The 72089-nt window shown below is 41.5% G+C and overlaps 4 protein-coding genes and 2 long non-coding RNA genes across 7 annotated transcripts; 4 read left to right on the top strand and 2 right to left on the bottom strand.

Moving 5' to 3' along the window:
• Positions 1-4511: 4511 nt before the first annotated feature.
• On the top strand, positions 4512-9264 carry LOC127292134 (uncharacterized). Of its 2 annotated transcripts, XR_007844962.1 has the most exons (4): positions 4512-4941; positions 5198-5439; positions 7809-8072; positions 8576-9264. It is a non-coding gene; the product is annotated as an uncharacterized lncRNA (long non-coding RNA). The 2 variants fall into 2 exon arrangements; XR_007844961.2 differs by lacking the exons at positions 4512-4941; positions 5198-5439 and having other exon boundaries at positions 5659-8072.
• Positions 9265-9315: 51 nt separating this feature from the next.
• LOC127346676 (zinc finger protein ZAT7-like) lies at positions 9316-10092 on the top strand. The gene is made up of 3 exons (XM_051372952.2): positions 9316-9352; positions 9635-9642; positions 9745-10092. The coding sequence occupies exons 1-3, from the start codon at positions 9316-9318 to the stop codon at positions 10090-10092; spliced, it is 393 nt and encodes a 130-aa protein (XP_051228912.1).
• A 40413-nt stretch (positions 10093-50505) lies between these two features.
• Positions 50506-51259, bottom strand: LOC127292123 (uncharacterized). The gene has a single exon (XM_051321476.2). The coding sequence runs from the start codon at positions 51154-51156 to the stop codon at positions 50632-50634; it is 525 nt and encodes a 174-aa protein (XP_051177436.1). The 5' UTR covers positions 51157-51259; the 3' UTR covers positions 50506-50631.
• A 3177-nt stretch (positions 51260-54436) lies between these two features.
• Positions 54437-56765, top strand: LOC127292125 (uncharacterized). The gene is made up of 2 exons (XR_011742431.1): positions 54437-55224; positions 56313-56765. It is a non-coding gene; the product is annotated as an uncharacterized lncRNA (long non-coding RNA).
• A 5279-nt stretch (positions 56766-62044) lies between these two features.
• On the top strand, positions 62045-62835 carry LOC139838894 (uncharacterized). The gene is made up of 2 exons (XM_071828911.1): positions 62045-62323; positions 62401-62835. The coding sequence occupies exons 1-2, from the start codon at positions 62045-62047 to the stop codon at positions 62833-62835; spliced, it is 714 nt and encodes a 237-aa protein (XP_071685012.1).
• Positions 62836-64438: 1603 nt separating this feature from the next.
• Positions 64439-65089, bottom strand: LOC127292124 (uncharacterized). Its single transcript, XM_051321477.2, has one exon. The coding sequence runs from the start codon at positions 65036-65038 to the stop codon at positions 64529-64531; it is 510 nt and encodes a 169-aa protein (XP_051177437.1). The 5' UTR covers positions 65039-65089; the 3' UTR covers positions 64439-64528.
• Between the last annotated feature and the right edge of the window lie 7000 nt (positions 65090-72089).

Here is a 72089-nt window from a genome sequence, read left to right as displayed (position 1 = left end):
TAGCTCAAAAGTTGTATGCGTTGGAAGATATTTTTACATAAAAGGATGTCCAACAAATCCAGAGCTAGCAATATATGCCAAAGCAACCCTTAGTTTGCTGAATGTGTACAGCTGATTGCCTTAATTTAAACACGACTGTGATATCATACCACCATTGGTGCAATGGAAATGCAGTAAACCAGATTTTTTTGGTCAGAAAAAAATAAGGAGAATTTTAACCAAGTCCTATGGGTGGGTGGGTTGGCTTGGAAAGCAATTTTACATATATGTGATAATAAATTGGCAAACCACACCGAAAACTACCTTAGCACAATGCAACAATGCCTGGCATATTTGTATAGATGCATAGTTGAGAACAATTGCTTGCTGAGACATAACATCACTATAATCAAAATATGCAGAGAAAATGCATGAACACGAAGCTCCTGGCAATAGGAAAGAAAGCTAGCAGTGAAGCAGCTCGAGAAATCATAATTTTAGAGTCTTGCCTTTTGAAAGCGCATCCCATAGCCAAAGTAATTCATTTGAGGCTTCGGCATTCTCACTCCAAAGAGCTAACGTAGTTGTGTCCCTAAGGCACCACAAAAAGATAGTTAAAAGAACCTTAACCAGTGCTCGGGAATAAGAAACAATGACAGTACCACTGAATTATGGACGCCATGTTCACTACAAAAGATATACATGTCACTCCCGTTAATGAGTTAGTGTCTGTTTACTTACTCTCCATTTCATGGAATGATAAATAGATGCGCTCTTATATATGGCGGTGTGCTTACTCCGCAATCAATAAAGTATCTTTGTCTGAACTATTTCCAAACCAAGTATTTCATTTAATCTCTTTATTTTATCATTCTAGCTAGATTATTTTCAGTTCAAAAGCTAATGTGCTCAAACTCCATTATGGAATAATGACAACACAAGTAAATGAGAATAAAATATAAAAGGCTCAGTCCTATCCGGCTACAAAAATCATAAAAAGCAACTTGGAATAACAACATTAGTAAAGGAGATAGGTACCTGAGCATCCACGAGAACCAAACTAAAGAGAGGAAGTCGTGCCTGCTATTTGCATAAAGCCAAGCAGAGAACACGGCCTTCATAGCAACGGTGCACTACTCAAATGTTGATTATTTACAGAGAGAGGCAACCAAAAGCTGCAACAACCTCCAAGCTGACATAACGGAGTATGCCGATGTTCTTCCAAGCTACCTGATAGTTAAAGTGCTTTTATCCTGAAATCAGTGATGAAGACCCATAGTAAGCAATGTGGCCCCATCAGCTTAGAAGCACAAGCACAAACATATATGCATAGGAATGCTAGGTCAGTACCATGATTGATTGATGGGAGTTTCACATTGAGAAAAAATAGAGAACGTCCAGGGTCTAAGTGTCATATTAGAGCAACCAACCAACCATAAAAGTGTAATTATTCATAGAATATCAGCATAAAATTGTTTTTTAAGCAAATCTTCGCCAACTAAATATGTTGGAGTTCACAATTTTAAGGTGGCAAACAGAGGAATGCTTGGAAAGCAATGCAACTGTGCAAGAGGAAATGCAAGTTGGAGACTTCTCCTATGCAGGATGGAAAGTGGCAAGACCACAAACACAATACAAGTCACTCCATTAGAACTAGCTTTTGAATCTAAGCTTGTAAAAAGGATCCCCGCTGATTGCTGGAGGCTTCATTCACTTCCAACATTCTTTCTCCTATTAGAAATGAGTTTCAGATATGAGATATGGTGAAGTAAATTCGGGTAAGTGCTAACATAGTATGTTAATTATGTGATGAGATAAAACAGACATCTTGATACATCATATACCCATGAAAGAGAGCCTTTTTCCATAAATTATGAAAAAACCTTGGTAGGCTAACAATAAAATCACTGTTGATAATTCATAGGATCATTGCTGATAATTCATATTACCAAGATCTATGCCATTTGGTCTCGCTCTGCAAGAACACGTGGTCATTTATTTCAGTCATTAGTATAACTTAACCTGAACAAACAATCCACCTAATGAATCTAAGAGAAGGTTAAATAACAATAGAAAGTAATCACCCTTGGACCTGATCCAATGAAGAGAAGGAAACACATTGGCCTGCAACATGCCGAGCCCTTGAGCTTGTTGCTGAATCCAAATTACAAAACATCAAATCTTCAGTATATGTATGATCACAGCCTACATATATTGGTTAAAGAAGTAGGCCAAATATCCAATCTATTTTGTACCTAGTTGATGAAATTATGGCCTACATTTGTGGATGTTTGACGGAGATGGCAAACACCACGGCCTCATCTTCCTCCTACCTCACCCTCTCTTCTTCTCCACTCCATATGCCTCTCACAGGTAACATTACAGATGTTGATTCCAGAATCGCCTTGGTCTGCTCCACTGGATCGGTGGATCATGGCTGCAGCCTGCTATTCATGCATGACCAATATTTGATGGATATATTACGGGGCAAATTATGTTCTCCATAAGTAAACATGAGGTGTTCATCATGGGCACAGTTCATGGAGGACCAATATTTGAATGCAGATAAAATAATGAGGTGTTGGTTCACTTCATGGATGAAGAATGTTTGAATGTGGAAAATAGGAAACATGTGTCTAGAACCAGCCGGTATAACAGTTTACAGTAGCACAAAGAGTAACAAGGTGATACTGTATTTCATTCTCGATAGTAACTCAAAATGGCATTTCATGTAGAAATCTATGTGGCCCAATTACTTAGAGACCCACTTAGTACACCTCCTAGTGCCAAAGCTATAAACACAAAGAAATTTGACCCGAAGCTACCAAATTAAATTGACCTCAACATGGCAGTAAGTAAGAAGGGCAGGCGCATTACCACCATCCTAGCCCAAACCTTAAGCTACCACGGTTGGATTACCAGACTGTCATGGAGCAGTACGTCAAGTACAAGCTGGTAACATGGTGCAAAATTTAAATACCAGTGACTTGGGTATACATGGCATATAAAACAAAAACCCAAACCTCAAAATATACCAACCAGTGGGAAATGTACCAGGATTTCCTTCGCTTGGCTTGGTTCATCTACATGAAAATAGACTTTACTTCTTTGGTCTGTTATCCCCCTCTTTCATTTTCTTAGCCGGATGAATTGAAAAAACAAGAGAAATGTCTTTAAGAACTCAGTATTTTGCATAGGCTGAGTATCAGCGTACATGAACATAGTCTTAGCAATTTGAGCACACTAGTGGTTCACTCAAGCTTGGAGAAGAATGGGTTCATAAAAAGATACAGCCTAGCTAGTCTTAAACACATTTGCAGATGTTGTCTAAGTAATCAACTTGATGTTGCTTAAACGCATTCATGTTGAACTTGTAGATGTTTCTGTACATCTACTGTACTAAGGAATGTTTATGTAATAAATATGCAGAACAAGAAACTAAGATACCGTTGAACTTGTTTACAAAGACATACACTCTTGGTAGATTAAAAATAACAGAAAAAGTAGCAGCAAATTTCACTACATTAATCATAGTAAGATGCTATGTTTGTCACTGTTTTCCAATAGATGGAGTTGTGTTGTCCCATCTGAAACACTAAGATGCAACTTTCACTTTGACAGCAGGCACTGAAACGTATGGTTCTAGAATATCTCGCAAGGAAGGCAGAGCTTCCTATAAAACATATTTGCTATTTTTGACATTATGGTTCATCATCAGGGTTAATTTGGACAGTGTCAAATGGTCAATGTGAAAAACAAGAAGACGTGCAGGAGTGCACTGCTTTCGACTTCTTAATCTCTTCACAAAATCACAAATGCAATCAAAATTGTATAAGCAGATAATTATCCTATGACTGACATGAGATTCAGAGATATCACAAAATTCAGAGCAGACAAACCCTAGGCCACGCCATGTCACACAAGCACTACACCCATCAATCAATCAGAACGGGTGGGAGAGGAGAACAACATCTCTAATACCTGGGCAAACAAGCATCGTTGAAAACAGCAGAGTTCTTTCATACAGTACCTGGGGGTTCTACCGCTGCTGATGAAGAGAGGCCGGCAGGGGGGAGGCAGGCCGCTGCTGGAGAAGGTGGTTGGGGACGGGGAGGTTCGCTAGCTCGGGGTCCTCTCCAGCATCGAGCGCCTCCTTCACTTCACGGCTTCAGCAGGCGGCGGCAGAGATACTTGGAGACAAGTGGAAAAGGGAAAAAGGGGTATGGAGGACCCGGCCGGCGGTGTGATCTACCCGAAGAATTTATTCCGATGCCGGCGGTTCTCCTGCTCCAGTGGCGGCGCGGCGGCGACGTTCTTCTGCCCGCTGCACAGAGGAGAGGAGAGGTGCGGATAGACCCTAGGTCCCTAAACTTTTGCGGGTCAGCCGAACCGGACCCCTCACCCGCTTAGCATCTTGACCCGCTTCGTCTAAAAAAAACTCCCTCAACCTCACCTCGCTCGCACGCGCGCGCCCCGTTTCCCCACTGCGATGCCGCCGCCGCCAGCCGCCACCTCGGCCGATACCTGCCGCCGCCGCCGCTGCCGCCGCTGCCGTAGACCAGTGAAACTCTGTTGCCTCTTCTCTGCCAATTTCCCTGCCGCCATGATGTACGCCCGTGCCGGCACGCGCGGTACGCGAAACCCTAGCCTCACAGATTGGTCTCACCGGCACTGCTCCCACCACCTCTCGCTGATACCAGTACCGCGGCGCCCCGACGTGATGCCCCCATGGACCTCTCTACTGGATCCACGCCTCCGCGCCACCCTACAACACCCAAGCGCGCGTGCCCGTGAAACCCTAGCTGTTGGGCTCGGGCTCGCAACACCTATGCTCCTGGCGACTACCACCTATTGATGTCGCCTGGGTGGCCGGGGCCTCACCACCGTGGTGCGGTGGTAGGCTGTGGCTGCCCTCTCCTCTTCAGCGACCTCGATGGCTTGCTCCACGGCTAGAACTATAATGTGAGCTATTTCTTCTCCCTTCCATCTCGCTCGTGTATTGTGATGGTTTGTCCAACAAGCTGTGGTTTGTTTTAGGTTTAGGGCTATGGTGGTGATGTCCTGTACCAGTGCTGCATTGTCATGTTGCTGGTACATGGCCGTGTGCTAATGTTCTGATTAGGTTGTAGCTGCTGGAATTTCCGTTAATGGATAATTGATTGATTGGTTAAATGGGGTCCTTGTTAGCTCAAATTTTGTTCTGGCTTTGAGGTTGCAGATGTGAGCACAAGCTTCCCAGGAAGAAATACTTTAGAGGAAAGGACAACATTTGTGCTTATGTGTGAGGAAAGGATGCAGAAGGAGGGGGCCATTGTGTAGTTTTCCCTGGACGATGATATGGGTCATGTGCTTGCCCTTGTGCTGCTATATCTATGTTGGTCAACAACTACAAGCCATGAACGAGTGGATCAGAGTCCATGGGTGGTGCCGGTGAATTCACCGCCTCTACTATGTGAGCAGGTAACCACATTTGGACCTTCCTAGGCAGTTAAATCTTTGATTTTGGGGTCACACTGAATCAGATTATTTAGAGGAAAGGCAATCATTGCTTGACTGATATTGTGTTGTTTGATATCGGGTTCTGAAATAAATAGGCTCCATGTTTGCTTATGGATGAATCTGGTGCATGTTGAGAAATGACGAATAACTAAGTGGGGGGAAAATAGGGACTTCATGTTTTGGGTATCCAGAGAAATTGTGTATACTTGTTTTGCCAGGTTCATGCTTTATTATTTTTATAGATGTAGCAGCATGTACTTGTCATGACTCAAGCCAATGAAATCATGGTCGGAGTAGTGAATCAGTCTTGTTACAAACCATCGCATCATATGCAATAACTCAATTAGAGTTGCAGTAACTCAGACTTGGAAAACCAGTAGTAGTGAAACATGTCTTTTAACTTACATTTTATTTCTCTGGATAATCAATTAGAATTTTGCCAGGTTCTGTACTACTGGTTCTTTTTTGCACAGGGCTAACTCTAATTCTTTCTGATCATTTTCCCGCTATTGTTTTTAGATGATTGACTCTATATTGGCTTATCCCTGGAAGTTTGAGTATTGTTTACCTTAGTGCAGAACTCTTTTATTTCAATAGAGTATTTTAAATTTATTCTCGGTTGTCTATCATATCTTTCTTTTTTTCTTGACTCATTCACGTGTTTGAATGCTTCAGATTTTATAGAGGCCATTACATAGGGTCTGATTCCATATATGATTTTGCTAGCGCGGATACAACGAGGAGAAGTAGTTCAAAGTAAAGTAAAAGTCAAAACATACCCTTGCTGCCTATTTGTAAAGAAAAATTATTTGAAAGGGTTGATGATGAGTTCTGGTAGAAGCATTGTCCTTGTCTTTCGATAACTGGAAATGCATCGACAAGCATGTGAGTTATCCTACTCTATTTTTTTTGGCTTGCTGATCAGGGAGCCAGCTATTCTTTATATATCACTTCCTCTTAGATCCTGGAATGAATTAACTCTCTGTTCATTACTTCTACCATACATGTTGCCGAGAAACCTTTTGATAGCTTAAAACTGGCAAGAAAATTTGTTCTCTGTTCTACATTTTACTTAACAGTGATAATAATCATGTTAATGCCTCGTGAACCATACATTGAATTCAGTTTCACCCTATCAAAAATATGTAGAGCAATTGTTTTAATAGCTACGAACTCTGAATCTAGAGGTGACATACTGACCATTGTGTTTTTATTCTCTTTTTTCTTCAAGGGTGTCGGTAATGTGATAATTTGTTGGTGAACTATAGATTGGAGTGCCTCCTTAATTCAGATCTTTGATGTAGTTGTAGAATCTCATGTGAGTTATTGTCAGACAAGTTGATACCACTGAATCTTGCGAATCAGAGACATTGTCATACTCCTCACCTGAAATCAACTGTTTTGCTCATTTATGTTGGTCCTTAGACATGTATCAACTAGCTGATGCATGGTATGCGTAATGCGCTTGTTTGGATTTCCCCCCTGTATATACATACTTGTGCGGATATATTTAAAATCATAAACTGCGATGCATGCCTTTCTGCTACATTAGAGTTTTGTATAGAAAAAATGTCAAATGTGCTCTGCTCTGACCTTTGCAAGTTAGGTGCTTTGTGATCATACTAAGAATTAACTTAAGATGGATGGCCCAGGCTGGAGTAATTCATGCTTCATGCAATATCATCGTCTCTTAAATTGGTTACCTATAGCTATGGACCCTTGCAGCTATTGTTCTTAAGACCTTTTAAATGTTCATGTAGCCTCTGCTGTCAAAGATAAAAGTAGCCTTGGCCTGCTCCCCCGAGTCCTATGCAACCGCCAAATAAGCCCATCTACCATGAGATATGCTGAACTGTCCTACCATCCAAATAAGCCCACGATTTTATGTTAGTTAAAGTGAAATTTAGGCATACTTTTCCTATTTATTATAAACTATCTAGAACCTCTGTCATGTTATCACTATTGCTTATAATACTCCCATACCTCTTTATTTTCCTATCTTCACCATATAGATAATTATGACTGGTATCTCAGTTTTTTTAAACATTGTTATATGTTATTTGCCAACTAATAGGGCAAGGACCTTATAACCCCATTATGTCAAAATCTACAACCTAGTTTGAATCACCTATGGATTTTATCCTTCAGAAAAGACCAACCTTCCATAGTAATTCTCAGTCGTGCCCTAGCATGGATTTCACTGTAGAATGATGATTGTGTTCTCATCACTCGCCATCATCATGTGTTGCTGCATTTGGAAAACCCAACTTTTCTGTAATATGAAATGTGTATGAAGTGAGCACTAATGGTGATTTTGTTTTATTCTGCAGATAGCACTGTTTGTTTCATCAAGTGATGCTATGCAACCTGGCTGGCTGGTGTAGTACCTAAGAATTATCGATGCCAAAATAATTAGGAAAATGCATTCTAATCTTGTCAAGGTTTGTTGTTTACTTGAAGTGAGCACTATGTTTTCTATGAAGAACTGGTCCTTTTGACTATTTTTTACTCATGATGCATTCATAGTAATCAAGGCATTTTAACTATTCAAGTCCTGCTCAGCCCCTTGGACCAGAAGACCTTACATGGAGAAGGTAATTTCGTCATTCTTCTAGGTATGTCTGTGTGGCGTGTTTGTGTGTTTGTGCGTTCTGGGGGCTGATATAGTCCCGAGTGCTTATATTTAATTGTTTTTGCTTTGTTCTAGATAATTATATGCTTCATTATAATTCTCAACGATGATTACACTTTGAATCCAATCTCATATTTAATCCATGTGGTTCACTGGTTACTATAACTTTACCAAATATTGCATTTTGTGAATATTGTCCTCGATATTTTCAGGGGATGCTAGCTTGATTTATGATCTTCAGAATTCTACTTACTATGACCTGAAACTATGCTTTCACAATAATAGAAGCTACAACGCATGGAAACATTATATTGTTGTTTGTGTGTGCATACAGCTTATCTCTGAGAAACAAAACTGAGATAAATTTACAAATATCAACTTTGATTAACCATCTTACAAGATCATTGCCAAATTTAAACGAAGTACTATGGTCCATAGTTTTCATATATTCTTTCCTATACCTAGTGAGTTGGAATTTGGCATACCTGAGTTGAGCGCCGAAACCAAATATTCGAAATCCACATACGCACCATGAATTGGGAGCAAGATATTTGATTCGAGGTACTGGCACAATTCTGCCCCAACCCCACTGGTGAGTACATGACCTGTATCTAAATGATTTATGTTTGATTTGTTTTGACTGTTTTAGGCATCACCTGGGATCCAGCCTCCTCACCATTTCAGCTAGGCAATCAGACTTGAGTATGTTGTTTCAGGGGTTGATATAAGGTCTACATAGAAGCCAGCTCCACCATCCAGATCAAGGGGCCGAGCTGCTGCTGCTTCCTTGGAGCACGGGAAGGGTTGTGCCATTGCTGCAGCGGCCACCGGTGAGGCGTCGTGTGTCCGGACTGTGGCTGCTGCTCCTGTTGCACATGCCCGAGATGCTTGTGTGGTTGCAAGTGCTCTTGCCCAGCTGCTCCCCCTGCGCATTCCCCCTACCAGCGATAGCGCTGGTGCTGCCTCTTGTGTGTCCTTTTGCTACCGTTTATATTGGATACCTTGTATCATATGCTTGTTTATATTGCCTCTGTTGGTATATTGAGGCATTGTTGTTTATAATGCCTTGTGATACATTTAGTCATTTCAATATGTTGCCTCTAATTGTGTTTTGGTGTGTTTTATTGAATCGCTTCAAATTGTGTTTTGGGTCATTTTAGAGTTGTCTCTGATTGTGTTTTTGGGGCATTCTGAGTTGCCTCCAAATGGGATTTGGGGCATTTTATGAAACTGCCTCTAATTGTATTTTGGGGCATTTTGTTGAGTTGCCTCTAAAAATCTTTTGGAGCACATCTCGAAGTGCCCCTAAATACCTTTTGGGGCAGTTTTCAAAGTGTCCTAAAAAACCTTTTGAGGCAATTTCCAAAGTACCCCTAAAAACCTTTTGGGGCACATCTTAAAGTGCCACTAAAATCCTTTTGGGGCAGTTTTCGAAGTGCCCCTAAAAATCTTTTGGGGCACATCTCAAAGTGCCCCTAAATAATCTTTGGGGCACTTTCATCAAACTGCCCCTATTTTATTTAGGGACACAGGTATCTGGGGCAGTTTTGAAACTGCCCCAATAGCTAATTAGGGGCACTTTGAACACATATAGGGGCAGTTTGAAGTGCCCCATAATGCTTACCGTGTAGTAGTGCGAGCGCAAGAAGAAGCTCAGGCGCACCGCGGCATCCGGCGAGTTCGTCTGCAAGACGTGCAGCCGCTCCTTCCCGACGTTCCAGGCGCTCAGCGGGCACCGGACCAGCCACCTCCGCGGCCGCCACGGGCTCGCGCTAGCCCTCGCCGGAGACTGCTACTTCCTCAAGTCCAAGAAGACCACTTCCTCGGACGACCAGGAGAAACCGGCGGCACTACACCAGTGCCACGTCTGCGGCCTCACATTCGAGATGGGGCAGGAGCTCGGGGGACACATGCGCAGGCACCGCGAGGAGACCGTCGCCGTTGCGCAGGCGCCGCTCGTTCTGCTCCAGCTCTTCGTCTAGCTAGCTAGCTCCATTGATTAATTGGTAGTCTCTAGCTCCATTTAGTTCAGAGTTCCTGCAGGTTAACCCATGTGCGCGATTCGACTGTACGTTTGCTGCACACCCGTATATAGTTTTTTTTTTTTTTTTGAAACAGAGGCAAAAGCTTTGCCTCATCCATTAATTAATTAGAAGGTGTCCGGTTTTTAGGAGAAAACCGGGTAAAAACCTATAAAGACAGGGCTAAGCCCACACCCACCCACACGACGCCGCGAAGGCACACCGAGCCACCCTGGCTACCCACACAAGCTACACAAACGCGAAGCTCGAGTTGGCCTATGCCAAACAGATGGCTCCCCAAGAAAATGCCGGTAGCTCCGATTCTGACGACGAGCCGCGGAGAGGAGATGCACAAGACCTGCGCCGAAAAGGACCTTCACCGTCGAACCGCCCCTCGAAGGTCATCGTACACCACCCAAAGGCAGCTTCGACTTCACAGCAAGAGGAGGCCAACCTGAAGACATTCGGACACGCCGGCACGGAGCCGACTAACACGGTCTTGCAGCAAACAAACCATGTTCAACGCCATTGTCGTTGCCGCCCAAGCCCACCGTCGAGAGTCACCTTATCGCCCAAGCGACCCAAGGTCAAGCACCCTCGAAGATGACGAACATTCGGAGCCGCCGCTCCGACATACCGTTGCTCCGTCGCGCCCTGCGCGTCCACCAGGACCACCACCTTCCGGGGCCGCCGCCCCGACGTACCACCGCTCGCTCTCGAGCTGCGATGCCGCACGAACCATCCACCCGCAACCCACGCTGCATAGGGCAAAAGGCCGCAGACCACGGGCATCACACCAACTCATCCGGGGCCACCGCCCCGACATAACGTCCGACCGTCCCCTCTAGGACGCGTCTGACCTAGCCGACTGCCCTACCGCCCACACAGCCAGGGTCGCCACCCAAGCCGTGACAAGCTGCATCCCTGCACCATAGAGATGCTGCCGCACCGCCTTCCGGGGCCGCCGCCCCGGCTCACAGCCACCTACCCGAGGCTGCCGCCTCGGCATCCTCCAACGCAGACGGTAAGGCAACGCAGTCCGGCAAACAAACCACCCTCGCCGAGTGAAGTTCACGCCCTCCAAAGACGACGCCTCCAAGAAGGGAAGCGACGAGACCGCCGCCGTCGCCCGCTCCGACCGAGGCAAGAGCTTGGGTTTTCACCCGGAGGGCACGAATCCTCGAAGGCAGGAGAGGTAGAAGCTCCATGACGATGCCTCCAAGAAGGGGAACGGCGCCCTGAGGCATCGCCATCGTCGGCACCGACCAAGTCGAGCAGAGCTTTCGCTCGGAGCAAGCACCCTACCGCCGAGGCTTCCTTCACCGGCAGGGAAGCCGGAGCACGCCATCATGCGCGCCAGCACCGTCGACCACCTCGCCCACCATGACGCCGCCGCTGCCCGGGATCTCCGCCACGGCACACCACCACCAACCAGCAGCCGCTGCAACCTGCAGCACCTCCACGGCCAGAGGCCCCTCGCTGGCCAGCACCTCCATCACCACGACGCCCAGACCTCCCGCGCCCTCACTGGCCCGCAAGGCCCAGATCCAGCCCAGCCGAGCCCGACCACGCCCGGCGCCGCCGCGCCCCGCCACACCCGCACAGTGTGATGACCCAGCGTACCACTGCATGGTGTAGTACACAAGTCGTTGACATAACACAAGTGAAACACCGTTCCACTCATATTACATCTCTCAGAGTGGTACAACAGAAACATATGCGAGTCCAAGGTATGTCTATAGAAGTACACACGAGCTGTTTACATAAGATCAACACAACCTCCTACTTTACAGTGAGGTAAAACTTCAAATAAAGCTCCAGAAGAACGACTCGTAGTATATCTTATTGCTAACTCAAGTTCAAGAGCTACTTGGCTTGCTATAGAAATCTAGCTACTTAGGTGCTATGATTAGGGAAAGGTTCCCTTCTATTACTAATCTAGGTTTCCAGTATAGCTGATGCAGAAGTTAACTCCATTGACTTCTTTGATTGGATTCTTCATCTTGTTGCAGTTGACTCCTTTGTCTTCGAGTTCCACGGAAGTTTCTCCTTTGGTGCCTTGATCTAAGAAGGGGGTTCAAACGAGATAGAATGAGTACGAGCGTACTCAGCAAGTTCATATTAGGAAATAGGTGTATCATGCACTAGCTACAGCCATAGACCAGAAAGTCATAGGCCAATGCAAGTTTTCATAAACATTTCTTCAAAAGGTTTATTTTATTCTGAAAACTATGCCCGTCAGTCTTCACAGGTTGACTAGAACTTCGTGGAGTTCCTTTCCTGCCGCGTTCGCAGTTCCCTTCCCGGAACAGGGAGTGACAGTCACAATTCAGTATCCTCTGCAGAGGTGCGTTACTTTTCCCATAAGAGAACTTATCCTTATTGCCAACCGAGTAGCATGCTCGTCCACACTTCCTTTGGTGTGAGGCCAGGTGTAAGATCCAAGCCCACACCGCCTTCTCCGCGACTGCAAACCCACCCTTTTGTCCAACCGTACACCTCCAGTAGACTTCCCCCGATAATACGGCTTTACTCATGGTGTACTCCGGACAATCCCTCATAGATCGTAGAGCTTATCATCACTAATGGATAGGGATTTAAAAGGCTATCCCAACCTATTGCGGCAGTGCCTCCAGCACCCCACCGGCTCTCCGATCCGTTGGCGTGCAGAAGGGAAAAGATACGGCTGGCTTCCCCAGAGCCATTATAGATCTCATGGTCAACGCGGTTTGTACGGCGCTAGAATCACTGGACGGCATTGGTAATTAGTCCTAGGGTGATATAACCCATTGCAATGGAACCTCCACCATATCAACACATACCATGGTTCCATTGCCCACCACATAGTCATATTCATAATTGTAAAATAATTCTTTGCTTTTCAATGCATGAGTGATAATTATAGTACTTTGCATATAGTTTGATACAAATAATCAAATGACATGAGCAAGCGATGAACTTGCCTTTCTTGACTGCAAGATTATGCAGGCAAAAGCTTCGATACGTGATAACTCCAAATTCTGAAATACCATCATCGTCCGGTAAGGACAATGTTTAAAGAACTGGCAAAGATGCTATAATGCATAGTATGAGATGCAATCGTCCCGAGCGTAACCTAACCTTAATGATTTAGAATGTATGAGTGGTAAATATTTCTTTAGGGTTTGTTGCACTTTTAGAATGGTTCTCAAACAAGGTTCTTATTAGGGTTTGGTTATATTCGCATCATATCCAAGTGATATAAGACATCATAACAATCATACACATAAAGAGTAGTGGTGGAATAATATATAAAGAACAGTTGTCTATTTTAGGTTCTACAGAACATGGTTGATGATTACTTATACTATACCTCAAAAGAATAACTTTTGAAGAACATGTTAATTAAGAATTAATGAGTATTTCAAAGAAGGATTAGGGCTTCTAAGGTTTGATTGATATTTGTAGTTCAAAAGAATAACTTTTGAAGAACAGGTTAAATAAGGGTATGAACTACTATACATAGGAGCTAGGTAACTCTAGGGTTTACTATTGGGTTCATTTAATTTCACTAATAGGAACTAGTTGGTTCTTAACTTGGAATGGGTTTCTATATAGCAAGTATTGGTAGGTTTATTGCTATGGTTTCTTCTAAGCATCATATCAAAGGATGGTTATCCAGATGGTTCTATAAATTAGCTACTAGGGTTTATTATGGTTTCTCATTTGCTTCACTAAGTAATCTCTAATAGTTTCTAAGCTAAGTGGTTTATCATTTCCTAAGTAAGGTTTAGTTGGATAGGAGCATGTGCTGTGATTTGCTACACAAAGTTGATACTAGGGTTTATCATTATGGTTCTACTAAGGTTTAATGATTGAGGTTTATCCTAATGATGTGGTATAATGGAGTGGTGATCAATGGTACTAATTCAATTAACAAGTTAGGGTTTCTACCTAGGTGGCACTAGTGGATCATATATGTTTTACTAAAAGTAAAGACATAAAATGATGACCACAAGTGAATTGGTTTTATGTTGATGGATCATGATTATGCATTCATGGGTTACTTATTAAGGTTCTACAAGTAAAGTTGAAGTGGGTATGATCACATGGGCTAAACCCCTAGGGTTTTAGGATTTCAACTATTTAGGATGAACACATGAAATAATGGGATCCAGTTTCTAACTTAGAATAAAACTAAGGTTTCTAAATTATGATCCAATTCTTAAATTAATACTTGGTACTAGAACTAATGTGATTAAGTACTTGAAATAGAGTTATTAATAATTTTAACATGCTATTAATTTTTAGAGGTTTTAAGAATTAAAATAATTACTAGTTAGGGTTTAATTAGAATTCAGGGTTTCCTAATTATTGTTAGGTTTTAAAGTATTTAACTTGTTAACTTAAGAATGTTTAAGTAAATAATTGTTGAGCTACCAAAATGATATTGGCTTTTACTATTTTCTTGAGGTTTTACTATTTAAAGAAAATGGTAAATGGTAATTGCAAATTAGGGTTTATGAATTACCACTAATAATTAAGTAAATGTAAATATGATAAATAAAATTGATCTTAACATTTTAATTTAGTTTTTTAATAGTTAAAATTTAATTTTTTGATATTTAACTATTTGTTGAATTCAAATTCTATTTAAAACAAATGGAAAGGCATAATTAATAAAGATAAAAATAAGTGAATTTTTATTTTGACACAAATTTTTGTTTTATATTTTATTTGAATAGAGTTTATTTTTGTGAACATTTTTATCTATTATTCATATTTTTCTGAGTTAAAATGAATTATATATTTTTTTTTCAAAGTTTTAGATATTTTCTGGAATTTGAAATTTGAATGAAATACTAAACGTACCGATTCGATTATACACACAGAGACAGACAGGTGGGTCCTGCGTGTCCACCTCAGCAGCCACACGGCAAGGACCGGTCAACCTTGACCGCGTGTTTGACCTCACCGGCGTTTAACCGCCGGCGGTTTGCTGAGGACGGCGCCGCCGTTTTAGTACCTCCCGAGATGAGCTACTGATACTTTTCGATTCCCTGGAACCTAACGAGCACGATGGGGTGGTCGCCCTCCTCAGAGGACCACCGGAGCTACGCCGGCGACCAGGTCCTGTGGCGGTGCACTCCGGCCAACTATCGAACGGTGGCTAAGGGACGCGCAAGGATGTAATTAAGGGCTTCGGAGATGCGCTGGTTCACCTTGAATCGATTGCAGTGGTCGGAGGCGAAGAAGATGGTCGGAGACGACGAGGAGTTCGCCGATTCCGACGAGGTGCTGCGGAAGGGATCAACCAAATTGGACTGATTGAGGAAGCTCTTGATCGATTCCTTGCTCGAGGATGATCTGCAGGCTCTCGCGCATCTCCCAGGTCACTCGATGGTCTCCGGGGTGCTCTCAATCGACGGCTAGCCGGAGGATTTCTTCGACAGCCCGCCGGGGTGTGGTGAAGATAGGGAGAGATTGAGAGTCTGAGAGAGATTGAGGAAGGGGTAACAAGCTAGCTAGGGTTCTGGCGCGTATCCTCGAGCCTTTATAGCTCGAGTTGAGCTCGGAATCGACAATGACGACCCGCCGGAGATGGTACAGATGCGGCGGTGATGGTTTTGAGTGTTGTGGGCACGAATCTTGGCGCCAAGGGATAGACTCGGACGCAGAAAGGATTGGGCGAGGTTCTGAGGGACTCGTTGACGTCCGGCGGCGTTCTTATCCTCGTCGAGGACGTGGCCGAGCTCCTCCTCTGCGCTGTCGACGCCGGGGAAGAAGGAGAAGAGAGCTTCTCTCCTTTGCACGATTTTTAAAGCCCCCGAATCGGTATCTGGCTTGGGCTGAGTTGCTCTTGGTCCCTTGCTGGGCCTCGAAGTGGGCTGGTCTGCTGGGCTGCTGCGGTCCACCAGGTAAGTTACCCTCTCTTTTATTTTCCTTTTCAAATTTCTGTTTTCTTTTTCTGTTTTTTATTTACTGGTTTGAATTCAAATTGAATTTTGTTTTGTTTTGCAGGTTCTAAATTATTTGAATATCAACAATTTGAAATCTTGCTTTCTCACTTTGTATTGTTTTGTTTATAAACAACCATTTTATAATTGATTCATTTTAGTTCTTATGAAGCACACGTTAAAATTCAAATAGATATTATTTTAGAGTTCATCTCAACTCTTATTTAATTTAGGAATCAAACCTGTTTAAATAATTTGGAATGTAGAACATGTGTATGGTGAACATATTTTATTTTGCAAGTACTTAACCATATTGATTATTCACATATAATTTAGGTATGACTAGGGTTTAACAATTGGAAAGGAGAATAGAATTGGTTCATGATTTTATGTGGAGGATTACTTCTAAGAGTTTAAGAAAATGGTTGGATAACTTTATGATTATGATTCTTGCTTAGCACTTCTAGCTTGGATGTGTACTTGTGATCTATGATACATAAATTAGGGAACAATATTTTAGGTGGATTGGATCCTATGTGAAGAGGTTTAGGGTTTTGATAATGCTTCACTAATTTAAGTATAAATAGGCATGAGGCATGGCAGGATTCTTTTCATGATCCCAAGTGATACTTGGATTCAAATGTGGTCTAGGGTTTTAGTTGGAATTACCCATGTGATACACAAGCTAGAATTGGTTATAAGCTTAAGCTTTGATTATGTTTTATTGGCTAGCTAGGGTTACTCCTCCATACAAGGCATGAGGATTGGTTTGGGGTTAACTACTAGTGATATACTTATTATTTTATGTGATAGATAAGATCTAGTGATCACATGATTTAACTTATCATCCATATCTACAAGTTATAATCATGTATTAGACAATATCCACTTATTCCTCACTAATTCCTCTTTAATATTCCTCTCATCACACTCATCCTAGATTCTTAGGGTTTATAACTAAAACTAAGTTGTGATGATTATGGAATTGGTTTCCTAAGGTATTTCTATTGGAATAGGGTCTCACCCCAAGATTAAATATTGACTTGAACAACTAGGATTAGTACTACTCTAGTATTCTTGTATGAACATGGCTATGATTAGTATTATAACTTCTCTCACTTCTCAATGTCTTGGAATATCTTAAGGTCCTACTCAAGAGATGATGATATGATCCTCTAAATATATGGTTTGCCTAGGAATACTACCTTGGTATCTTATGTAGCTTGTTCTTCTGGAATTCTGATAAACCTGCATCTTGTGGTATGCCTCCACCTCCTAGCTTCTTCATCTTGATCCTAGCTAATTAACATGGAAGGTCTCAAGTGTTTGGTTTCCTTGTAGCATGGTACAAGATGTCCAAATGGATGAAGGGTGTGGCTCTATTTATAGGCTTGGGCAAGCTCTAGTATCATGACACATAGGTGGTGACTCTTGTGTTGGTTTGATGAGTAAGGTGCTTGGTTGTCATGCCCTCATCCATAGCAATCCTTTGAGCATGAGGTGGCAAAGCTTGGGATGCAAGTCATGTAGATCTTTTCATCCTATGTGGCAAGATCATTATCCTCTCATATGGTTTATTTTTGGATAGCCAAGTGGCATTTGCTACTAAATATCTTGTGGATGGTTTTATTATTGTGGATGAGTCATCATACCATGTATGATTGGATTTATGTTATAATATTATTCAAAAGGTCAAGTTTGAGGGTTATTTCTCCATTTTGGATAGTTGGTGTTTGATTTCACCAAGGCATTATCATATGAGTTTCAAAATACTCATAGTTAGTTTTATTCAAATAGTTTGAACTATAATTTGTAATGTAAATGGATTTAGTTTTAGGATATTCCATGTATTTAATAAGTTATGATTTAAATAAGAATGTGTGGCTTTTATGCACTTTAGACCCTGTGGTTTACCTTATTTATAAGTGAATTAAATTACACACAAAGGTAGTTGCTAACTTTTAAGTGTTAATAAGTTAGGGTTTGATTCTTAAAGAATGTGTTGTTGTAAATCTAATTCCATTTGATCTATTCCATAGATCACATCATCTCTACCCAAAACAAGGTTTTAACAAAAATCACAGTGAAGTTTATAGCGCTTGACTTGATGATCTACTTCAATTCCAGCAAGTCAAGTGAAACTTCAGTTACTGTGGTAAGTTTTATTTGAAGCGCAAAAATTCCCCGGATTTTCTATGCATGAATGCAATGCACACTTTGGTGTTCTCTCATTTTATTGCCTCTAAACCTGGGATATTACAGCCTCTCCCCCTTAAACTGAACTTCGTCCCGAAGTTCGAACGCTCTCATGTTTCGGAATGTTGAAATTTCTTGAACAGATCACCATCCTTCAACTCCATGGTGATCACACTAGATATAGTTGAATATATCCCTTATCCAGATCCTTCCTGGAGTCTTCTGATATCTGGCACTGATACTTTCTTCTATTCTATGATTTCTTCCAACACTCTAAGCTTATAGGCTTACTATCCAAAGATTCTGGGATTAGGACATCTTCTTGTGCTAATGGACTTTACTAATGGTTGTGGTGACATCTTCCGATTTGGGTACTCAAATCTTGGTTCTACCAGCTGTGGTAATCCAGCTGCGATGTAATATGGCACCATGGTGTACCAGCTGCGATGTCCAAACCTTAATTCTAAAAGATTCATTTAAGGTAGGGTATTGTTTTCCCTTACTACCATAACGAAAGTAATGGTACTTGGTAAGGTATTTACAATAGGCATGGTTCTGGTTGTTTAGTCCTACAAATGGATTAGACTCATTTAGTCCATCCAATCATGGCTTCTAGTTTCTGCTAGTTATCTTCCTTTTGGTTTCTTTAGGTTCCATGAAAGGAATCTTTCTAATAATCATTAGTTTTGGTATGGTCAAACTCCTTCGTATAGTATCTTCTTACGCTTTGATTGTTCTCCGATACCTTCTTCCTCCAACTTCATTATCGAAGACTTACTTAAGTTCTCTTGGTTTCGAGTAATTACAATTACCCACTCAAGTTAGGGTCTAACCCTTACTTCCTCGAGATATGAACCTTGGCTTCTGGTCTGACATCCTCCTGAGAGTACTTTTATATGGATACTTCCCAACAACCTTATGAAAATAAGATTGTACTTCCTCCCAGATCGGACCTTTTTCTTCGTCTATCATACTCCAAATCATATTTAAATACTTCTCCTTCAGCCTTCCTCTCCCCCTTGGAGTTTACTAATAATCTTCAAACTTCCTTTCTTCTAATCATTAAACTCCAAGGGTAGGTAGTTGGTTTAAGTCTGGTTTATATTTTGTACCTTTCTAAAGTCTCATCAAGAATTCTTTGTGGTGTATCCACACAGTTGTGGGTATCCATTATGAATCCTCCGATTAAATATTTACCAACCACGAGATACCAGCTGTGAAATACTTGCTGCGGAATCCCCCTTTCTTTTAGGGTAAAGAAATGTTCAAATTTGTGGGCTATCCGGTACCCATTCTGAGACTACCTAGTACCAGATGTGGCTTATTGGATACCAGCTGTGGCTATTTTATGGTTCTAGTCAATATCTACTTACCAGCTGTGGCTACTTACATAGTTTTAGTTAAGATATACCTTACTTTACATTCTTTCTCTTCATGGTTATCCTATCTCACCATTGTCAGTCATGACTTCACTTGTCTATTTTCCTCCTTCTAGGGTTTGTTTTGCAAGAAAACCACTTGTTGACACTATGAAAATCGTATTATAAGTGACTCTACTTGCAATCCCTTCTTCCCGAATGAATATGGCTCTACTTCTACTGCTCCATATTCACTATTTTTCTCACTTTCATGGTACTTCCATGTTGAAGTACTCCTTAATTGAGGATAAAAATGAGTTTTAGTTGGTCCTACCTTCAGATTGTTGTGGTTGCTTCCCACAATTTTTACTTCCTTCTTCAAGTGAACCTTCATTTTGACTTCAAAAACTTCAGAATTCGTCACTTCCTCACACGAATACCTTTACCCTCTAGACCTATAACATCAAGTAAGAGCTTGATATTGCAACATGCATTTGCATATCAAAGTCAAACTTCATGTATGGATCTAGTAAATCAATGAAAATCCAATAAAATCCAAGAAAATCCAGCTTTGTGCTTATAATACACATCATTATATGCCTGAATATAAAAGTTGGGTAAGACATCCCTAAACATCAGGATCAGATGTGTAGTATATAACACCACATAAGATAGGTTTAGGTTGTGATACTTAGCACGAATACGTGAATTTCTACTATTTGTCTCAACATTTAGCTTAATTGCACATTTGCAATGAGACAAACTTGAAACAAAATGGTTTGGGATAGTTGAAGTTAACCTAGTTTTCTTTGGAAGTACTAACAAAATAGTATACCATATACATATGCTATTGAGGACTACTTCCTATAATACAATTAGTTCCAACATGTCTACTCTAAACACATGATTGTTTAGAATATACCACCTATAACTCTAGGATTTCTCTATGTGATATGCTCTAAATAAGCCTTCTTTAAATTAAGGACTATGGTTCTAGAATACTTGGCACAGTTATTAGGATTTTAAGGCCTAAGCTTTCGAACTATTCCTTAAATCCTACTCCTCATCATACTTTTGTTAACTTACTTATGATGTTCTACTCCCTCACATCATGATTCTCAAGTGAATCATATATGATTACAACTTTACCATGAAAAGTAAACTTGTATAACTCCTATCACTCTTCCTTACCTCCTATGATTGACTCATCATAGACATATACTACCTTATATAACTTATCTCCCTTATTTAACATCAGTCATTTGACATTTTAAATGACTCTTACTTAACCATACTTGTATTGGTATACTTCTTCCAATAGGATATCTTCCTTATGGTTGTATCCTCTCGTTGGACTACCATGTGTTGTATACCAACTGTGGTCTACTACCACCAATTATCTTGAGCTCCAATGGTGTTCTATTTGTTTGGAATGAAGCAAGATAACTAACTAATTTTACTTAAGAAAGATAAATAAGAAAAATTGACTCAAGTGTGTCAGGATTATTCTCAAGTGAATACCCATCTCAAGTCAAAAGAATAATTGGTTTAGCTAATACAACTTCCTATAGACACTACCCAACCTATAGGTCTCCTTTAAAGGGTTTTAATCCTAGGGTCAAAGCATTTGCTCTGATACCAGCTGTGATGACCCAGCGTACCGCTGCATGGTGTAGTACACAAGTCGTTGACATAACACAAGTGAAACACCGTTCCACTCATATTACATCTCTCAGAGTGGTACAACAGAAACATATGCGAGTCCAAGGTATGTCTATAGAAGTACACACGAGCTGTTTACATAAGATCAACACAACCTCCTACTTTACAGTGAGGTAAAACTTCAAATAAAGCTCCAGAAGAACGACTCGTAGTCTATCTTATTGCTAACTCAAGTTCAAGAGCTACTTGGCTTGCTATAGAAATCTAGCTACTTAGGTGCTATGATTAGGGAAAGGTTCCCTTCTATTACTAATCTAGGTTTCCAGTATAGCTGATGCAGAAGTTAACTCCATTGACTTCTTTGATTGGATTCTTCATCTTGTTGCAGTTGACTCCTTTGTCTTCGAGTTCCACGGAAGTTTCTCCTTTGGTGCCTTGATCTAAGAAGGGGGTTCAAACGAGATAGAATGAGTACGAGCGTACTCAGCAAGTTCATATTAGGAAATAGGTGTATCATGCACTAGCTACAGCCATAGACCAGAAAGTCATAGGCCAATGCAAGTTTCCATAAACATTTCTTCAAAAGGTTTATTTTATTCTGAAAACTATGCCCGTCAGTCTTCACAGGTTGACTAGAACTTCATGGAGTTCCTTTCCTGCCGCGTTCTGTCAGTTCCTCTTCCCGAACAGGGAGTGACAATACAATTCAGTATCCTCTGCAGAGGTGCGTTACTTTTCCCATAAGAGAACTTATCCTTGTTGCCAACCGAGTAGCATGCTCGTCCACACTTCCTTTGGTGTGAGGCCAGGTGTAAGATCCAAGCCCACACCGCCTTCTCCGCGACTGCAAACCCACCCTTTTGTCCAACCGTACACCTCCAGTAGACTTCCCCCGATAATACGGCTTTACTCATGGTGTACTCCGGACAATCCCTCATAGATCGTAGAGCTTATCATCACTAATGGATGGGGATTTAAAAGGCTATCCCAACCTATTGCGGCAGTGCCTCCAGCACCCCACCGGCTCTCCGATCCGTTGGCGTGCAGAAGGGAAAAGATACGGCTGGCTTCCCCAGAGCCATTATAGATCTCATGGTCAACGCGGTTTGTACGGCGCTAGAATCACTGGACGGCATTGGTAATTAGTCCTAGGGTGATATAACCCATTGCAATGGAACCTCCACCATATCAACACATACCATGGTTCCATTGCCCACCACATAGTCATATTCATAATTGTAAAATAATTCTTTGCTTTTCAATGCATGAGTGATAAGTATAGTACTTTGCATATAGTTTGATACAAATAATCAAATGACATGAGCAAGCGATGAACTTGCCTTTCTTGACTGCAAGATTATGCAGGCAAAAGCTTCGATACGTGATAACTCCAAATTCTGAAATACCATCATCGTCCGGTAAGGACAATGTTTAAAGAACTGGCAAAGATGCTATAATGCATAGTATGAGATGCAATCGTCCCGAGCGTAACCTAACCTTAATGATTTAGAATGTATGAGTGGTAAATATTTCTTTAGGGTTTGTTGCACTTTTAGAATGGTTCTCAAAGAAGGTTCTTATTAGGGTTTGGTTATATTCGCATCATATCCAAGTGATATAAGACATCATAACAATCATACACATAAAGAGTAGTGGTGGAATAATATATAAAGAACAGTTTTCTATTTTAGGTTCTACAGAACATGGTTGATGATTACTTATACTATACCTCAAAAGAATAACTTTTGAAGAACATGTTAATTAAGAATTAATGAGTATTTCAAAGAAGGATTAGGGCTTCTAAGGTTTGATTGATATTTGTAGTTCAAAAGAATAACTTTTGAAGAACAGGTTAAATAAGGGTATGAACTACTATACATAGGAGCTAGGTAACTCTAGGGTTTACTATTGGGTTCATTTAATTTCACTAATAGGAACTAGTTGGTTCTTAACTTGGAATGGGTTTCTATATAGCAAGTATTGGTAGGTTTATTGCTATGGTTTCTTCTAAGCATCATATCAAAGGATGGTTATCCAGATGGTTCTATAAATTAGCTACTAGGGTTTATTATGGTTTCTCATTTGCTTCACTAAGTAATCTCTAATAGTTTCTAAGCTAAGTGGTTTATCATTTCCTAAGTAAGGTTTAGTTGGATAGGAGCATGTGCTGTGATTTGCTACACAAAGTTGATACTAGGGTTTATCATTATGGTTCTACTAAGGTTTAATGATTGAGGTTTATCCTAATGATGTGGTATAATGGAGTGGTGATCAATGGTACTAATTCAATTAACAAGTTAGGGTTTCTACCTAGGTGGCACTAGTGGATCATATATGTTTTACTAAAAGTAAAGACATAAAATGATGATCACAAGTGAATTGGTTTTATGTTGATGGATCATGATTATGCATTCATGGGTTACTTATTAAGGTTCTACAAGTAAAGTTGAAGTGGGTATGATCACATGGGCTAAACCCCTAGGGTTTTAGGATTTCAACTATTTAGGATGAACACATGAAATAATGGGATCCAGTTTCTAACTTAGAATAAAACTAAGGTTTCTAAATTATGATCCAATTCTTAAATTAATACTTGGTACTAGAACTAATGTGATTAAGTACTTGAAATAGAGTTATTAATAATTTTAACATGCTATTAATTTTTAGAGGTTTTAAGAATTAAAATAATTACTAGTTAGGGTTTAATTAGAATTCAGGGTTTCCTAATTATTGTTAGGTTTTAAAGTATTTAACTTGTTAACTTAAGAATGTTTAAGTAAATAATTGTTGAGCTACCAAAATGATATTGGCTTTTACTATTTTCTTGAGGTTTTACTATTTAAAGAAAATGGTAAATGGTAATTGCAAATTAGGGTTTATGAATTACCACTAATAATTAAGTAAATGTAAATATGATAAATAAAATTGATCTTAACATTTTAATTTAGTTTTTGAATAGTTAAAATTTAATTTTTTGATATTTAACTATTTGTTGAATTCAAATTGTATTTAAAACAAATGGAAAGGCATAATTAATAAAGATAAAAATAAGTGAATTTTTATTTTGACACAAATTTTTGTTTTATATTTTATTTGAATAGAGTTTATTTTTGTGAACATTTTGATCTATTATTCATATTTTTCTGAGTTAAAATGAATTATATATATATTTTTTCAAAGTTTTAGATATTTTCTGGAATTTGAAATTTGAATGAAATACTAAACGTACCGATTCGATTATACACACAGAGACAGACAGGTGGGTCCTGCGTGTCCACCTCAGCAGCCACACGGCAAGGACCGGTCAACCTTGACCGCGTGTTTGACCTCACCGGCGTTTAACCGCCGGCGGTCTGCTGAGGACGGCGCCGCCGTTTTAGTGCCTCCCGAGATGAGCTACTGATACTTTTCGATTCCCTGGAACCTAACGAGCACGATGGGGTGGTCGCCCTCCTCAGAGGACCACCGGAGCTACGCCGGCGACCAGGTCCTGCGGCGGTGTACTCCGGCCAACTATCGAACGGTGGCTACGGGACGCGCAAGGATGTAATTAAGGGCTTCGGAGATGCGCTGGTTCACCTTGAATCGATTGCAGTGGTCGGAGGCGAAGAAGATGGTCGGAGACGACGAGGAGTTCGCCGATTCCGACGAGGTGCTGCGGAAGGGATCAACCAAATTGGACTGATTGAGGAAGCTCTTGATCGATTCCTTGCTCGAGGATGATCTGCAGGCTCTCGCGCATCTCCCAGGTCACTCGATGGTCTCCGGGGTGCTCTCAATCGACGGCTAGCCGGAGGATTTCTTCGACAGCCCGTCGGGGTGTGGTGAAGATAGGGAGAGATTGAGAGTCTGAGAGAGATTGAGGAAGGGGTAACAAGCTAGCTAGGGTTCTGGCGCGTATCCTCGAGCTTTTATAGCTCGAGTTGAGCTCGGAATCGACAATGACGACCCGCCGGAGATGGTACAGATGCGGCGGTGATGGTTTTGAGTGTTGTGGGCACGAATCTTGGCGCCAAGGGATAGACTCGGATGCAGAAAGGATTGGGCGAGGTTCTGAGGGACTCGTTGATGTCCGGCGGCGTTCTTATCCTCGTCGAGGACGTGGCCGAGCTCCTCCTCTGCGCTGTCGACGCCGGGGAAGAAGGAGAAGAGAGCTTCTCTCCTTTGCACGATTTTTAAAGCCCCCGAATCGGTATCTGGCTTGGGCTGAGTTGCTCTTGGTCCCTTGCTGGGCCTCGACGTGGGCTGGTCTGCTGGGCTGCTGCGGTCCACCAGGTAAGTTTCCCTCTCTTTTATTTTCCTTTTCAAATTTTTGTTTTCTTTTTCTGTTTTTTATTTACTGGTTTGAATTCAAATTGAATTTTGTTTTGTTTTGCAGGTTCTAAATTATTTGAATATCAACAATTTGATACTGTTTCTCACTGTATTGTTTTGTTTATAAACAACCATTTTATAATTGATTCATTTTAGTTCTTATGAAGCACACGTTAAAATTCAAATAGATATTATTTTAGAGTTCATCTCAACTCTTATTTAATTTAGGAATCAAACCTGTTTAAATAATTTGGAATGTAGAACATGTGTATGGTGAACATATTTTATTTTGCAAGTACTTAACCATATTGATTATTCACATATAATTTAGGTATGACTAGGGTTTAACAATTGGAAAGGAGAATAGAATTGGTTCATGATTTTATGTGGAGGATTACTTCTAAGAGTTTAAGAAAATGGTTGGATAACTTTATGATTATGATTCTTGCTTAGCACTTCTAGCTTGGATGTGTACTTGTGATCTATGATACATAAATTAGGGAACAATATTTTAGGTGGATTGGATCCTATGTGAAGAGGTTTAGGGTTTTGATAATGCTTCACTAATTTAAGTATAAATAGGCATGAGGCATGGCAGGATTCTTTTCATGATCCCAAGTGATACTTGGATTCAAATGTGGTCTAGGGTTTTAGTTGGAATTACCCATGTGATACACAAGCTAGAATTGGTTATAAGCTTAAGCTTTGATTATGTTTTATTGGCTAGCTAGGGTTACTCCTCCATACAAGGCATGAGGATTGGTTTGGGGTTAACTACTAGTGATATACTTATTATTTTATGTGATAGATAAGATCTAGTGATCACATGATTTAACTTATCATCCATATCTACAAGTTATAATCATGTATTAGACAATATCCACTTATTCCTCACTAATTCCTCTTTAATATTCCTCTCATCACACTCATCCTAGATTCTTAGGGTTTATAACTAAAACTAAGTTGTGATGATTATGGAATTGGTTTCCTAAGGTATTTCTATTGGAATAGGGTCTCACCCCCAAGATTAAATATTGACTTGAACAACTAGGATTAGTACTACTCTAGTATTCTTGTATGAACATGGCTATGATTAGTATTATAACTTCTCTCACTTCTCAATGTCTTGGAATATCTTAAGGTCCTACTCAAGAGATGATGATATGATCCTCTAAATATATGGTTTGCCTAGGAATACTACCTTGGTATCTTATGTAGCTTGTTCTTCTGGAATTCTGATAAACCTGCATCTTGTGGTATGCCTCCACCTCCTAGCTTCTTCATCTTGATCCTAGCTAATTAACATGGAAGGTCTCAAGTGTTTGGTTTCCTTGTAGCATGGTACAAGATGTCCAAATGGATGAAGGGTGTGGCTCTATTTATAGGCTTGGGCAAGCTCTAGTATCATGACACATAGGTGGTGACTCTTGTGTTGGTTTGATGAGTAAGGTGCTTGGTTGTCATGCCCTCATCCATAGCAATCCTTTGAGCATGAGGTGGCAAAGCTTGGGATGCAAGTCATGTAGATCTTTTCATCCTATGTGGCAAGATCATTATCCTCTCATATGGTTTATTTTTGGATAGCCAAGTGGCATTTGCTACTAAATATCTTGTGGATGGTTTTATTATTGTGGATGAGTCATCATACCATGTATGATTGGATTTATGTTATAATATTATTCAAAAGGTCAAGTTTGAGGGTTATTTCTCCATTTTGGATAGTTGGTGTTTGATTTCACCAAGGCATTATCATATGAGTTTCAAAATACTCATAGTTAGTTTTATTCAAATAGTTTGAACTATAATTTGTAATGTAAATGGATTTAGTTTTAGGATATTCCATGTATTTAATAAGTTATGATTTAAATAAGAATGTGTGGCTTTTATGCACTTTAGACCCTGTGGTTTACCTTATTTATAAGTGAATTAAATTACACACAAAGGTAGTTGCTAACTTTTAAGTGTTAATAAGTTAGGGTTTGATTCTTAAAGAATGTGTTGTTGTAAATCTAATTCCATTTGATCTATTCCATAGATCACATCATCTCTACCCAAAACAAGGTTTTAGCAAAAATCACAGTGAAGTTTATAGCGCTTGACTTGATGATCTACTTCAATTCCAGCAAGTCAAGTGAAACTTCAGTTACTGTGGTAAGTTTTATTTGAAGCGCGAAAATTCCCCGGATTTTCTATGCATGAATGCAATGCACACTTTGGTGTTCTCTCATTTTATTGCCTCTAAACCTGGGATATTACGGCCTCTCCCCCTTAAACTGAACTTCGTCCCGAAGTTCGAACGCTCTCATGTTTCGGAATGTTGAAATTTCTTGAACAGATCACCATCCTTCAACTCCATGGTGATCACACTAGATATAGTTGAATATATCCCTTATCCAGATCCTTCCTGGAGTCTTCTGATATCTGGCACTGATACTTTCTTCTATTCTATGATTTCTTCCAACACTCTAAGCTTATAGGCTTACTATCCAAAGATTCTTGGATTAGGACATCTTCTTGTGCTAATGGACTTTACTAATGGTTGTGGTGACATCTTCCGATTTGGGTACTCAAATCTTGGTTCTACCAGCTGTGGTAATCCAGCTGCGATGTAATATGGCACTATGGTGTACCAGCTGCGATGTCCAAACCTTAATTCTAAAAGATTCATTTAAGGTAGGGTATTGTTTTCCCTTACTACCATAACGAAAGTAATGGTACTTGGTAAGGTATTTACAATAGGCATGGTTCTGGTTGTTTAGTCCTACAAATGGATTAGACTCATTTAGTCCATCCAATCATGGCTTCTAGTTTCTGCTAGTTATCTTCCTTTTGGTTTCTTTAGGTTCCATGAAAGGAATCTTTCTAATAATCATTAGTTTTGGTATGGTCAAACTCCTTCGTATAGTATCTTCTTACGCTTTGATTGTTCTCCGATACCTTCTTCCTCCAACTTCATTATCGAAGACTTACTTAAGTTCTCTTGGTTTCGAGTAATTACAATTACCCACTCAAGTTAGGGTCTAACCCTTACTTCCTCGAGATATGAACCTTGGCTTCTGGTCTGACATCCTCCTGAGAGTACTTTTATATGGATACTTCCCAACAACCTTATGAAAATAAGATTGTACTTCCTCCCAGATCAGACCTTTTTCTTCGTCTATCATACTCCAAATCATATTTAAATACTTCTCCTTCAGCTTTCTTCCCCCTTGGAGTTTACTAATAATCTTCAAACTTCCTTTCTTCTAATCATTAAACTCCAAGGGTAGGTAGTTGGTTTAAGTCTGGTTTATATTTTGTACCTTTCTAAAGTCTCATCAAGAATTCTTTGTGGTGTATCCACATAGTTGTGGGTATCCATTATGAATCCTCCGACTAAATATTTACCAACCACGAGATACCAGCTGTGAAATACTAGCTGTGGAATCCCCCTTTCTTTTAGGGTAAAGAAATGTTCAGGCTGTGGGCTATCTGGTACCAGCTGCAGACTACCTAGTACCAGATGTGGCTTATTGGATACCAGCTGTGGCTATTTTATGGTTCTAGTCAATATCTACTTACCAGCTGTGGCTACTTACATAGTTTTAGTTAAGATATACCTTACTTTACATTCTTTCTCTTCATGGTTATCCTATCTCAGCTGCGGTCAGCTGCGACTTCACTTGTCTATTTTCCTCCTTCTAGGGTTTGTTTTGCAAGAAAACCACTTGTTGACACTATGAAAATCGTATTATAAGTGACTCTACTTGCAATCCCTTCTTCCCGAATGAATATGGCTCTACTTCTACTGCTCCATATTCACTATTTTTCTCACTTTCATGGTACTTCCATGTTGAAGTACTCCTTAATTGAGGATAAAAATGAGTTTTAGTTGGTCCTACCTTCAGATTGTTGTGGTTGCTTCCCACAATTTTTACTTCCTTCTTCAAGTGAACCTTCATTTTGACTTCAAAAACTTCAGAATTCGTCACTTCCTCACACGAATACCTTTACCCTCTAGACCTATAACATCAAGTAAGAGCTTGATATTGCAACATGAATTTGCATATCAAAGTCAAACTTCATGTATGGATCTAGTAAATCAATGAAAATCCAATAAAATCCAAGAAAATCCAGCTTTGTGCTTATAATACACATCATTATATGCCTGAATATAAAAGTTGGGTAAGACATCCCTAAACATCAGGATCAGATGTGTAGTATATAACACCACATAAGATAGGTTTAGGTTGTGATACTTAGCACGAATACGTGAATTTCTACTATTTGTCTCAACATTTAGCTTAATTGCACATTTGCAATGAGACAAACTTGAAACAAAATGGTTTGGGATAGTTGAAGTTAACCTAGTTTTCTTTGGAAGTACTAACAAAATAATATACCATATACATATGCTATTGAGGACTACTTCCTATAATACAATTAGTTCCAACATGTCTACTCTAAACACATGATTGTTTAGAATATACCACCTATAACTCTAGGATTTCTCTATGTGATATGCTCTAAATAAGCCTTCTTTAAATTAAGGACTATGGTTCTAGAATACTTGGCACAGTTATTAGGATTTTAAGGCCTAAGCTTTCGAACTATTCCTTAAATCCTACTCCTCATCATACTTTTGTTAACTTACTTATGATGTTCTACTCCCTCACATCATGATTCTCAAGTGAATCATATATGATTACAACTTTACCATGAAAAGTAAACTTGTATAACTCCTATCACTCTTCCTTACCTCCTATGATTGACTCAGCATAGACATATACTACCTTATATAACTTATCTCCCTTATTTAACATCAGTCATTTGACATTTTAAATGACTCTTACTTAACCATACTTGTATTGGTATACTTCTTCCAATAGGATATCTTCCTTATGGTTGTATCCTCTCGTTGGACTACCATGTGTTGTATACCAACTGTGGTCTACTACCACCAATTATCTTGAGCTCCAATGGTGTTCTATTTGTTTGGAATGAAGCAAGATAACTAACTAATTTTACTTAAGAAAGATAAATAAGAAAAATTGACTCAAGTGTGTCAGGATTATTCTCAAGTGAATACCCATCTCAAGTCAAAAGAATAATTGGTTTAGCTAATACAACTTCCTATAGACACTACCAAACCTATAGGTCTCCTTTAAAGGGTTTTAATCCTAGGGTCAAAGCATTTGCTCTGATACCAGCTGTGATGACCCAGCGTACCACTGCATGGTGTAGTACACAAGTCGTTGACATAACACAAGTGAAACACCGTTCCACTCATATTACATCTCTCAGAGTGGTACAACAGAAACATATGCGAGTCCAAGGTATGTCTATAGAAGTACACACGAGCTGTTTACATAAGATCAACACAACCTCCTACTTTACAGTGAGGTAAAACTTCAAATAAAGCTCCAGAAGAACGACTCGTAGTCTATCTTATTGCTAACTCAAGTTCAAGAGCTACTTGGCTTGCTATAGAAATCTAGCTACTTAGGTGCTATGATTAGGGAAAGGTTCCCTTCTATTACTAATCTAGGTTTCCAGTATAGCTGATGCAGAAGTTAACTCCATTGACTTCTTTGATTGGATTCTTCATCTTGTTGCAGTTGACTCCTTTGTCTTCGAGTTCCACGGAAGTTTCTCCTTTGGTGCCTTGATCTAAGAAGGGGGTTCAAACGAGATAGAATGAGTACGAGCGTACTCAGCAAGTTCATATTAGGAAATAGGTGTATCATGCACTAGCTACAGCCATAGACCAGAAAGTCATAGGCCAATGCAAGTTTTCATAAACATTTCTTCAAAAGGTTTATTTTATTCTGAAAACTATGCCCGTCAGTCTTCACAGGTTGACTAGAACTTCGTGGAGTTCCTTTCCTGCCGCGTTCGCAGTTCCCTTCCCGGAACAGGGAGTGACAGTCACAATTCAGTATCCTCTGCAGAGGTGCGTGATACGTCCAAAACGTATCTACTTTCCCGGACACTTTTGCTATTGTTTTGCCTCTAATTTGTGTATTTTGGATGCAACTAACACGGACTAACGCTGTTTTCAGCAGAACTGCTCTGGTGTCTCGTTTTTGTGCAGAAATCCAACTTTCGGGAAAATCCTCGGAATTTATGCAGAAGGCCCTATTTTCCCAGAATAATGACGGAGCCAGAAGGACAATTGAGGTGGAGGCCCGAGGGCCCCACACCATAGGGCGGCGCGGCCCAGGGGGGCCCGCGCGGCCCTGTGGTGTGGCCCCCTCGGCCGGCCTCCGACGCCCTCCTTCGGACTATTTATCGGCCTCGACCTAAAAACGCACGGGGAGAAGTCGTAGTCGCCAGAAACCCTCCAGAACGCCGCCACATCGCGAAACTCCGTCGCGGGAGCCAGAAGTCTCCGTTCTGGCACTCCGCCGGGACGGGGAATTGGAGGAGATCATCGCCATCATCACCGCCAACGCCTCTACATCAACCAGCCATGTTTCCCCCATCCATGTGTGAGTAATTCCCCCGCTGTAGGCCGAAGGGGATGGTAGGGATTGGATGAGATTGGTCATGTAATAGCATAAGATTGTTAGGGCATAATGCCTAGTGTCCGTAATTGGTACTTTGATGATATTGTTGCAACTTGTTATGCTTCATGCTTGTCACTAGGGCCCGAGTGCCATGATCTCAGATCTGAACATGTTATTGCTTCATCAAGATATTCATTGTTTATGGTCTTACCTATAAGTTGTATACACATGTCGCTGTCCGGAACCGATGGCCCCGAAGTGACAGAAATCGGGACAACCGGAGGGAATGGTAGCGATGTGAGGATCACATGTGTTCACGGAGTGTTAATGCTTTGCTCCGGTACTTTATTAAAAGGAGTACCTTAATATCCAGTAGTTTCCCTTGAGGCCCGGCTGCCACCGGCTGGTAGGACAAAAGATGTTGTGCAAGTTTCTCATTGCGAGCACGCACGACTATATATGGAACACATGCCTATTGATTGCTTTGTATTTGGACACCGTTTTATTATTATCTGCAAATGCCCTGCTATGATTGTTACATGAGTTTCTCTCATCCATGCAACGCCCGTCATCCGTCCCCGTGCCTACAGTATTTTAATCCTGCTGTTTACTATAATCACTACTGCTGTCTCTATTACTCGTTCTTTGTTATTTCACTATCGCTACTTCTATAAAACTATTACCTCTTGATAAACTCTTGCGAGCAAGTCTGTTTCCAGTGTGCAGCTGAATTGACAACTCCGCTGTTAAGGCTTCCAAGTGTTCTTTGTCTCCCCTTGTGTCGAATCAATAAATTGAGTTTTACTTCCCTCGAAGACTGTTGCGATCCCCTATACTTGTGGGTCATCAAGACTATTTTCTGGCGCCGTTGCCGGGGAGCATAGCTTTATTTGGAAGTTCACTTGGATTAATATTGTTCGCTGCAAATTCTCCATCATGGGTAAACCTCGCGATACTAAGATCGCCATATTACCATCCACTATAAGAAAAGGTACAATTCTGAATACCTCTGCTGCTCTTGATTCGCCATCTGTGATTGATAAACTTGTTTCACCGCCGCATGCTTCAAATGCGGGTACTTCTGCTGAATCTGAAAACTCTCATAATATTGATAATGTTTCTGCTGTGCTTGATGATAGTGGTTCATTGGGATCCTTTCTAGATGCTACAATTGCTAGGTCTAGACAAATTGAAAATACTGAAACTCCTAATGCTACTACACCTGTTAGTTCACCTGAACTTGATTATTTTAATGATGGTCCTGAGGAAGATTATGTGGAGCTTAATGATGATTTTATTGAAAAATGCAATGCTACTACTGATGCAAGAAAAATTAAAAAGTTGCTTGCAGAACATGCTGTTAGATATAAACTGTCTCCTGATCCTAAGTTTGCCACATCTCCCATAAACATTAGGGATAAAGATTATGATTTTTCTCTTGATCTATCTCATATAGCTATCGTTGAGAAAACCCCCTTTTGTGGTACTAAAAAAGAAAGTGCTGTTGAACACATGACTGAGTTATCTACTCTAAGTAGCTTGTTTTCTGATGATGTCAAGATGCGTACTTACTTTGTTGCTAAAATCTTTCCATTCTCATTAAAGGATGACGCTAAAACTTGGTATAATAATTTGCCACCTAGTTCTATTAAAAGTCCAAAAGAATTGCTTGATGTTTTCTTCCGCAAATACTTTCCTGCTAGTGCTCAACATATTGCTTTGCAGAGAATTTATAATTTTGACCAGGGAGATGAAGAGAAATTGCCTGAGGCTTGGGCGAGATTTTGCTCTCTTATTAGAGCTCGGCCTGAGCATGATTTGGAAAAGCATGATTTACTTGATATATTTTATAGTGGACTGACCATTGAGTCTAGGGCATACCTGGATAGTTGTGCTGGTTGTGTTTTCAGGAAAAGAACTCCGGATGACGCTGAAGAATTATTGGCTAAAATAAGCCGGAATCATGATGATTGGACTACGCCTGAACCAACTCCAACGCCAATATTGAAGAAGAGGGGTTTAATTAAATTGAATGATGAAGATATGAGGGAAGCCAAGAAGTCTCTCAAGGAGAAAGGTATTAAATCTGAAGATGTGAAGAATCTACCTCCTATAGAAGATATATGTGAGATAATTCCCCCTTCATCCATGATTGAGGTAAACTCCCTTCAACGCTTTACTAGGGAGGATATTCCGTATTCGAAACCTCCTGCACAATGCTTAGATGAGTTTGATAATTATATTGTTAAGCAAGAAAATTTTAATATGAGAGTAGAGAATCATTTAATGGAAAATTCTCGAGCTATTAGTGAATTGCATGATATTGTGGAGAGAACCTCCAATGATGTTAAGATGCTTGTTAAACATTTCCATATGATTCAAACTCAAATTGATCAACTCACTAAAGTGCAAAATGACTTGTTGGGGAATAATTCTAAAGAGAAACATGCTTATGAAGTAACAACTAGAGGTGGTGTCTCTACCCAGGATCCTCTATATCCTGAAGGGCATCCCAAAAGAATTGAACAAGATTCTCAACGCATTGAACCTAGTGCTCCTTCTAAGAAGAAAAAGAAGAAGAAACATAAAAATGTTGTAGAATCCTCTGAACCTGCTAATGATCCTAATAGTATTTCTATTTCTGATGCTGAAACTGAAAGTGGTAATGAACATGATAATGATAAGAATGATGCTCCTGATAAAGAAGAGGTTGAAGAAGAACCTGAAAAGCATGCTAAAAATAAAAAGTATACTAAAGAAGATTTTATTGCTGAGAAACATGGTAATGAAAGAGAACCTTGGGTGCAAAAGCAAATGCCTTTTCCTGCTAAGAAACTAAAATCAAAGGAAGAAGAACACTATAATAAATTTTGTGATTGGATGAAACCTTTATTCTTGCAAATCCCTTTGACTGATGCTATTAAATTGCCTCCTTATTCAAAGTATATGAAAGATATTTTTTTTTTTGAAACTGGTATATGAAAGATATTGTTACTAACAAAAGGAAAATCCCCAATGAGGAAATTTCCACTATGCTTGCTAATTACTCTTTCAATGGCGAAATTCCAAAGAAGTTGGGCGACCCAGGTATACCTACTATTCCTTGTTCTATTAAGAATAATTATGTTAAAACTGCTCTATGTGACTTGGGAGCCGGTGTTAGTGTTATGCCTTTTTCTCTTTATAAGAGACTTTACTTAGACAAGTTGATACCTACTGATATATCTTTGCAAATGGCTGATAAATCTACTGCTATTCCTGTTGGTATATGTGAGAATGTTCCTGTTCAAGTTACTACTAACTGCTTGATATTAACTGATTTCGTTGTGTTGGAAATGCCTGAAGATGATAATATGTCTATTATTCTTGGGAGACCTTTTCTTAGCACCGCAGGGGCTGTTATTGATTGCAATAAAGGAAAGGTTACTTTCAATGTTGATGATAGGGAGCATACCGTTTATTTTCCCAAGAGGATTGAGAAAGCGTGTGGAGTTAATACTATTTCTAATGTGAGAACTATCAAAGTGGGAACTATTGATTGTCCTATATATGAGCCTAAAGAAGAATATCAAACTCTCGTGATTGGATCCATATCAATACAATTCAAGGTAACATGATTGATCTGAGGTTTATTTCTTCTTATGCTATGAAAAAGTTATTTGGTGACAAGACTTGATCAACCTTGTTAACGGATACTTTTTATATGCATAGAGGAGGTAAACAACATATCTTTCTTCCTCCACTTGCTCTAGTTGCTGTAGCACTTTTAATTTGCAAAGTTCCTTAGTTATTTGGAGATTTCAAAAATTTTCCTGGCCAGTAATAATAAACTAAATACCCATAAATGTGCATTTTTCAAAGTTTTCAAAAATTCACGAAAATTATACCGTTGGTCCTATTTTTCGACGAGGCACCTGGGAGCACCAGAGGATGACCTGTGGGGCACCAGAGGGCGCCAAACCACAGGCCGGCACGGCCAAGGAGGTGGCCGCGCCACCATGTGGTGTGGGCCCCCCTTTGCCCCACTTTGTCATCTCTTTCTCCCAGCACCTTCTCTCTCCCGAAAAAACTCGTACCAAGTTCCTCTCACTCGCGTTTTTGCTCCAGAGCTCCAGATTTCTCGATCTCTTTGCTCAGCCCAGATTTCTGTCTGAAATTTGGCACATTTGCTCTTCGGTATGTGACTCCTCCACCCATCCAAGTAGAATTTTGTTTGGTTGAGTATATCTTGAATATTTTGCTGCTGTAGGTAACATGTTTAGTGAGCTTGCATGCTTGTTCTAAGTGGTAGAAACTAGCTTTGATGCATGATTAGTACTCTAGCAAGTTCCTATGGTAGTTTCCCTCAATTATATGTCACCAAATCAAATTTTTATATCATTTGTTGAAAATTTCAGAGAAGCTATGAAGAAGTTCAACTTTGGAGAGTTGTTCAAGAAAGGGACAACCAGCACCGGGAGGCCTTCTAGGGCCGCCACCCGGATTAGGCGATCATACAATGAAGACATCATCGCGCCTAGCTTCGCGCCCGAAGAGGACAACGGGCCTCCTAATGCTTCTACTTTTCCATGCTATGATTTTCTAAGGAATGCAGGGATATTGGAGGATTTCTTAACCCTTGTCAACAGGGCAGGGTTAACCACCTATATGGGCGATGAAAGGGAGCAATACTACATGCTCACCAAGATCTTCGTCGAGAGTTTCCAGTTCAACAACAAACAATATGAGCCGACGGTTGCATTCAGGATCTATGGTAATCCTGTTACTATGCAATTGAAGGATTTTTGTCGTGCATTGGATATTGTCCCTGTAGGTACAGCAAGTAGGATCGATGACAACCCCCGGGACTTGTTGAAGCTCTATCGAGGGATCACCGATGATGATTGTCGCACCATTCAGCGGGGCAAGATAAGGAACATTCAACTCCCCGCCATTAAGTATTTTGCATACTATATTGCTACTAGCATTCTTGGTAGGGAGAACACTAGCAACATTTCTAGTTACCATCTTGCTTTCTTGAATATTGCACTTACTGGTCAGACATCCTATCACCTTGGTGCTCTTATTGCTCGCCGCCTGACTACCAGGGGGCCTATTTTTGGAGGAACTATCGCACTGCGCGTTTTAACATATCTAAATCTTCCTATTGATCCTAATGATGTGCCATTGGCCCCTAGGAGACTCGATATTACTGCTATGAAGAGTCATCATTTTGTTACCACTGATTCTACTTTAGATAATATGGTTTATAGAATATTGTTTTCTGATGGGGATGAGAAAGAAATTCCTCTTCCCCAACCAGGTTTGTTCAGTATTGACAGGCAATCATGGTCGTGCACTAAGGAGGAAGTGGATGAACATTTGAAGATAAAAGACTTCCACCAGCAACATGACTCCGAGGACGCCGGGGCCTCCTACGACCACACCGTCACGTATCCGGGTGCTTCTTCTAGCACATACCCGGAATACGATCCATCTTCGTCATACTACGGAGACACTACTTCATGGGATCGATGGGATTGAACTCCACTTAGGCCAAAAGCCTAAGCTTGGGGGGAGGTATACCGGCATCACTCATTCTTTGCATATTATGGTTGCTGGATACTTGCACATACTTGTTTTGTTCGTTTGAGTAGTTTTCTAATGAGAGGAAGATGATATTTGGGGAAGTGCTGCCTGAAAACAGATTCTGGAACGTTACCGTAAACATTCTCAAAAACAGCCAGAGCGTCATTTTGAGCTGCCAATTTTTGTGCAGGTTCCCCAGGTTGTTATCTAACTTTCATTAGTTGAACACTTTTCGATCTGAGCAATGTAAGATTTTTGTAAAAATCGATTTCTGTACTGCTGTCAGGTTTTGGCAGATTTCTGCCATCTCGCTTTTCTGTGTTTCTTTTAGTTTGCTATTTCTTGTTGTTGCTTTGTTTCTTCCCCAAAACATGAAAATACCAAAAATATTTCTGTTGTTTCTCTTCACCATTTGTTTGCTTTGGTTTCTTGCATTTGTTTCGCTTTATTTGCTATTGCCAGTTTGCTATAAGAAAACCCAAAAAGATTTTGCTTTGTTTGTTTGTTTCCTCTTGTTCTTATTTGCAATTTGAAAACACCAAAAATATTTGCTGTTCTTCTTTGGTTTTGTAAAGTTCTTTATGAGTTCAATGGTCTTCGGTGGCTGGAGCGTGGTTTTCATTTCATATTATCCAAGCTACACAAGTGAAAAAGCAATAATGACGATCTACGACAATCTGATTGTGGTGAGAGGCTGGTATGAACTCTATTTGTTTTCATTTTTGTACATATACTCATCCATGTGAGCATGCTTAGTTGGTTCATGTGAGGTACATGTTATTTGAGAAAGTCTAGTAGTTTATTATCTCTCATGTTTAGCTCCAATCTATTAATATGAGTAGCATGTCATGGATGTTTGCTTGCATTGTTGTATTCATAAGTAAGTATGGCATTGTGGTATCCTCCTCTGAATAATTCATTTATATCGACTTGGCACATGCTCACGCATGCATATGACTGAACAAAAAGTCAATTAAGCCTCGATGATCTATATTGCTTCAGAGTTCTTGTATCACTTTTATGCCTCCGTTAATTTATTTTGCCGCAAGCATAATTATGACAGTTACTGCTCTCTTGATTTGTCGCTCCCTAGTCTATTGCTAGCCTTCACTTGTACTGAGCGGGAACGCTGCTCGTGCTTCCAAACACCTGAAAACCAAGTTGTTCCAAAAGTGTCCACTATAAATACCTATGCATGGCATTTCAAACCATTCCAAGTAAATTCTCATGCGCTACCTTTAAAACCTTCAAAATGCTTCGCAATTTGTGTTTATGTTTCATAGCTCATGAGGAAGTATGTGGTGTTTAGCTTTCAACCTTGTCATTTACTTTTGACGGGCTCTCATATGGACTAGTGGCACATCCGCTTATCCAATAATTTTGCAAAAAGAGCTGGCAATGGGATTCCCAGTCCCGAATTAATTAACTTAAATAGACACTCCTCCATGGTTTGTGATTGTTGGACGGCACCCGAAGGATTCGGTTAGCCATGGCTTGTGTAAGCAAAGGTTGGGGGGAGTGTCATCATCATAATAAAACTAAAATAAAAAGGCGCTCCTTCATGGTATGAGATTGTTGGCAGGCACCCGAGAATTCGGTTAGCCATGGTTTGCGCAAGAAAGGTTGGAAGGAGTGCCAAATAAATATGCAATAATTCATGGGAGCCACTCTTGAAAGTCCGGTTGGCGAGGTAGTTAGTGTACCCATTACCATTCGTTGACAACAACAAACACCTCTCAAAATAATTTTACTCCTATCTTTATAAAAATGAAAAGCTCTAGCGCATGTTAATCCCTGCTTCCCTCTGCGAAGGGTCAATCTTTTACTTTTATGTTGTGTCTCCATTATTTCTTTGAGCACTATCTTGAGAGCACAACTGTCATTCTTAGTATAATATGCTTGTCTCAAAATATGATTGATTGTGGTATAACTTTGATGCATTTATCTTTTGACAATCACTACTTCTAGTCTTTCTATGAACTCCAGAGGTGCCCGGGCATTTATGTTTTGCCAATCAAATACAGGCAAGCGAGATACCACTTTATCATACTCTCTTATGAACATTGCAATCCTGCTTATATACATGATTCATGATGCTTATTATTAATTGTTGGTACCTCTCCATGATTGACATAGCTGTTAGATGATCTTATTTGCATGTATCTCATTATGAATTGCTTAAGTATTAGCCATAGCATGAGAATATATACATCATATGAGCAAATGTGTTCGTGAAAGTTCTTTTATCGCTCAGTTGTTAACTGAATTGCTTGAGGACAAGCAATAAGCTAAGCTTGGGGGGAGTTGATACGTCCAAAACGTATCTACTTTCCCGAACACTTTTGCTATTGTTTTGCCTCTAATTTGTGTATTTTGGATGCAACTAACACGGACTAACGTTGTTTTCAGCAGAACTGCTCTGGTGTCTCATTTTTGTGCAGAAATCCAACTTTCGGGAAAATCCTCGGAATTTATGCAGAAGGCCCTATTTTCCCAGAATAATGACGGAGCCAGAAGGACAATTGAGGTGGAGGCCCGAGGGCCCCACACCATAGGGCGGCGCGGCCCAGGGGGGCCCACGCGGCCCTGTGGTGTGGCCCCCTCGGCCGGCCTCCGATGCCCTCCTTCGGACTATTTATCGGCCTCGACCTAAAAACGCACGGGAGAAGTCGTAGTCGCCGAAACCCTCGAACGCCGCCACATCGCGAAACTCCGTCGCGGGAGCCAGAAGTCTCCGTTCTGGCACTCCGCTAGGACGGGGAATTGGAGGAGATCATCGCCATCATCACCGCCAACGCCTCTACATCAACCAGCCATGTTTCCCCCATCCATGTGTGAGTAATTCCCCCGCTGTAGGCCGAAGGGGATGGTAGGGATTGGATGAGATTGGTCATGTAATAGCATAAGATTGTTAGGGCATAGTGCCTAGTGTCCGTAATTGGCACTTTGATGATATTGTTGCAACTTGTTATGCTTAATGCTTGTCACTAGGGCCCGAGTGCCATGATCTCAGATCTGAACATGTTATTGCTTCATCAAGATATTCATTGTTTATGGTCTTACCTATAAGTTGTATACACATGTCGCTGTCCGGAACCGATGGCCCCGAAGTGACAGAAATCGGGACAACCGGAGGGAATGGTAGCGATGTGAGGATCACATGTGTTCACGGAGTGTTAATGCTTTGCTCCGGTACTTTATTAAAAGGAGTACCTTAATATCCAGTAGTTTCCCTTGAGGCCCGGCTGCCACCGGCTGGTAGGACAAAAGATGTTGTGCAAGTTTCTCATTGCGAGCACGCACGACTATATATGGAATACATGCCTATTGATTGCTTTGTACTTGGACACCGTTTTATTATTATCTGCAAATGCCCTGCTATGATTGTTACATGAGTTTCTCTCATCCATGCAACGCCCGTCATCCGTCCCCGTGCCTACAGTATTTTAATCCTGCTGTTTACTATAATCACTACTGCTGTCTCTGTTACTCTCTATTGCTGTTATTTCACTCTTTGCTACTTCTATAAAACTGTTACTCGATAAACTCTTGCGAGCAAGTCTGTTTCCAGGTGCAGCTGAATTGACAACTCCGCTGTTAAGGCTTCCAAGTGTTCTTTGTCTCCCCTTGTGTCGAATCAATAAATTGGGTTTTACTTCCCTCGAAGACTGTTGCGATCCCCTATACTTGTGGGTCATCAGTGCGTTACTTTTCCCATAAGAGAACTTATCCTTGTTGCCAACCGAGTAGCATGCTCGTCCACACTTCCTTTGGTGTGAGGCCAGGTGTAAGATCCAAGCCCACACCACCTTCTCCGCGACTGCAAACCCACCCTTTTGTCCAACCGTACACCTCCAGTAGACTTCCCCCGATAATACGGCTTTACTCATGGTGTACTCCGGACAATCCCTCATAGATCGTAGAGCTTATCATCACTAATGGATGGGGATTTAAAAGGCTATCCCAACCTATTGCGGCAGTGCCTCCAGCACCCCACCGGCTCTCCGATCCGTTGGCGTGCAGAAGGGAAAAGATACGGCTGGCTTCCCCAGAGCCATTATAGATCTCATGGTCAACGCGGTTTGTACGGTGCTAGAATCACTGGACGGCATTGGTAATTAGTCCTAGGGTGATATAACCCATTGCAATGGAACCTCCACCATATCAACACATACCATGGTTCCATTGCCCACCACATAGTCATATTCATAATTGTAAAATAATTCTTTGCTTTTCAATGCATGAGTGATAAGTATAGTACTTTGCATATAGTTTGATACAAATAATCAAATGACATGAGCAAGCGATGAACTTGCCTTTCTTGACTGCAAGATTATGCAGGCAAAAGCTTCGATACGTGATAACTCCAAATTCTGAAATACCATCATCGTTCGGTAAGGACAATGTTTAAAGAACTGGCAAAGATGCTATAATGCATAGTATGAGATGCAATCGTCCCGAGCGTAGCCTAACCTTAATGATTTAGAATGTATGAGTGGTAAATATTTCTTTAGGGTTTGTTGCACTTTTAGAATGGTTCTCAAACAAGGTTCTTATTAGGGTTTGGTTATATTAGCATCATATCCAAGTGATATAAGACATCATAACAATCATACACATAAAGAGTAGTGGTGGAATAATATATAAAGAACAGTTGTCTATTTTAGGTTCTACAGAACATGGATGATGATTACTTATACTATACCTCAAAAGAATAACTTTTGAAGAACATGTTAATTAAGAATTAATGAGTATTTCAAAGAAGGATTAGGGCTTCTAAGGTTTGATTGATATTTGTAGTTCAAAAGAATAACTTTTGAAGAACAGGTTAAATAAGGGTATGAACTACTATACATAGGAGCTAGGTAACTCTAGGGTTTACTATTGGGTTCATTTAATTTCACTAATAGGAACTAGTTGGTTCTTAACTTGGAATGGGTTTCTATATAGCAAGTATTGGTAGGTTTATTGCTATGGTTTCTTCTAAGCATCATATCAAAGGATGGTTATCCAGATGGTTCTATAAATTAGCTACTAGGGTTTATTATGGTTTCTCATTTGCTTCACTAAGTAATCTCTAATAGTTTCTAAGCTAAGTGGTTTATCATTTCCTAAGTAAGGTTTAGTTGGATAGGAGCATGTGCTGTGATTTGCTACACAAAGTTGATACTAGGGTTTATCATTATGGTTCTACTAAGGTTTAATGATTGAGGTTTATCCTAATGATGTGGTATAATGGAGTGGTGATCAATGGTACTAATTCAATTAACAAGTTAGGGTTTCTACCTAGGTGGCACTAGTGGATCATATATGTTTTACTAAAAGTAAAGACATAAAATGATGATCACAAGTGAATTGGTTTTATGTTGATGGATCATGATTATGCATTCATGGGTTACTTATTAAGGTTCTACAAGTAAAGTTGAAGTGGGTATGATCACATGGGCTAAACCCCTAGGGTTTTAGGATTTCAACTATTTAGGATGAACACATGAAATAATGGGATCCAGTTTCTAACTTAGAATAAAACTAAGGTTTCTAAATTATGATCCAATTCTTAAATTAATACTTGGTACTAGAACTAATGTGATTAAGTACTTGAAATAGAGTTATTAATAATTTTAACATGCTATTAATTTTTAGAGGTTTTAAGAATTAAAATAATTACTAGTTAGGGTTTAATTAGAATTCAGGGTTTCCTAATTATTGTTAGGTTTTAAAGTATTTAACTTGTTAACTTAAGAATGTTTAAGTAAATAATTGTTGAGCTACCAAAATGATATTGGCTTTTACTATTTTCTTGAGGTTTTACTATTTAAAGAAAATGGTAAATGGTAATTGCAAATTAGGGTTTATGAATTACCACTAATAATTAAGTAAATGTAAATATGATAAATAAAATTGATCTTAACATTTTAATTTAGTTTTTGAATAGTTAAAATTTAATTTTTTGATATTTAACTATTTGTTGAATTCAAATTGTATTTAAAACAAATGGAAAGGCATAATTAATAAAGATAAAAATAAGTGAATTTTTATTTTGACACAAATTTTTGTTTTATATTTTATTTGAATAGAGTTTATTTTTGTGAACATTTTGATCTAGTATTCATATTTTTCTGAGTTAAAATGAATTATATATATTTTTTTTCAAAGTTTTAGATATTTTCTGGAATTTGAAATTTGAATGAAATACTAAACGTACCGATTCGATTATACACACAGAGACAGACAGGTGGGTCCTGCGTGTCCACCTCAGCAGCCACACGGCAAGGACCGGTCAACCTTGACCGCGTGTTTGACCTCACCGGCGTTTAACCGCCGGCGGTCTGCTGAGGACGGCGCTGGTGTTTTAGTACCTCCCGAGATGAGCTACTGATACTTTTCGATTCCCTGGAACCTAACGAGCACGATGGGGTGGTCGCCCTCCTCAGAGGACCACCGGAGCTACGCCGGCGACCAGGTCCTGCGGCGGTGCACTCCGGCCAACTATCGAACGGTGGCTACGGGACGCGCAAGGATGTAATTAAGGGCTTCGGAGATGCGCTGGTTCACCTTGAATCGATTGCAGTGGTCGGAGGCAAAGAAGATGGTCGGAGACGACGAGGAGTTCGCCGATTCCGACGAGGTGCTGCGGAAGGGATCAACCAAATTGGACTGATTGAGGAAGCTCTTGATCGATTCCTTGCTCGAGGATGATCTGCAGGCTCTCGCGCATCTCCCAGGTCACTCGATGGTCTCCGGGGTGCTCTCAATCGACGGCTAGCCGGAGGATTTCTTCGACAGCCCGCCGGGGTGTGGTGAAGATAGGGAGAGATTGAGAGTCTGAGAGAGATTGAGGAAGGGGTAACAAGCTAGCTAGGGTTCTGGCGCGTATCCTCGAGCTTTTATAGCTCGAGTTGAGCTCGGAATCGACAATGACGACCCGCCGGAGATGGTACAGATGCGGCGGTGATGGTTTTGAGTGTTGTGGGCACGAATCTTGGCGCCAAGGGATAGACTCGGACGCAGAAAGGATTGGGCGAGGTTCTGAGGGACTCGTTGACGTCCGGCGGCGTTCTTATCCTCGTCGAGGACGTGGCCGAGCTCCTCCTCTGCGCTGTCGACGCCGGGGAAGAAGGAGAAGAGAGCTTCTCTCCTTTGCACGATTTTTAAAGCCCCCGAATCGGTATCTGGCTTGGGCTGAGTTGCTCTTGGTCCCTTGCTGGGCCTCGACGTGGGCTGGTCTGCTGGGCTGCTGCGGTCCACCAGGTAAGTTTCCCTCTCTTTTATTTTCCTTTTCAAATTTTTGTTTTCTTTTTTTTTTATTTATTCTTGGTTTGAATTCAAATTGAATTTTGTTTTGTTTTGCAGGTTCTAAATTATTTGAATATCAACAATTTGATACTGTTTCTCACTGTATTGTTTTGTTTATAAACAACCATTTTATAATTGATTCATTTTAGTTCTTATGAAGCACACGTTAAAATTCAAATAGATATTATTTTAGAGTTCATCTCAACTCTTATTTAATTTAGGAATCAAACCTGTTTAAATAATTTGGAATGTAGAACATGTGTATGGTGAACATATTTTATTTTGCAAGTACTTAACCATATTGATTATTCACATATAATTTAGGTATGACTAGGGTTTAACAATTGGAAAGGAGAATAGAATTGGTTCATGATTTTATGTGGAGGATTACTTCTAAGAGTTTAAGAAAATGGTTGGATAACTTTATGATTATGATTCTTGCTTAGCACTTCTAGCTTGGATGTGTACTTGTGATCTATGATACATAAATTAGGGAACAATATTTTAGGTGGATTGGATCCTATGTGAAGAGGTTTAGGGTTTTGATAATGCTTCACTAATTTAAGTATAAATAGGCATGAGGCATGGCAGGATTCTTTTCATGATCCCAAGTGATACTTGGATTCAAATGTGGTCTAGGGTTTTAGTTGGAATTACCCATGTGATACACAAGCTAGAATTGGTTATAAGCTTAAGCTTTGATTATGTTTTATTGGCTAGCTAGGGTTACTCCTCCATACAAGGCATGAGGATTGGTTTGGGGTTAACTACTAGTGATATACTTATTATTTTATGTGATAGATAAGATCTAGTGATCACATGATTTAACTTATCATCCATATCTACAAGTTATAATCATGTATTAGACAATATCCACTTATTCCTCACTAATTCCTCTTTAATATTCCTCTCATCACACTCATCCTAGATTCTTAGGGTTTATAACTAAAACTAAGTTGTGATGATTATGGAATTGGTTTCCTAAGGTATTTCTATTGGAATAGGGTCTCACCCCCAAGATTAAATATTGACTTGAACAACTAGGATTAGTACTACTCTAGTATTCTTGTATGAACATGGCTATGATTAGTATTATAACTTCTCTCACTTCTCAATGTCTTGGAATATCTTAAGGTCCTACTCAAGAGATGATGATATGATCCTCTAAATATATGGTTTGCCTAGGAATACTACCTTGGTATCTTATGTAGCTTGTTCTTCTGGAACTCTGATAAACCTGCATCTTGTGGTATGCCTCCACCTCCTAGCTTCTTCATCTTGATCCTAGCTAATTAACATGGAAGGTCTCAAGTGTTTGGTTTCCTTGTAGCATGGTACAAGATGTCCAAATAGATGAAGGGTGTGGCTCTATTTATAGGCTTGGGCAAGCTCTAGTATCATGACACATAGGTGGTGACTCTTGTGTTGGTTTGATGAGTAAGGTGCTTGGTTGTCATGCCCTCATCCATAGCAATCCTTTGAGCATGAGGTGGCAAAGCTTGGGATGCAAGTCATGTAGATCTTTTCATCCTATGTGGCAAGATCATTATCCTCTCATATGGTTTATTTTTGGATAGCCAAGTGGCATTTGCTACTAAATATCTTGTGGATGGTTTTATTATTGTGGATGAGTCATCATACCATGTATGATTGGATTTATGTTATAATATTATTCAAAAGGTCAAGTTTGAGGGTTATTTCTCCATTTTGGATAGTTGGTGTTTGATTTCACCAAGGCATTATCATATGAGTTTCAAAATACTCATAGTTAGTTTTATTCAAATAGTTTGAACTATAATTTGTAATGTAAATGGATTTAGTTTTAGGATATTCCATGTATTTAATAAGTTATGATTTAAATAAGAATGTGTAGCTTTTATGCACTTTAGACCCTGTGGTTTACCTTATTTATAAGTGAATTAAATTACACACAAAGGTAGTTGCTAACTTTTAAGTGTTAATAAGTTAGGGTTTGATTCTTAAAGAATGTGTTGTTGTAAATCTAATTCCATTTGATCTATTCCATAGATCACATCATCTCTACCCAAAACAAGGTTTTAACAAAAATCACAGTGAAGTTTATAGCGCTTGACTTGATGATCTACTTCAATTCTAGCAAGTCAAGTGAAATTTCAGTTACTGTGGTAAGTTTTATTTGAAGCGCGAAAATTCTCCGGATTTTCTATGCATGAATGCAATGCACACTTTGGTGTTCTCTCATTTTATTGCCTCTAAACCTGGGATATTACACACAGCCACCGCGAGCAGGCCGAAGCCAGCAGCGCCGCCGCGCCCGCCACGCCGCCGCGCCCGTCGCACACCGCATCCCGCCGCGGCGGTTCCCCCAACCGCGAGCTAGCCTCCGCCGGCCGGAGAGAGAACAGGTCCTGCCGCCGCCGCTCCGCGCGGGCTTTGCCCGGCGGAGACCACCGGCGACGGCAGGGGAGGAGGGGGCGGAGGGGGAGGGGTTGATAGTTGGATCATCTGTTCAATTTCTATGTGTGTACATATATCACTAGGACTTTTCATTAATTCATTCGTTACAGAGATCATTATATACATGGATTCATGGGTTTCTGTTGTTCCGATCGACTTGATTCACTTTGACCCAACCTGAAAATTGAGTACAAACTGACTGACTGACTCCATCACCGTCCAGCATCGATATCCTCATGTCTACTCGTTCGATCTCACACACACAGACAACATCACTACATGAAACTGAGCAAGCTGTCACACAGCAAAGCCGTCGGCGTAGGACAACCTCTGGTGGCCACCGTTGGCATAGAAAAAGGTCATCACCACATGCCCAGCTGGCCGTCGGCATATACTGGGACGTGTGGCTCCAGGATCTCAACGGTGACGGCAAAGCAGGGGCGATAGGACTAGGCCGACGACTTTGGTGTTGGCATAGGGCTGAAAGAAAAGAAAAAAGTGAAGGTGTGCCGATGGCTCATAGGGCTGGAGAGCAAAAAAATAAAAATCAAAATTGTGTCAAGGGCAAAGCTGTCGGCACAACTATTTTTTTCTTCGCGCACCCTCCCTTCGGGAAACGCCTTTTTAGTTTAAAAAATTATAAGAAAATGTTGGAAATCTCAAGAGATTGACATGTATTATGTATTCTAGTTGTTAGGAACATTAAAAAAACATGAATTTTGATATATTATACAAAATAGCGTCATGTTTCGATAAAGTTGCTTTTCTGGTTGCATACGACCGCTGATGAAAACTTTTTAATATGAACAAAATATCTACATAAAAAGTTACATCCGATTTCAACGGCCTACGACCGTTTACCAATTTTATAAATTCCTCAAAATAAAAAAGGAAATAGGAGTTTGGTCAGGTTTTAGATTTTGATGAAACAAATAAAATATATTTATTTTATTGTTTCAAGATTTATTATTAATTATTTATTGTTCTTTACTCAAATAATTGTTTGAAATTCAAATAATAATAAAGTGTGATGTCATGGCCCAAGGTTTAATTGGAATGATAGGGTAGTATTGTCAACAAAGAATAAATCATCTGCCGGAACTTCATCTCGAAGAAATGAAGAAGTTAAGCGTGCAAGGATGGGAGTAGTTTGAGGATGGGTAACCGAGTGGAAAGTTTGACTACTAATAAGTTGTTCTAGCTAATATTAATTATGCTTAGATATTAAACTATCAAACAATTCAAAAAAATTCCTTCAAATGAAAATGAAAAAATAAATATGATTTTTTATATAAAAAAATGATACATCGACATTATTGCTGTCGGTTGTGCCGATGACTTTACTGTGCCGATGGCTTGATCTGGTCGTCGTCCTGGTGGCTGTGCCGATGCCTTGTAGTGCTGACTGCGAGGCCTCGAAGACAGTCGTCAGCATAGCCAGTGGTGACGGCATTTCAGGTGTTATTTGTTTGTTACCACAATAGAGAGCATATCCGTCAAAATATGTAGGATGCATAATTAGCACAACGGTGACAAATAAGAAGGCATACATCAAGCCGTGCTTCGATGCAGGCCCACATTGCCAAAGTACGAAAGTTAAAAGAAAGTTAAAATCCGAGGCGGATGTAGAATCGAAGGTTTTTTGAACAAAATGGACGATAAGACACATCTTTGAATGGAGACTTTCGAGCCGCTCCAAAGATAGTCCGCGACTATGAATACGTTTAATCCATTTTCTAGTTCTAGGTTGAACAAAAAAATAAGTTTGGTCTAGGTCGATTCTAGGAATGTAGGTTTTGCATCATGTTTTGTGCACATGAGAATTGCACATTGGTGTGATATTGCAGATGGGTGTGCAATTACACATCTTTTTTCGGTTGCACCTAATTACACATGAAACTGGGTGATGTTATCAGCCCAAGAACTAGTCGAGTCATACTTTTAAAAGAATTGCATTATGAAGGACCACATCAACTGGAAGCGCTCATCTTCTCCTCCCGCTTTGGCCAATATGCGGGTGTTGCCTCTCTAGCCTGAGCAAGTGCATAGACTTACCGACGCAATGCTATGTCTTGAGTAATTTTGTATGGTTATGTGAAGCTAAAAAAACATCCTAATTAAGCACCCCTAGCTTAGAATTTACCTATCCTTGAAAAACATTCTAGGTTAGTGATCGTTGTATAGGTACTGCATCATCCATAGGTTGGTTTATGTAATTTAATAGTAAATAGAGAAATGGACAATAGTACCCTTGAAGGGACAAAAGGAGGGTTTCCGAGATAATTTGTGGCACACTCGCTCTATGGTCGAAGAGGGATGATGACAAAGTGGATTTACTTCTTTCCTCCTCGTAGGCCTTGTTCTTTGACTTTATCATTTATCTCATGATTTGCACATTGATTTAGGGGTTGACCTACCCCACATCCCTCCAGGGTGGCTGGCCGGTCTTTTATTTTGGTATTTTGTGTGATATATGACATGATTTAGATAAAAGTAATATTCTAACTACTTTGACTTGGAGTTTCTCTAGGATTTGGTAAGTTCTTTGGCCCATCATTGTGTTCACCATGATGAGTATTTTTAATAGGTATTCGCCACATATGCCACATGAATTAGTAGAGTTTTTCAAGGTATGAAATATTCATACCATGGCAATACTATATACAAAAATGAACTAAATTGATCAAATTGTTTATTATTTAAGATTTCTCTACGAGTGTATATAAGTAGGATATATTGTCGGCTATGTACGAACTATCGTCAAGACATCCATGAGCCAGAACAAGTTTTTGAATAAAACTCTTAACATCTAACTTTTTCGTAAATGTAAATCTTAAACCACATTATGTATGAATGTGCAATGCAATATTGCAATTTGAAATATATTTTCTTTGTATTGTCTTCCATAGTACAACCTAGCTACCAACAATCGATCTAGTATTAATTTGTGTTGTGCAGTTTTTATCATGTGTTATCATAGATTAATTTTTATGAGCTGCATTATCTACTCTAGATCGGTAACAGACCAACGGTTGCATTTTCAAAAATGAGGCGTAATTAAGGTCATGAGGAAAAGAAGAATCAATCCCAGCTGGTTCAAAAGCTGTGACGGACCGATCATGACAAAACTGAAACGCTAATCAGCAAGAACCTGCACCCAAAAAATAAAGGTATCTGATTCTGAAGACATTTACAAGTTGTCTAATCTAATTAGAAACCGTCAGAAAAGATCCAGCTTCGCGTTAGCTAGACGAAGAGCTCGAGCAAGACCGGCGGGCGGTGGGCACCGTGCCCCACCACCTCTTGACCCGGCATCTTGATGATCCACTGATCGTCGGCGCCGGCACCGCCGCTTAGCGCCATCTCGTAGTGGTGCCGCCTCATGTGGCCGCCCAGCGCGTGGCCCATCTCGAAGCCGAGCCCGCAGATGTGGCACTCGTGCTGCTGCTGCTTGTCCTCGGTCCGCTTCCGATCTCTAATGGCTTTTGCGACGCCGACGCCGAGCTCCAGCCCGTGGCGGCCGCGGAGGTGGCTGGTGCGGTGCCCGCCGAGCGCCTGGAAGGACGTGAAGGCGCGGCCGCAGGTCTTGCACATGAAGTCGCCCTCACCGGACGTCGCAACCACCCGCCCCCGCCGCGCCCTCTTCCTGGCAGACATGGACGCCGTGCCGGACGAGTCGGCCGAGGTTGTGGAGGACGTGGAGTCCGTGGTAAGTGATAGCGCCAGCGATACGGGCTCCTCCTCCCTCGCGCGCTTCATCCCCACTCCCATGGATGCTTTGCTGAACTGCTGGTTCGGCGTGTTTGAACTGGATTTTCTTGGGCGTTTCTGGTCTGTGAGAGGAGAAGAAGGAAGGATATGAATGGTAGGTGAGGCCGGGCGGCGCGCTTATATATAGGTTGTGCTGTGTGGGTATGGCGTAATGGTGCGGTGCGGTTCGGGCTGGCCGACTGAAAGCGTTGTTGGACCTATATAGCGGCAACGCGACGCTCACGACGTGGACGTGGACGGCTACAAGATCGGATACTCGAGCCGGGACGTGTGGTGCGCCGGCTAGCTTAGCCGCGGAGGCAACGCGCGCGACTGCGCGAACCATTTGGACCCATTGGGTGGTCAATTGATTAATCCGAATCATCATGAATAATCCAGGCTGCGTTGATTTCGAGTTTGGACTGGGGTGCGCTCGTGCCTGCACGTGACTTGTTTGTTTGGAGCGACCGGGCGACGAACCGTCTGGAACCTTCTCGTGTCTGTGGAAAAGTATCTTTCTGGTCGACCGGCCGGATATTTTTCCAGTCTTGCGTACACGTACTACTACTCACTTGTTGTCCAAATTCAGTCGACCCTGGCGTGACGTACGGAGTGATGCCCAGTCGGTGACTTCTCGCTTCCTTGGTGTTCTATGCACGACAGATCCGGTGAGCAAGACCGATATACCCTCTCTCCGTCTCATCATATTAGTATCGCAGATTTAGATGTACATATCTAGACGAATTTCACGTATAGGCATACCCGAGTCCAAGATAATTAATATAAAACGGATGGAGCATGCTTGTATGGTTTTGCTAAATTTCGGACAATCAACATAGAAATTAATTTAGATCTACCACGAGTGTGGGCAGTTGGGTTACTCCCACCACGATTCATGAAAACTAAGAGTTCAACTTTGTTGTAATTACCATCTGCAACGGTGGCAATGAACATTATCTCCAGTTGCAATTAGGTTAGAAGAACTGAGAAAAATGGTTCACACAATAAAAAGTAATCCACGTAGCACAAATAATGCATGCTAAGACACATGTATAATTGAATGAATGAGCTCCGGAAGCTTGAGAATTTTGTTGTGTGCATAGGTATATGGCGCCACAATCTTGGGTGACATGATCCGAGGTGGCCATCACGCCAATCATGTCCTCGATGATGACAAAGAGGAAGAAGAGGCTGACAAGGACGAAGAGGAAGAAGAGGCTGACATGGTTGACATTGAGACCAACAACAGTAGCACTAAGAAGAGGAAGTGGAGGTCGCTGCCATCTCCGACCCCTGCGGTCGTCGAGGTCGATGTTGACCACGCGTCCGCCGTTGAGTCTGCGCCGACAAGCGCGTCCGTCTTCATGTTCGGCTCGGGTGTGTGCAGCTTCACTAGCGCCGCGGTCGCCGGCTCCGTCGCGCCGACGCGCCTGCAGTCGTCGACGCCTGCCGTCGAAGACGACGCAGTGCCGCCAGGGCATCTGCTCATACCCGCGCACGGCTCGCCCACACACGACTCCCCTGCTACTCCTCCGTCTTCACCGCGCACTGGAGCTCGCTACCGCCTCCTGGTTCTCAGAGCCCCGCTGTCCAAGACGTCGTCGGCCTCGCCATCGAGCAGCAGCAGCAGACCGCGCTAGGACTTGCGAACAGCGTCGCGCCCAGGACTCAGCTCCCTGGCAAATCCTCTGACGAGGATGAGTGCGGTGGACGCACCAGTCGCCCCCGGTGAGGGGAGGAGCACGCGTGTAGTTCGCCACTATATCAGGCAGGAATTGGGATCGATCTGGCTTAGGGATCGTATAGACCCTGTAGCTTTCGCAATTTCTATTTCTTGCCTGGGCACTGTATTGTCTACCACGGTGCTCCCTAGTCCGGTCCGTCAGATCCCCATCTAACGATACAAAGGAAAAAAGACACTAACGTCCAAAACAGCGCTAGTAGAATTTCCCTTCCCCTTCTCTTTTTTTCCCGTGCCCGTTCCAGTTCATCCCCATTCTCCTCTCTGCTCGCCCCTCCTCGACGTCCCTTCCCGATCTCCACCGCTGATTCAACCTTGTCGGGGGCGAGCGGTCCGACGAAAATCCTCGGCGGAGTATCCCTGGTTGGTTCGAGCAGTGGTGGACCAGTTTGGTCGGCGCGGAGAAGCGGATCAAGGAGTTCGGGCGTGGGTGTGGCCGTTCTGGGAGGGTCCCGTCTGCGGCGGGGCGCCGCCAATCCGACGATTCTGAGGCGGCGCGAGGTCCTTGGTGAAGGATATCTTCGCCGCTGCTCCAGGATTCGACGCTATTGTGGCGTCGCGACCGTCATCGTAATAGTGGTCAAAGGAGAGCATCCGCGCTTCGTTCCTCTCTGATTTCCTGCATGCTCATGTTGATTTTGGGGGCGGCGTTTGGTCGACGCGAGTTCGATTTTGGTCATGGCGGTGCTAATTTCTTCTGTACCCATGTTTTTGCCCATCTAAATCAGGCAGCTGTGCTCGATTTTTACCCATGGATGAGAATGATCTAGTCGTTCTGTGTGTAGTAATTAGGTTCTCTTCTAGTAGCCACACAGACATGCGTCCATGTAGTTACAGTTTAGATTGCTATATGTCCAGTTCAGTGTATCTGTACATCCGAACTTTTTCAGGTATATGTTAATTGTAGGATGTACAATTTTGGTAGTTTATACATCTTAGGCATATTGGAAGTAGTATATGTACACTCATAGGATGTATTTTCTATACACTTGTTCGTTTGTATAAATCAGAAGAAATTACTGAACCTGCTTTGGACCTGCTTTTGTCATCCCACTGGATGTATATACATCTTAGAATTATGTATCCGATCCATATAGATGTATTTAGACATATTATTGGTATAGGTACATCCACACTAGTGGCAAGTAATATGAATCGGAGGGAGTAGTTAGTTTATGAGACACATGTAGGATGTATTTTTTGTCACTCAACATCGATTTGTAAGCTGAGTTCCCCGACTGACAGTCAAACTGTCTCGCTATGTGTATCCGCATCTGCTCACATGTTCTTGTACATGCATACAAATCGATGTTGGCTGTCTGGTCCAGTTTCTTTTTGTTCGGTGCTGTTAGTTCATGGAAGATAGAGTAGCTTTTCAGTCTTAATCATGCTACTGTAATTGTGCAATATTTAGTTTTTGGTAGTAAGGGCATATGGGTCTTCAGATTGTCCGCTCATAAGATGTATATTTTCCATCCTGGGCTAGGTTTTCAGATTATTTGTGTGCTAATTAATACATCCCGCCATCTAAAAGTATATACTCAGGATATATCCCCCCCCCCCCCCCCCCCCCCAGGTTTTGTTGTTTCTTTCATAGCATGTATTATTTTTTCCTGCGCGTTGATGGGCGTAACAAATCAAAGTAATCATGTACCCGACACAGGCAGGGGCATGTCTTACACGGTGCTCATGCGCGTGAGTCATCGGATTAGAAATGGGTGGTCGATTGAAAGCGGTGGGTGAGGTCCGACGGCTTTGGTGGCCAGCGCGCACGTGTAAGTGGAGCTCCAAAATTTCCCCATTCTCGTTCGTTTTCGTCTCCTTGATCTCCATCCCCACTCTCCAATCGATTATCTGCGGCGGCGTAGCGGCAAAGGCAGGAGCACACATCGGCCAACCTAATCCCAACGCCGGGGCTATCCACCACCCGTCCTCAGCCTCCCTTCCTCCTGGTGATCGTCGGTGGAGCACCCCCACGAGCAGGGGAGGCGACACGCGTGGTCCCTGGTGGTTGAGAAAGGGCGGCGCATCGATGGCGAGAGGCCAAGATGGGGGAACGTGGGCGGTGGGAGGAGCTTGCGGTGTGGAGGAAGACCTGGTTGTGCTTCTGCTGCCGGTAGCGCTACTCCTTACTGTCAAGATCTGAGGCGGGCATCGGCGGCATGGCTGCTGCCTAGGCTCTGCCTCGGCGGTGGTCGGTTCCACGGGTCGCGGTGCGGATATGCTTCCACGGTACGGCCATGATCCATGCGTTCGCAGTTTGTTGATCTCGCGGGCGATGCAGCCTTGGAGACGAGGATGCTGCGGTGGGACTCGGGCATGTCGGACTGCACGGCCACCACAAGTAGGTATGCCGAGTCTGCCTTGCGCAGGCCCTTGGCAAGCCCAGCCACACCCATCCAATAATCACCGTCGCCGACTAGGAATGTCATGAATTCCTGTCTCGGTTAGGTGCTTATTTTCTTGTAGCTTTTTGTGTGTCCAAATGCAATTTACTTCAGCATCTTATGACTTCTTTTTTGTTCATCCATATCTTCATGATTTCATGTAACATGTTTGTGTTAGGATGTTCTGTTTGATCGAGCCGCATGGCTAGGTGTAGGAGGGCTCCATCTTCTCCCTCCGCTTCCGCTCGATTTATATATCTCTGCTTCTCCGCCATGTCTCTACGCTTTGTGCTGCCGGTGGTAGTTGCGGATGTGCTATATTACTGCTAGTCTGCTACTACTTGCGTTGTGGGTAGCTGTTTGTTGCTAATGTAGTGATGTACTGTGTCTGCTTGAAATCTGCACGATTGCTTACTACTTGCTGTTCTAGGGCCTGGGCAAAACATAAAGACACCAAGCTAGCGTTTTTCTATGAAAAGAAGTATTTTCCTAGGAAAATCAACGGCAAAACAATGAGGCTTTGCTGCACTTTCTATTGAGTTTATCAGCTGAGCCCAGGTAGCTGCTTGCCGGGAGGTGCCTTCAACACTTTTTAGGTTGATCTGGTTATAGGGCAGTAGCATAGTATTATTTGAACTAGGATAGTATCTCTTGATCCCGTTCTATGTATTTTTAGATCCAACATGTAGTTTTTGCACAGATTCTTGTATTTTGTTACATCCGTCGATTTGGTTTGCATAAATCTCTAAATTTTATTACATCTAAATACTATTTTGTTACATGTAAGCACTATTTTTGTTACATGTAACATGCAATTGGATATCTCTGGATTTTATTACATATAATTAGCATTTTGTTACATCTAATTAGTATTTTTTTACATCTAATTAGCTTGTAGCTACACTTTTTGATACATCCAGTTCATCTATTTCTACTTTTCAGAATTAGCTTATTATGTAAAAATTGCTAGTCTCATTACTGAATTTCTGTTTATACAGTACAACACCAACTATGTCTTACTAACATGTATGCTTGTCACTTTGTTACAGTTAATAAACCATGGCGGTCTACACTTGGAGAAAGCAAGAATACTAAGAAAGTACATTCAGTTCTTATCGGTGCACAAAGTTGGAAAGGGTTCGTTTGATTTTGGATCAGTTCTCGTCTGTACACTCTGTCCGTCTTTAGTGTAGTTGGATTTAGGAGGTGTACATTGTGTGTATCCATTTTCCTTCTGTTTTCTTAGTTTGAAACTGGTAAACCTCGTCTAGATTAGGATGTATTTTTTGCGGAAACAAACTTTTATCCTGATGCTTGCTTTGCTTTGGTGCGCCTGGTGGAGTAAATCTAGTGCTTCTCCAAAAAATATGCATGTAATTTCAGTTACTGGGGCGCACTCTACCGTGCCGGAAACTAAGCGAGAAAAAGTGGTCCTAGGCCACATTTTTCTCTTCTGTTAATGTGTCACTATCAGGTGACGGGACCACTTTCCCTTTCTGTTGTTTGGTTTTTCTGGAAATAACTGGTGTGTGCGTGCCATGGGGGAGAAAACTTTCTATTTTGGGATGGACAGATACGGTTACGTGTTCCTCTTTCTATTTTTGGGTGGGGCACCCCGTAAGACCAAATAGTGTCTGGGCACTGTGTAGCAAAGCCCTGTAGCTTTTGCTCTCCTTATCCGGTCACAGTATATAGGCTGTAGAACGCAGCGATTTTAAAGGAGCCGGTACATACCGGAGGAGAATCTACCATCCAATCTAACTTTGAGATTCGCGCGTACTGTTATCTGTTAAGTGGCCGTTTCTTCTTTCCGTCTGTTGCTCTTTAGCTGGACCCCACACCACATGCACCTCACCTTACCTTTTAATGCGTCCTCTTATCTCTCCACACAGGGTGCACTGTGCACACAGAACACATGCATAGCACGGAAAAAAAATACATAACTCACATCTATTAAAAAAAGTGCGATTGTTTAAACAGAACGACACAGAAAAAATTCTTATAATTTTAAAGAAAATTGTGGAACTAAACACAATCATTATTGAAACAAAGTATTAATTTATGAAATCAGATTGAAACATCACATTCTTAAACTTGTACGATTTATGAAACGTGAATGAAATTTTGGAATTAGTAAACGTGATTAAAATTATGTGAAATAAGACCATGATTTTATGAAACAACACTGGAAATTTGTGAAACAAGACTGGTACTTTTGAAAATTGAAATTTTCTAAAAATTACAAATATGTCTCAAGATGTGAAAGAAGCCTAAAATTTTGTAAAACATATATGAAACATAATTGAAAATTATGAAACATCATTGATATTGTGGAATAGATAGTCGAATTTTGTGAACATCGCTAGAATCGTAAAATCATGAAATTATGGAACATGAATGAAAATTTCATATTGTGGAAACATATTGAAACATGACTTCATTGTGGAACCATATTGAAACATGACTATAATTTATGAAACAAGATTGGAATTCAATATACCAATTGGAATTTATGAAACTAGATTAGAATTTATGAAACAATTTGTCAAGTCTATTGACTAATTTGTGAAACTAAGTGAAACATATTTGAAAATGTGAAATTCATTTGATACAAAGGAACTCACGGTTTCACTTTTTTCAGATCTATTCATATTGAAACGTGACTATAATTTATGAAACATGATTGGAATTCAAGATACCAATTGAAATTTATGAAACTATATTAGAATTTATGAAACTAAAAAAATGTGAAATCTATAAAATTGAAACAAGATTGGAATTTTTAAAACTAGAATTAGTCCGTTGACTAATTTGTGAAACTAAGTGAAACATATTTAAAAATGTGAAATTCATTTGATGCAAGGAACTCGCTGTTTCACTTTTTTTCAGATCTATTCATATTGAAACGTGACTATAATTTATGAAACAAGATTGGAATTCAAGACACCAATGGAAATTTGTGAAACTAGATTAGAATTTATGAAACCAAAAAATGTGAAATCTATAAAATTGAAACAAGGTTGCTCCAAAATAAAATTGAAACAAGATTGGAATTTTTGAAACTGGAATTTGTCAAGTCTGTTGACTAATTTGTGAAGCTAAGTGAAACATATTTGAAAATGTGAAATTCATTTGATGCAAGGAACTCACAGTTTCACTTTTTTCACATCTATTTCAAAAGTTTCAAAATTTATCGGAACACAGTCTGAACCAGGTTGAAACATAGACCAACCACATCTATTTCAAAAGCTTCACAATTAGTGCCAAACTTCACATCAATTTCATTTTGTTTCACTTATGTTTACTAATTTCCACTTAGGTTTCAGAAAACATAAACCAATCATAGTCATCAAATTACAAAGTTTCAGACCGGTTCAGAAATTAGAAAATCTAAACAAATTTACCACAACACTACACATAATCAATGTTTTCTATCTGTAAAATATATGAACAAATCGCTGCACCTAACCAATGAAACAAACCGTCTGCATATAAGAGAATGTATGATTACACAATCAGCTATCTTCTATATGGAGAAAAAAAACGAACCACAACGCTGCACCTAACCAGTAACCACAACGCTGCTGGAGGAAAGCAGAAAACGTCGGCCGTCAGGAAGTGCTCCGGCCGCCGCGCTCCGTCTAGCCGAAAAAGCTGCTCGCACCGCCCGTCCTACAGCCGCCGCTCGCTCCACGCGCCCTCCAGCCACTGCTCGGGCTCAGGACGCCGCTAGGCATCCGGCGGCTGTTCGCGCCCCTCGATCCGCTCGGGAACCGGCTGCCGCACAAGCTCCAGCCGCCGCTCGCCCTCCAGCCAGCCACCCGCCCTCCAGCCGAAGGAGCCGCTCGCGCCGCCCGCTCTACAGCCGCTGCTCAGGATGCGGCCGCCCCTCGAGCTCCGCCCGTTCGCGTTGCTCCGGTCACCACATCGCAACTGGCACTCATCCCGCCACCGCGCTCTCCCGAGGTAGCCGTCGGGTCGGTCGAGATGTGACTCTGGCGAGAGAAATTTGGAAGGGGAAAAAGGTCACGCAATGTCCCACGCGATGGTGGTCAGATGTATCCAGATGTGTGGGGTCGTGAGCATGTGGCTGCTGACGGATGGAAAACGGAGCAATAGAGGCAAAGAAACGGCAACACACATCTCAAATTATTGTGTGGTGGATGTGACTCCTTCATCTACCGGCGCCTGTAAAAACGAGTTTTCGAGAGGCTGGACTGCTAACGTGGCTCGTGCGGCATGCGGTTGAGCCACCAAAAGTGTCTGCTATTTATTAACCTTTAGCAAATCATTGTAGAACTACTTGCTAGCTTCTAATTTTGTTTAAACAATATTTAAATTATAGTATTTTATTTTCAAATACTATTTCTGTTGAGTACCATGTATTCCAGAATAAATAGATGATGTGATATATTTCCATGTTTGATACATGTTGAGACTACTATTTGCAATTGAGATATTTAATTTCTTGCAAATAAGGGTCAATTCATCGTCTGAATTGAACATTCGGCTTAATGCAAAATTCTAAGTGATTTCTTTGAATTGATGTTTTAGGATCATAGATAGTGTGCGGATCTACTGCATTGCAGATTATTTTACTACCACGATTACTTTATCAAGTGATCTCTCATACATTTTTATTAAGTCATGATATAAGACTCTAGAATTACGAGTATCTGCTGATTCCATCAGATTATACTCTCTAGTGTTGAGAGATGGACCCCAAATTTCCTTGGAGATTATCTACAAAGTGTCATACTTAACAATTTGAGGTTCATGCACACTAATGATTTCAAGCCACCACCTTGAATGTTTACTAATTTTGCAAAATTCATTACAATATAATCATGATGGTTTTTTATTTACCAATTGTAAATTAATAATCTCTGGTTCACCCATGTAAATAAACGATGATCGAAAAATAATTTGAGGCCTTCGCCCTCAATGGCCACAACTACCCTACATGGGCCATGGACATAACGATCAGCCATGCATCTCGTGGAACAGTGAGTGCAATCCAGGCCCCAAAGGATGCACCTCCGGCTGGAGTCACGCCGCTAACAGAAGAGAAAATGTATGTTATCTTGTACATCATAAGACATCATACATCCAGATCATAAGGATCGTGAAAGGCATGACAGAGCATAATTTTGACAAACTAAGCTTTGCGACGAATGTGGATGCTATACGCATATCACGCAGGAATGCCACACCCCACAACATCTGGTTTTTTCTGTATCAGCAATCGCTAGCATGCAAATGACCTTAAGGGGAAAGGTTTGAAGCTGACTTCAACAGAGAAAAATGTGTTTTTACTTTGGATAAAAAGAGGGGATTAATTTTAATAATAAAATAGGGTTTAATAAAATAATTTTGGAGTTCAAAAATATGCATGATGCAATGATGATTCACAAAAGAAAAGGCACAAGCAAATCTATTATGCTGTGTTTGGATGTCTAGAATTGGGCATGGAATCAAGAAATCTGGAATTTGAGGTCAATTTCCACCGTTTGGTGTGGCCTCGGAATTAAAACGTGGAAACTTACCGAAATTCCGAGGCACCTCCCGTCGCGTGCAAACCTCCCGCAAAACATTCCGAGCTCCCCCGCTCTGAATCGTGTGGAAACTGCTCCCCGCATACCCCTTCGTCGCTCCAGCCTCGCGAGAAACAGAGACCGAATCGAGGAGCCTCCCCGCGCCTTCGTCCCGAGCGAGTGGCTGGCGACCGGCGGCGCCGGTGCTCAGGTCCGTCCCCTCCCCTTCTCCCCTGCCTCTCCTCCCCCTCCACAGTCTTCCTCCTCCACCTGCCCGCCCTAGCCCCATTCTCCTGGCCGTCCCTCTCCCCGCCCGGTCCTAACCCTAATTTCCGCCATTGGAGGCAGAGGGCGACCGGAGGGTGAGAACGGCGGCGGCCGGAGGGTGAATAGCACCAGAATAGTGCAGGGACGGCAGCTCCCTCCAGGGCGATGACCATCTCCATGAATTGCAACAGCCAAAAAGTTGGGATTTTGGACTAATATTATGATCTGTTTCTATTGCAGATTTCTTGAAGGAGTAGTAGCAGCTGAGGTACAAAAATTCGATTTTGACACATTGTTTGATGTTTGCCTAGTGTAGATGTGAATTTCTTACATATGTCATCATGTATTTTTAGTTGATTGTCACATAGATATGAGTATGCCATGAATAATTCATGTAGCTTTGATGTGTGCATTGTAGCTTTTTATCATGTCTCAACTAGAGATGGTAGCTTACATTAACGAAGAGAACAAGAGAAGGAAAAGAAAAAGAATATTGTTGACAAGGAAATATTTTGAGATGTCATGTCTTGCTCTAGCTTATCTTAGTACGCAAAGGGCACCGAGGGACCTAGGATGCTTCAATGATGACGAGGAGAAGGTTGCATATAGGAAGTACATATTGAAAAAAACATATGACGGGTCCGAGGAGTTTGCCGAGGAGATGTATGCCGAGTACCTTGTGGCACATGGAGAACTAGAAATCGAGTAGATAACTAGTGATGCAGTAGATAGCTAGCTTGGTGATGGTGCCCCTTTTTGTGATAGCTTGGTGATGGTGCCCCTTTTTGTGTGGTAGCATGCTAATGGTTCCTTTTGTGTCATATATTCTGTACATGCATCATGTGTCAACCAATGAATATGCATTATGTCTCAAACTTACTGTTGTCTTTACTTTTTATGCCCAACCGAATTGTAGAAACATGGCTGCACAAAAAATAAAGAAAGGCCCAACTAGAGCTTACCTTTCTTGGACTCCTGAGATGGACACGGCATTGTTGGACACCCTTGTTGAGCATCACAACAATGGTGACCATGCTCAAAATGGTTGGAAGCCACATGTGTACAATGCTTGCATTAAGCATGTGAAAGAGACATGTAATGTTGACATTACGAAAGACAAAATAGTTGGAAGAATTAAAACATTTGACAAGCACTATGAGATCATTAGCAAGATGCTAGCTCAAAGTGGTTTTGGATGGGATTCGGAAAATAACATGGTGGAAGTAGACAGTGATGAAGTGTGGTCTCGTTATGTTGAGGTACTACACATTGCAATTCAATTTTGTGATTACTTTTGCAACTTGACTATCATTTCTAATACATGTGTACTGTGTAGGCCAACAAGGATGCATCTAGCTACAGGAACAAGGTGGTGATGAATTGGCAAGCTATTCAAACTATTTACTCACAAGACCATGCTACTGGTGTTGGTGCTAGGACAGCCGCCGAGTCTATTCAAGAAGAAGAAACAATAGTTCTTGAAGAATCTCCGGATCTACCTCCGAAAAGGCAACGCACTGGCGAAGCTATCTTGTGCATGATGGGACAAATGAAGACATCTTTCGATGATGCATTGAAAACAACCGAACCACTTCCTATGCCAAAGGTGACTCCTCCAACTGAAATCCTAGATGCACTAAAGAAGCTAGAAATGGAGAATTGTGACATGCTAAGAGCTTGTGGGAAGTTGATCGTTAATGAGCGCTTATTCGAAGCACTGACGGCGATCCCCGATGAATTAAAGAAGGCATGGCTGTTGACCCTACCTTGATGTTTGTTATGAAGTGTGCTTGTTATGTAAGCCTACTATCTACTTTCTTGTTGATGAACTATCTGTTTGTGATGTGTAAGAGACATAAGCTACCTGTTCGAGACACAATTATTATCCATGTTGTAATATTTTCGGTACTTGAAAACTATTTTGTGTCATGCGTATTCTACTTTCTGCTTTATTGTTATTATTTTAATGTTTCATTAACTGCGGAAAATAATAGTTATACAATATAATATATATGTATGTTATTTGTGTACATGTATGCAAATTTATATTGTTCAAACTAAAAAATCATCAAATTCCATGGATTCCACAGATTGTACATCCAAACAGCATTTGGAATTGGGAACACCCATTGATTCTAACGTCAAATTCCAAGCACACCCAAACGGTAGAATTCAAATTGGGAGCTAATTCATTTCCATCTTGGAATTGGAATCTTCAGGACAATTCAATTCTAAGCTCAATTCTCTGCATCCAAACACAGCATTAGGGGTATTATCCCGGGCCGTTACAAGAAACAAGTTCATAAATTGTGTTGCCGCCTGGCCGTGTCCAAAAATATAAATAATCATTCGACATTGTAGAAACATGCATTTATAATACATCACCATATAAACATACGTTACATCTACATAAACCCAGGTGGATGATACCAGCCCATCTCTCTTCTAGGGTAGGGTCTATAGCGTCTTCTAGTGGTAGTCTTGTTATTGTACTTTTGTCCCACTTTACATAACAAATTATTTTAATCTCGTAGTACTCTGGTTCTTCATTTTTTGTTGGTCCATTGCTAGGAGAAGACATGGGATGCTGACTGAAGTGTTGTTTATGCAGTAGCTATCGTCAAGGCATGCATGGTCCAAAATGATATTTTAAATAAAACTCTTAACATCTAACTTTTTCATAAATTTAAGTCTTAAACCACATTATGTATGAATATGCAATTCAATATTGCAATTCTAAATATATTTTATATGTATTGTCTTCCATAGTACAACCTAGCTGCCAGCAACCGATCTAGCATTAATTTCTGTTGTGCAGTTTTTATCATGTATTATCGTGGATTAATTTATATGAGCAGCATTATGTACTCTAGATCTAGCGTGCAAACCATAGGACCGACACAATTGTGTTCTTGAGTGGTGGTGCTGATGATTTTGTTGGAGTATATTGTTGCATTCTATTAAAAAAGCGCGATCTTTTGTCTTTCTGGTATGATATGTTAGCTAATCAATCGTGAAAATATACGAAGTCATTTCTACCACCACTCTGTATAGCTTTTTAGGTCGCTTGGTATTTATACCTAGATACTAATAAAGTACACAAATGGTTAGAAAAATCCTGGGGTAACCAAATATCATCGGACAAAGTTTCCACAATGTTCCCGATATTTCTGAATTCAAACTAGACTCGACTCCAATCTCCGAACGGAGCCACGGGTTAGGACCTTTTTGTTTGGGTTGGCTGTGGCTAAGGTCCTGAGCAAAAGAAGAATCAATCCCAGATGATTCAAAAGCTGTGACGGATCATCTAAAAAAAGAAGCTGTGACGGACCGATCACAAAACTGGAATGCTAATCAGCAAAACCTGCACCCAAGAAATAAACGTAATACAGTATATGATTCTGAAGACATTTACAAGTTGTCTAATCTAATGAGAATCCGTCAGAAGATCCAGCTTGCGTTATCTATACAAACAGCTCGAGCAAGACTGGCGGCCGGTCGGCACCGTTCTTATCTGACAGGCCGATGACCCACTGATCGTCGGCGCCGTCGCCGCCGCTGAGCGCCATCTCCTCGCGGTGCCGCCTCATGTGGCCGCCCAGCGCCTGGCCCATCTCGAATCCAAGCCCGCAGATGTGGCAGTCGTGCTGCTGCTGCTCCTCGGTCCGCTTACGATTTCTAATGGCTTTTGCGACGCCGACGCCGAGCTCCAGGCCGTGGCGGCCGTGGAGGTGGCTGGTGCGGTGCCCACCGAGCTCCTGGAAGGATGTGAAGGCCCGGCCGCACGTCTTGCAGACGAAATCTCCCTCGCCGGACGTGGCCACGACCCTCCCGCGGCGCGCCCTCTTCCTTGCCGCCATGGGCGCCGCGCCGGAGGAGTCGGCCGAGGTCGTGGAGGATGTGGAGTCTGTGGTAAGGGATAGCGCCTGCGATACGGGCTCCTCCTCCCTCGCGCGCTCCATCCCCACTCCCATGGATGCTATGCTTGTGGTACTTATCTGAACTGCTGGCCTGTGAGAGGAGACGAAGGAAGGATATGAATGGCAGTTGGGGCCGGGCGGCGCGCTTATATATAGGTTGTGTTGTGTGGGTATGGCGGGAGGCGGTGGCGTGCCTGATTGTGCGCGGGGCGCTGGCGTGGTTCCGGGCTTCCGGCTGGCCGACTGAAAGCGTGGTAGCGGCAACGCGACGCCCACGACGTGGACGTACGGCTGCAAGATCGGATATGGTCGCGGCCGACTCGAGCCGGACGTGTGGTGCGCGGGCTAGGCGCGTGGCGGCTCCCAGTTGCTTAATCCAGCCTGCGTTGATTTCGGGTTTGGACTGGGCGGTGCGCTCGTGCCTGCAGGTGACTTGTTTGGAGCGACCGGGCGACGAACCGTCTCGAACCTTCTCGTGTCATTGAGAGACGAAGAGGAAGAAGAGGGTGACAAGGGCGAAGAGGAAGAAGAGGCTAACATGGTTGAAGACCAACAACACTAGCACTACGAAGAGGATGTGGAAGGCCGGCAGATGCGGTCCAAGGTGGAAGTCATTGGAGTATGAGTGCATCATCGAGGCATGGAAGGTGGTGAGCCTTGACTCCATCACCGACGCCAATCAAACCTCCGACAAGTACTACAAGTGCATCTTCGACCTATTAAATGAGTGAAAGCAATTTGTACTTGAAGCTTTGATCCACATGATGTGCAATGAGTCAGCCATGTCGCATCCGGCAGGGTACCATCATGGATGTGTGCAAGAAATTTCATGGCCACTTTGAAACGATCAAGGCGGGGAAGGAAAGTGGCAAGACCATGGTGGAGCACGTAGGTGTGGTGACCCGGCATACCACTGCATGGTGTAGTATACAAGTCTGATATAACACCAATGAAACACCGTTTCACTAGTATTATATCGCTCAGAGTGGTACAACAGAAACATATGCGGGTCCAAGGCATGTCTATAGAATTACATACAGACTCTGTTACATAAGATCAGCACAACCTCCTACTTTACAATGAGGGAAAACTGCAAATAAACTCCAGAAGAACGACTCGTAGTCTAATCCTATCATGAACTCTATTTGTAGAGTATTTGACTAGCTATAGGGGCTATGAATAGTTTCTAGCTAAATAGGAGCTAGGTTTAGGAAGCTAGTTCCCTTCTATGGCTAAACTAGGTTTTCTTCTTGTTGGATATGGTGTCTGACTCCTCTGACAGGGTCCTGTTTCTTGATGTAGTTGTTGACTCCTCGGTCTTCGAGTTGCACTGTAGATCCTCCATTGTGGCCTCCATATCTAAGCAGGGGATTTAAGAGTGGGATGAGTACGAGCGTACTCAACAAGTTCATTATAGGAAAGAGGTGTTTAATGCACTAGCTACAGCATTAGACCAGAAAGTCTAATACCAATGCAAGTTTTCATAACCATTTCTTCAAAAGTTTGCTTTTATTCAGAAGAACTATGTCCGTCAGCCTTCACCGGTTTACTAGAACTTCATGGAGCTCCTTTTCGGCCGCGTTCGTAGTTCCATATCCCGGAACAGAGAGTGACAGGTCACGGTTCATTACACTCTGCAGAGGTGTGTTGCTTTACCCATAAGAGATCTTATCCTTGGTGCCAACCAGGTGTACATTCCTGTCCACACTTCCTATGGTGTGAGGCCCGGTATAAGGTCTAGCCAATCATGTTCCTCCGCTACCTCGAACACCCACCCTTTGTTGCATGCCCCGACCCTGGGTCCTCGCCGGTCCCATTATTCCCATAGATTTCAGGGTGGACCCCGACCACGACGACAGTCTGGGATCGAACCAAACTCCTTCGCCGGTAGCTGCAACCCATCATAGACCGCAATACCGTGGGGACTTAAGGCTTCCCCAGCCAACCGCTTGTTCTTCGAGCGACAAGTGTCTACGGACTATGCCGTGGGGACTTAAGGCTTCCCCAGCCAACCGCTTGCCCTGACAGATACAAGTGTCTACGGTAAAGCGCATCCGTTGATGAACGAGAGGTGGAAACACTTTTGACTACTCCGTCCCACTCCGGATCTTATGGTTAACACGGGTATTACGGCACAAGAATCACTGGACGACATTTTTTGTTTAATCCTAGATGGATATAAACCCTTGCAATGGAACCTCCACCATATCAACACAATCCATGGTTCCATTGCCCACCACATAGTCATATTCATAGTTATGAAAGTAGTGGTTTTGGTTTTTATGCAATAGTGATAACCATAGTACTTTGCAAGTAATTTGATAGAAATACTCAAATGACATGAGCAAGTGATGAACTTGCCTTTCTTGACTGCAAGATTATGCAGGCAAGGTCTTCGATACGTGATAACTCCAAATTCTGAAATAGCATCATCGTCCGGTAAGGACGATGTTTAAAAGATTGGAAAGGATGCAATAATGCATAAGAATGAGATGCAATCGCTCTAAGCGTGACCTAAACCCGAGGATTTAGGATCAGTGAGTTGTAATAATTGGTTCAGGGTGTGTTGCACTTTTAGAGTGATTCACAAACAAGGTTCTTATTAAGGTTTTATTGTCTTAGAATCATAAACAAGTGTTGTAATATATCATAATAATAACACTAATAGCACACAACAATAACATTTGGTATAATCCTAACATGTAATGGATAGTGGTTGGTTTTAGCATTATATGGCATGGTTAATGATTAATTATCATATACTTCAAAAGAATAACTTTTGAAGAACATGTTCTTTAATAAAGAACAAGTATGATAATTAGGTTGGTGGGGTTCTATGGTTGACTATGGTTTCATCTAGTTTCTGGAGTAAGTATTAGATGGATCACAACATAGTTGGATTCATCACTAGCTAGAACTTGTAAGGTTTGAGCCAAGCTTAATCATCTTAAGCAATTAATTACACATGGGTATTACCAAGGTTGGTTATATCTTACTAGTGATAGAGAGTTAGGGTTTATAGGTCCTATTAGGTATGGTTGATGAATACTCTCTATTTTCTTCAAAAGAATAACTTTTGAAGAACATACTTCTTAAGTAATAAGAAGTATCTCAATTAGGTTGAGATTGTCTAAGTTTTCTATTGGATCCTTAAGTAAAGACTGGTTGGTTCTTAAATGGGATGGTTCATAAGTATCTCACACTAATAGGGTTTAGTGGAGTATGGTATGTAAGGTAAGCATCAGTCATGGTTACTATTAGGGTTCATCACAATGGTGTGATGCTAAGTAAGGATAATTAAAGGTTGGTATCTCAGAAGATAGGAACTAGGGTTGGTCCTATTTGATCATCTAGGCCTGAACACATGTAATACTAATGTATTAGAGATAGGTCTCTATTATTTTATGCAGGTATGACACTTGTTTAGTTGCTACTATGGAGCTATGAATGAAATCAAAGTATCATGATCATATGCTCTAACCTAGGATTTAGGTTAGAGGCAGGTTAAGGTTCTCATGTAATAATAGAGCTAGGTTTCTAAATTAATTTAGAGTTTAGGATTACACATGAAATGATGAGTTCCTAGTTATCTTTCTTATGGAACTAGGGTTTACTATTTACCATATAGATCTATGATTAATAACTTCTTTTTAAATTTGAAGTTATTAATAACTTCTAAATAGAAAATAATATTGAATTTGGCATTTATTATAATTTTTAAACAATTAATAATTAGGGTTGTTATTAAGCAGGGTTTAAATCTCTCTATTAAAGATTTAACAAAATAACAAATAAAGAAATTTAGTTTTATTGTTTTCTTTATTTATTTACTGGTTTTTATTTAATTTTGGAAATTTTTACTAATTATTGAATTTTAATTGAATTTAGAATTAAAATTAAAGGCTTAAATAACAAGTATTAAATAATTGAATTTTTATTAAAAATAAAAATTTCATTTTATATTTTTATTGGATAGAGTTTATTTTTAGGATCATTTTGATATCTTATATGTATTTTTTCGAGTTAGAATGAATTTTATAAACTCTTGCAAAGATTCAGCAATTTTCTGTAATTTAAGATAAATAATAAAACGTTTTGTACCGTGGCAGACCTTAGCGCCAGACACTGACCAGTGGGGCCAGTGCCACGCAGGCTGCCACGCGAGCGGAGACTGGTCAAGTTTGACCAGTGTGTTTGACTCCACCGGCGGTTAAACGCCGGCGACTCCGCGTGCGGCGGCGCCGCCGATTTACGGCGCCCCTGGAAGCGCGGCTATGCTCTTCTTAACCGTCATGACACGCAGAGTACCGTGGTGGTGGTGGTTTTCGCAGGGGATCACCGGAATGTCGCCGGCGATCACCATCTGCGGCGGCGGGTTCCGGCCAATGATACGTCTCCGACGTATCGATAATTTCTTATGTTCCATGACACATTATTGATGATATCTACATGTTTTATGCACACTTTATGTCATATTCGTGCATTTTCTGGAACTAAACTATTAACAAGATGCCGAAGAGCCAGTTGCTGTTTTCTGCTGTTTTTGGTTTCAGAAATCCTAGTAAGGAAATATTCTCGGAATTGGACGAAATCAACGCCCAGGGTCCTATTTTGCCACGAAGCTTCCAGAAGACCGAAGAGTCAACGAAGTGGGGCACGAGGTGGCCAGGAGGGCAGGTGGCGCGGCCCCACCCTTGGCCACACCGACCTGTCTCCTGGGCCCCTCGCGACGCCCCCTGACCTACCCTTCCGCCTACAAATAGCCTTCGTCGCGAAACCCCCAGTACCGAGAGCCACGATACGGAAAACCTTCCAGAGACGCCGCCGCCGCCAATCCCATCTCGGGGGATTCAGGAGATCGCCTCCGGCACCCTGCCGGAGAGGGGAATCATCTCCCGGAGGACTCTACGCCGCCATGGTCGCCTCCGGAGTGATGAGTGAGTAGTCTACCCCTGGACTATGGGTCCATAGCAGTAGCTAGATGGTTGTCTTCTCCTCATTGTGCTTAATTATCGGGTCTTGTGAGCTGCCGAACATGATCAAGATCATCTATCTGTAATTCTATATGTTGTGTTTGTTGGGATCCGATGAATAGCGAATACCATGTTATGTTGATTATCAATTTATATCTATGTGTTGTTTATGATCTTGCATGCTCTCCGTTATTAGTAGAGGCTCTGGCCAAGTTTTTACTCTTAACTCCAAGAGGGGGTATTTATGCTCGATAGTGGGTTCATGTCTCCGTGAATCTGGGGAAGTGACAGAAATCTCTAAGATTACGGATGTGCTGTTGCCACTAGGGATAAAACATTGATGCTATGTCCGAGGATGTAGTTATTGATTACATTACGCGCAATACTTAATGCAATTGTCTGTTGTATAGGAGGCGGAGCCGAGGGATTCGTGTCGTACAAGTTACAGAGTCCGGAAAGGTTTCTAACTCATCCCACAAGTTTACAAATAACACTTCCTATTACAACTCTAGCTTTCCTTAATAATATCTTGGGCTTCCGAATCTTCTTATTTTTCGGGTAGTGGGCCTTCAGTAAACCCCGGGTACTATCTTCGGCAGGCCCATTTGGGATGCCTATGTCAGTAGCCCCCGAGATTTTGCTTTAATCGTAGAGTCAGGGAAAATCTGCACTGTTTATTTTTATTCGACAACTTAAACTCTTCTATATTTCTTCACATAAACTTCTATATTGTGCAGGGATAATGGTAGTTGGGGCTAGTTCATCTGACGGATCAGGTACTAGTTAACTGCTCTAGTGGCAATCCGCAAAAACCTACTTCAAAATCACGTCCCTGGACATGATCTCGGGATACTGGTGTAAACTTCGAAAGGTGCCGCTTAAGGTCTTACCATTCTGTCGAGTCCCAGTAAAATTTATCGGGTACCTAACGCGTCCGTTAGGATTTTTCTTCGTATCTGTTGATACGGATAAAAGTAGCAGAGCGCAGTCTTTGGCGATGCCACGCCTCACAGAACGGATCTGGGGTCTTATCTTCGCAAATTTGCGGCATTCAGAAATTGATCGCAACTTTGGCGTTCTGAGAATATATTGTCGAGTGCTTATTCGGCTGTTGGAATGGCACATTTTATCGAGTCAATGATGACTTATATTGCTCTCCCGATGGGAGTATATGCAGAGTTATTTTTAACTCGAAATATACTCTTATGCTCTTCTTTCTTTTTTCTTTTTTTTTATATATGATTTCATCGGGCACGCGAGCAGCGTTCCCGATGGGAGTAGCCCCCGAGGCTACAGCCAAGGACTTGTACTTGGTTGTAGGCTCCACGCCTTATGCCGCTATATTTTCTTGACCTCCCGAAGTTTTATAATATCTCGGGTGCGCGAACAGCGCTCCCGATGGGAGTAGCCCCCGAGGCTATGAACAAATATTTGTATTTGGTCATAGGCTCACGCCATTTATATCTTGTCTTTCTTGATATTTTCATTTTTTCAAAGTAGCCCCCGAGCATTTGATCAAAAACTTGTATTTAATCAAAGGCTCAGCATTATTTTTCCATGTCGCCTTTTACGAAGAAGTTGAGGCGAATTTTTCTTCTACCAAGGTGACGTTATTGCTGACGATAGCCACGATTACGAGTCAAAAAAGCGCGAGAAGTCTTCTCTCACTGCCCTGCGGGCCCAATTGATCCACTATCTTGACACGTCGTGCTAGTGGGGGACACACGTCCTCCGCTTTTTCTGGCGCACGCACCGTAACCTCTCCAATGTTAAAATACTTTTTTACCCTCGTTTCCACGTGGCTATCATCTGCCACACATTTTCCTCATCCAACGGTCCACCGTTTCACCGCACCTCTATATAAGATCTTCTTCTTCCTCCTCGAGCACTTCCGTTCGCGCCGTTCTCCTGCTCTCCTCTGCGAAATTTCCTCCTGCGACCCGCAGCCTCCTAAGCTCCTCATCTCCAAGCTGCAAAACCCTGCGCCATTGTTGATGCCACCGCGTCGGTTGACAAGGCACAGTACGCCGGAATCCTCCATGGCCGCCGTGGATCTGGGGACGGCGGAGTGGGAAAGGTCGAAGATTTCCACCCAAGACATCAATATGCTGAAGAAGCTGGGGATCAGTAAG

Source organism: Lolium perenne, chromosome 4, assembly GCF_019359855.2.
Source record: "Lolium perenne isolate Kyuss_39 chromosome 4, Kyuss_2.0, whole genome shotgun sequence".
NCBI lineage: Eukaryota > Viridiplantae > Streptophyta > Magnoliopsida > Poales > Poaceae > Lolium > Lolium perenne.
Note: the sequence above shows the minus strand (reverse complement) of the source record. Positions and strands in the feature narration are given on the sequence as shown.

What these genes read in the sequence shown, in the direction of transcription:
- LOC127292124 (XM_051321477.2), bottom strand. Translation starts at nt 65,038, where the DNA reads ATGGGAGTGGGGATGGAGCGCGCGAGGGAGGAGGAGCCCGTATCGCAG.
- LOC127292123 (XM_051321476.2), bottom strand. Translation starts at nt 51,156, where the DNA reads ATGGGAGTGGGGATGAAGCGCGCGAGGGAGGAGGAGCCCGTATCGCTG.
- LOC127346676 (XM_051372952.2), top strand. Translation starts at nt 9,316, where the DNA reads ATGGGATTTGGGGCATTTTATGAAACTGCCTCTAATT.
- LOC139838894 (XM_071828911.1), top strand. Translation starts at nt 62,045, where the DNA reads ATGGACACGGCATTGTTGGACACCCTTGTTGAGCATCACAACAATGGT. An exon ending in TGTGGTCTCGTTATGTTGAG is followed by an intron (nt 62,324 to 62,400) that starts GTACTACACATT and finishes TGTACTGTGTAG; the next exon opens with GCCAACAAGGATGCATCTAG.